Below are 72,089 nucleotides of genomic sequence, written 5' to 3'. Positions count from 1 at the left end.
ACAGGTAAATATATACACAGCACTGTGATGCCTCATTGATGGATGTGTACGTTCAATTGAATTACGTTGATGGCTTGGTAATATTTCAGGTGGGAACTGGTGAATCCCCAAGCCCATATGGTTTATCTTTCACATCAAAAACCGGAAGATGGGGCCGAAGTCTTCTTCAGTAAATTGCAGGAAAAAAACCTTGCGAGTTTCCAGGGCCATGAATGATTTAGCTACTATGATGTCATTTTCGGGGAGCTCATTGTTGATATAAATAAATATTACCGTACAATGCTTTTAATAATAATGTTTACACACACTTTTGCGAGTTTTGTGAGCTTTTGCTCATCTGGATGTCTGTATAAATGTTGTTACTTCAATAACTTTTAAAAATTATCACGACATTTAAAAATTACTTCTAATTCTAATTCTAATTTAATTAACGACATAACGTAATGTATATAGGCTATCTTTTCCTATTACATATAATAACATAAACTAAAAATAAGTCTGAAATAATATAAAATTAGCAAGTGTAGAAAAGTTAACCAAGTTTAGTTTATACATGTGTACCTAGCTACCAATAGAGTCTCTATATTATAATAAATAATGATTAATTAGCACCGGAAATCAAGTGGGCTGAGCCCAGTATGGGAGCGTCTGTAAAATGGGAACTGTTATTACATTTAAAAATTACTTCTAATTCTAATTCTAATTTAATTAACGACATAACGTAATGTATAAGGCTATCGTAAAAATTAGCAAGTGTAGAAAAGTTAACCAAGTTTATTTATACATGTGTACCTATTACCAATAGAGTCTCTATATTATAAATAAATAATGATTAATTAGCACCGGAAATCAAGTGGGCTGAGCCCAGTATGGCGAAGGGATGTATTAGGTCCGTGTAACGAAAGATTCAGAAAGGACATGCGAAGAGGGAAACGTTGCCGGTAGTTTAAGTGGTTTTGATTATTGTGATCCAAGCAGCATATTCATATTTTAAGGAATTAATTTAAATTTTTATTTTTCCACAATTAAATTACTTAAATCACGTATAATCAACTGTGGATTTCAAGTAAATTATTTGAAAAAACTGCTTGAGAATATGATTGTCTCCCGATAATCCATCAACCATATTTTCGAATGAGTTAGCTTTGGTTCACCTGAAATTCATAATTAATTGCATACAATTTCAATAATCTTATTTACAACTTATGAAATTAATTTGTACTTATCTTTTTCTCACAAGTAGACGGTTAAAATCTTATAGAAATAATTGTGTGTTCTTTATATATATATATATATATATATAACAAAAGGCGAGCTCAGCTTAACCGCTGGGAAAATTATAAAAATCAACTAAAAGTAGCTTCATTAACTCAGATGATGGGTTCAGAATTCGAAACAAGCCAAGCCATCCTTAGAGAGCTTCCTTCGCAAGATGATCTGCAACCCAATTGCCTTCTCGGTTAATATGGCGTATGTGCACTTCCTAATCGCATCTCAACATGAATTTGATCTCTACTATCAGGGAATATTCATGGTGTTGCTGGGTCACTTCACCTTCCACAGCATTCAAATCCTCCAATGAGTCTGATTCCACAATTATTCTTCTCTTTCCCATATCCCATACAGCCTTAAGACCAATCAAAATTGCCCATAGCTCCACTATCTAGCTACCTCCTTGCACATGGCCATGTATGAAACCTTCTGTCAATAGTCCACTACTGTCTTGTATTGCATCTCAATAGCCACCTCTGTCAAGTCTTAGTGAGAAGGCCCCATCAATGTTTAGGATGACCCAGTTAGGGGACGGGGCCTACCACACTGAGCTGCTTCTAGCATAAACTTATTCCGATAGGTTCACATTCCCAACTCGCTTTGCATAAATTGACCAGCTATGAAGGACCGATCGCACTTGGGCAATAAGACTAATTAGTAGTCACATTTTTTCCTTCAAAGAAGCTTTCATTCTTGCTCTTCCAAAGTGCCCAGTAGGTAGCAGCTTACAGTGAACTTAGCGCTCTAATATGACTACTCCCTCCTCATATTTTTGCCCAGGTTCAAATTCAACCATCGTCGGTGGTTTCACTCAAAGAAGACAGCCCTTTCACCCATTTCAAAATCTTAGCCCAATATGCAGCAGAGTGTGGGCGATCTTTAAGAACATGTATAATCTCTTCCTGTACGTCCTGACATTTGTGACACATCCCATCAGAGTCCACACCTTTCTTCTCTCTCCCCATGTTGGTGAGTAGGTTGTTTTAATGCACTAACCACATGAATGAGCGGTATCTTTGTGGAACTTGAAGTTTCCAAATCATACCCCACAGTCGGCTTACATTGGAGTCAATAGATCTGAGAGGGTTATAAGCATATTTCATAAAAAATTCTCTATGTTTCTCCCATTTCCACCTTATAGCTTCTCCATTGTTGATCACCTTAACGTTGTCCTTCACCTTATCCTAAGTGGCTTTAATTCCTTGCCAAGTATTAGAGCCGAGCCTATCCTTTTCAATTTTTGGCATTAAATCATTACCACATTTATATTTTGCTCTAACCACTTTAACCCACAAGGTGTCTCTCTTTGTCATAAGGTTCCTGTAAAATGATTGAAAAATGATTCGAGCATGAAATCAATGTCATTAGCTAAAGTTATGAGAAAACTCTCTATAGAAATCTAGATCACCTCAATCAAAAATTGAAAGAAAAAATGGAGAGCATCGAAAGTTCGCTAGTCAAATATGTGCAATATTGTGGTGTATAGCATAGAGACAAACGTGCAGCTACGCACGTATGATAAGCCACAATGCATATCCATTTTTATGCACTGTTTTACTTTTTTCAACTATTATGTAAATGCTTTTGACTCCTTTTGGATTCCTATACTTCCACATACTATTTACACTTTGATTTGGACTTGTAAAGAGGTTTTAACATGTTGAATAAATTTGAAAACTTGGGATCTTATTTCATAAATTTTAAAAACTTGATAATCATACTTGGAATTAATCCCTTAACTACTTAGATTTTGGAGTTATTTGGAGATTATTAAGGGAGATCTTACACCATGGACCCTACTTTATGCTTCTCATCCTCTGGATTACATGTGAATCCTTTATTCATGGCTATATTCTTCTCATTCTCCTTAACACTCGCGCCATAACTATAAGATCCTCACATATCCCTTTCTGATCCTCTATTATGAAAATTTTGCCAAACCAAATTCTTTGGGCCAAATGTTAGCTCCAACATCTGTATGCCCCCGACTACCATCTCCTGATTACTATCAGTCTTAGCCAAATGCTCTATTTAGACCATCCCAAACTCTAGTTGTGTTTCCTTATTGTCACACCTGGAAAAATGCGAGGCGGACAGCACGCGAGGGGAGGTCCCGGCCTTCGTGGCGGGAACCGGATCGAACGAGGAGTCGCCACCAAGATTTTGAGATAAATCTCAGGAAACCATTTAAAAGGAGGATAAGGGTGGTCTGCGAAATTAGAGAATAGGTTCAGGAGTCGGTTGAGTGTGAGGAAGGTGTTAGGCACCCCACAACACCCGTTCGTCAGAACGGTTACCTGAAGTTCGTTGTGCTTTTTTAATATGGTTTTATAATTATTTTAATTATCTCTTTTGTATTCATGTGTTTGATAAAAATGATAAGAATTAAGTGAGAAATGTTTATTTATTTATGAGGGAGGACGGACTTGACTCAGAATCTGACTCTGAGGCCTACGTACCCTGTGATGGGGATCAAAGTTCACGTAATTCAGGCTTAAAAATTTGTTGGTGAAAATACTTTTTGAAGAAAAATTAATTAGAAATAATTCACCATTTTGCAAATAAAATAATTTCTGAAATTTTGATATGTGTGTTTTAAATTGCAAAAGGTGATTTAATTTTAATTATTTTTCTCCATTTCTAAATTTTTGGAATAAAGAAAGGAAAGGGTTTAAAATTATTTTTCTTTATGTTTTATGATTGGGAATTTTAACTGCAGTGCCTGCAGAACCTTATTGATTCATACAATAATGCAATTGTTCTAAATATCTATGGAGATTTTGAAATCTCATACGATAAAAGAGTTTGGCAATTTAATTTATTTATTTATATTTTTATATACATTTTTAAGTATTCATAATAATTTTTTAAATTTTTTTAGTATGTAGATACATATTTTGAAGAATTTTAATCAACATACCTGCAAAACCTTATTGACTTATATGGTAATATAATTATCCTAAATATTTGCGGAGATTCTAAAATCTCACACGATAAAGGAATTAAATTTAAATACGTCTTTAATTTAATTAGTTTAATATATAATTTATATATATATTTTAAAAACTTAATCGTAATATCTGCAGAGTCTTATTGATTCGTATGATAATACGATTATCTTAGAAGTCTACGGAGATTCAAAAATCTCACATGACTAAAAGATATGATTGGTGAATATGATCACAAGTTAAATTCATTAATTTGATTAATTAATTTTCTAAATTGTGTATTATGATTATTTTTTTAAAAAATTGTTTATTATATATATATTGAGAATCACCGCATCTGCGAAAACTTATTATCCCCATGATGATGTGATTAATTTAAATCTCTATGAAGATTCTTGAAATTTCACATGAGACTTAAATAAATTATTAATCTGGGTTATGAGAAGAGAGTCAAATTTAATGATGGGCCATTAAAACCCATATAAATATGTACAAGATTGATTATCATGCCTGTGAAATCTTATTGATTTACATGGTATGTAATCATTTTAATCAGTTATGGAGATTCATGTGATTTTCACATAACCAATTTTATTCGAGACAAATGAAGCTATGTTTAATGAACATACATGGTCATATCCATGCGAATTTAATTGTTAAACTGCTTAACTATCTTTATAATTATGACTTAAGAAACAACTCAGTGCAATTTAAAATGCATTCTCCTTAAGTTACCAACAACACAAGCAACTGCAACTAACATTATTCAATTAACATAAAGTGATACTTTTGAGATTAATCATAAAGGCTATTTCCTAAAATTTAACAAAATCACAAAATATTGTAAGACAAGTATATACTTTGACCCTTAGGAAGAATGAGTTCAACCACTCCTTATTATTTAAAACCGAACCTATCTAAGTTAAAACCATAAGCTTGAAGTTTTTATTATCTAATTTTTTTCATATGACATCTTGACTGTTAAAAGACAAAACAGCATGGTTATAACCTCTTAAAAACTTCCCAGGTAGTCAAATCATGAAGCAAGCATACTAGCTATTTCAAATATGCAAAAGGACCAGATTTTAGCAACATACGTCCAGATGTGCCTACTTTCTTGTTTCACATTTTCATTGGCATCTTAAACACACCCTCACGGACATGCATAATTCATGTAAACCCAGAGTAATCAGCTAATGGAATGGGATCATTAGGCTTACAACAAGCAAACTTAGCAACCATATGAGAAAATTATTTCAGCCTTTCAATCCGTACACGTCTGGATAAAACAATCACCCAGCAAATTGAATTTCATGGAGTAGATCGTGAAGTGGAATCAGGGGGCAAAACAACAATTTAAAACACACAAAAAAATGAATTCTCAAACCTATTGTTGTAAGGAAATACTAGTCTTCGGTTCTTTAAAAATCTTCTTCTTCCTTGATCCTCTTTACGTTCAGCAAGAAAAGCCTCCTCTCTCAGTCTTTTGTTTGGAAAACCTCTCACTCTCTCGGACTCTCCTTCTATCTCACTTTTCATTTTTTAGCCAGAACAGCCTCTTCCTCTCGGTTTTTTTTTTCACTCAGTTTTGCTTTCTTTTTAGAAAACTCTCGTTCCTATGTCTCTGTTCGTCTCCTTTCTTCTCTTCCTGTTCTACTTATTTCTCTTAGTCTCTATTTCTGCCTTTTTTTTGCTCTGTTTTTCAGCTCCTTTGGTCTTCTTTCTCCTCTATCCGAGTTCTCTCTTCCCTGTCACCGTGTTCTCTTCCTCTCCAGACTCCTCCTCCTTCATTTTTGTCTTAGCTTTCTCTCCTTCTCGTCTTAGCTCTCTGTTTCACGTCCTTAGGTCATCTCTTCGCTGTCACTGTCTTCGGTTTTTTTTTCTTCCCTTCTTGCTCTGTTTTTCAGCCCCCTTCCGTCTTCTCCCCTCTCTCCTAGTATGAACATCCTTTTATACTCTCAGTCTTTCCCTCTTGGCTTCCTCTCTCTCTCCTTTTCTGCTGCTCTTTCTCTGCTCTATTTCTCTAGCGTCTTTCCCGTGCATGCGTGGCTGCGTTTTTCTTTTTTCTTTTGCTACTGTCTTTGTGTGTGCTCGCTGCTCTGTCTCCTTTTGTGTTCGTGTGTACTTTTTCAGTTTTCTTTTCGTGTGCTGTAACGTGCATATCCAATTTTACGTCTCTAGCTCTGTTTTTGCTTTCTGCTAGCAGAAAAGTATATGTATATGTGTTCTGGTTGCTTGCTGTGTTTTTTTCTGTGAAGCTCTTTTCTGTAACCTGTGTTTTTGTGTTTCTGCTTCTTCTGTATTTTGCTCATGTGTGCTTGGTGCTTTCGGCGTCTGTAGCTCAGGTTGCTTCATCCCTTTGTGTTGACTGTGTTCGTGTGTTTCGTGTATGTGCGAGACTGCTCTGCGCTCTCTGCTGTTCTTGCTTTCTTTTTAGTCTGTTTATGTCTAACCGAGAGTGGAGAGATTTTGGATTATTATATATATTTTTTGTCTTTTTTTTTGAACTAAAAGAATTAAAATCCTAGTCAATAAAAGACTATCTAAAATAAAATTAAATCCTATCAATTAAATTAATTTTTTTTGAAAATATAATCCTAAAAAAGATTAAATTTTATTTTTATATTTTTTAGTTATTTATTATTATTATTTTATTAAATTTAAAATGTCCGGACAAAATATGGTGTTCACACTTATCCCCAACACTGGTATCCTCTGTAACAAGTTCAGGGCAATTTTTCCTGTGATGGCCAGGTTTAACCCTTCATATTGAAATCTATATTCTTCCTCAAAGTTTGTGAATGATGTTAGAAAAGGTTGGCTAAGATCAATTTTGATAAATATTCTAGAAAAACCTCCCTTTATTGAATATTGAATTTGAACAGTCTATCTTGAGAATTTTTCCAATCATGTTTCCTATCATTCTCACAGATTCAACATTATACAATTCCATTAACAGGTCCAAAATTCTTATCCAAGTAGCGATTCTTTTCTAAGTTTTTGCTTTCCATAGATTGAAATTAGGCCTCCACCTTTTACACCATTATATAATGATCCTCAATCATGTATGATCCTTTATGATAGGCATACTCCAAATCATCCTTGTTCATGAAAGATACTATGAAATAGCCATTGTTCAGTGGGGTAACCCTTAGCAGATCATGCAGCTGCCACATTCTCTCTAGATGATACTTCAGAACATGTAATGGGATATTCATCCTTAGCAACTTAACTATTAAGGATTGCTTCCATAGTGCATACCATGATTTGTTTTCTTTCATTGATACCTTCAATGTTGTGCATCTTTCCTTCCCCTCCATGTGCTCATGTTCATCTTCCTTGTTTCGAGATCCTTTCTCTTCCTCCTCTGTGTTCTTTTTTGCAAAGTGTCTCTTCCAAACATGCACAATGTCATCATCATCTTCATTATATGTAAGAAAACCTACTGAGTTAAGGCTCAAGAGCGAGCTTCTATATGGCATTGCATTCTTTGGTTTCACTACCTCTTTCTTTCCTTTGTCCTTTTCCTCGTCCTACGCTAGCAAAGGTTTGCTAGAAAAAAACAATCGGTATTTTTCCTTCTCTGAACCTCCATTATTGCCAGTCTCACCTGACCTAGCCCTTGTAACTCCGTTCACCATCAGCCCTCCTCGCTTCACTCTTTCGTACATTGCTCCATTAACAATTGTGAGTTTTAAACCTTATAAGAAAATGAAAAAAATGGATAACCCACTTAAAAAAATGAGGTTACAAGCTTAGTGCCTGTTTGAATTTCCCTTATAATTAGGGGCGGTCCTACATGATGGCCAGTGTGGGCAAATGCCTCCTTGGAATGGAAAAAATTACATAGATGTATATGATAAATTTTTCATTTTGCCCTCACCCATCTCTATTTTTTGAACTCACTGAAATATAGCCCAAATCAAATTATTATTAAAATCTTGTACTGAATATATTGCCCCCACTGACAACAGGGTTCTAGGTCCGCCATTGCTTATAATCAATTATTTTGACTAAAACCATAGTTTGGGTTAAAAAATACCCAAGACCTAGGGTTCTAAGTCTGCCACTGCTTATAATCAATTATTTTGACTAAAACCATAGTTTGGGTTAAAAAATACCCAAAAACCCTTATTTTTCATAAATTGTTTGTACCCAAACCATGTTTTTATATAAGCTGAGAGAAGTAGCTTATTCAAATCAATTATAACGTTAGCTCACTTATTACTTATTAGATTTATTTTTTTTCCAAACAAAGGTACCTCTTCCACCCCTCCAACCAATTTCAATCTTTCAGATATCATCCAAGCTTCAATATATCTCCACACTAGCCGCGCTTTGTCCTCCTCCTATCTTCACCCCTGCACCTATTCTGACTAGCTTCTCCAATGTCCGACCTATCTAACTGATCTCCGACAAGTTTTAGATTTGTTCATTAGAATATACCCCCAACTACATGTCTGTCTATCATCTCCTCTCGTCTCCAGTCCGACCTCCAATCTGGTTGGCTTTGTGCAATGAGTTCATCCCCAGTGCTTCTCACTAATATAACATCCTTAGTGCTTGGCCTCCCATTTTTGGTTCATTTCCAAGGATTTACAAATTGGTATGGTGTGTTGGCTTGTGAATTCTTTGTGGGTCGAGGATATTGATGTGGGATATAAGAAATGATATTTCATGGAACATTTGTGATATATTTTTAGGCTTCCTTAATTAATTAAAGCTCTCGACGATGCCATCAATGGCTCGGTTTCTTGTAAAGGGTTTGTGTATTCTACTTCAACATATGGGAAATTAATAATAATAGTAATAGTAATAAAGTAAATTCTTGTGCTAAAATTTAATAGTATTATATTTATTAAATAGGTATCAATAAATTTAATAATATTATATACTTGAATTAATATTTACATTTTAAAAAAAAGCAATGCCCTTTATGGTAATTTGCACATTTAATATATATATTTTGACTAAATCATCCAAATATTTTTAATTCTGTTAAAATTAATTTAAAAAATAATATTTAAATATGACAACGTTATAACATAATCAATTATAATCAAAATAAATCATATTAATTAATTTTTTTATAATCAATTATACCAAACTGAAATCTAAATAAGCTCTTAATATTTTTTTGGTAATACAAAATTAACTAGTTAAGTGAATTGAATTCCCGAAGCTCAAAAGGATCAAGGCATACTTTCAAGTTAAAAAATAATAATAATTACAAATAGCCTACCATCAAGGTCTTTCTATTTGCCGTGTAATTGTTTTGCTGTTCTCTGCTCATTGTTCCAGATAATAAACAAATGCCACTTTCTGTTTTCTATTCATTTGTTTATTATTATAAAAGTATTTGAGAAAAACCATTTTTGATAATAAAACACGTTTTCGGCCCCTATAATTGGAGCAACTTTAGAATGGGTCCTCTTTTGCATCTTCGATGGTAGTTGGGGAATGTTGAGAAGGGAGGGGGCGATCGCTCGCCTCCCATCATAAATAACCAACCAGTCAACCACTTTCATGCCTCCAGCTTGTCATCAAAATCCACTTGATGGATCAATGTCTTAATACACAAGCCCAATTGTGGGTAACTGAGATGAACAATTAGCTGTGTTGGAAAATACAGCACAATTTGATTTTAGTAACTCACGATTATTTATATCTTTGGCAGGCCTGCTCCACGTGATGATTAGATCGTTACGTTTGAAAATAGCCAACAAATATTTGCAATTTTGTCTTTGAATATGGAACGTGTGAACAAAAAATATTTTACAAAGCTTCAACATTCAAAGGATCAAAGAAAAAGATGTGAAATTAAAAAAAATTAAAACTTATAAGAACAATTCTCATATTTAAATTACTTAATTGTACACAATTATAATAAAATACCAGATAATTAACTTTATACTCACATTGGTCCTATTATAAGATACCTCAAACTATCAAACCATCTAAAAATAAATAAACTTTCAATTTATCTCTATTTAAATGAAATTTTAAATTTGCATCATATTTCCTCTCGTAATTAACGAGTTTAAATATAAGTAATGCTAGAAAATCATAATTAATATCCTACTGATAAGTGCATATTTTGTAATTAAATAAGTATAGATTTTAGTTTGAATTTGATTATATTTATTAAGATTTCATATCTATTTAATTGATATTTATATTTTTTCCCTCATTACTTAATTATAAGATTAAAAAGGAATTTTAATACAAAATTCATTAAAATCTTTTTATCTTTATATTTTGCAGAGAAAAAGAATAAACTAAATAGAAGGAAAGAAGGAAAAGATATATATATATATATATATATATAGAGTCCGACAAGGAAAAAAAGAAGGAGCCTTCACTTTAACTATAAATACTCCCTCCATCAAGAGGGAAGACATTCAATCACTTATCTGAGTACTTCAATAATTCTCTCTGAGATATTTGGAGCTCGTAAAAGCATTCTAAAGGTTGAGAGCGAGATCATTGAGGGGTTTCACAAATTATAATTATTTTTTTTCTACTCTTTAATTCTCTCTGTGATCATTTTTCATGATTGGGGATTTTAGAATGGTTTTATTTGATTTTATTATGTGTTTCTAAATTACCCAATTGGGGTAAGGATATATCCCAATTGGGGAGCTAGTTTTTTATTTCCTTTGTTTTGACTCTTTGCATTTATATTTGTGAATGTTTTTGCTTTTTCCTAATTATATTTATTTCTCTTATTCTTCATATTGATTTAATAACTGACCACCATTTAATCAAATCTATGGGTAATCTTGATGGACTAGGAGGTGAAGAGAGAACCTAAATCTAGAGAAATAAACATAAATAACTAGGCTGGAGATAGTTCTAGAAATTTACGGTGACTTAAACTATAGCTTCACGGTTTAATTAGTTGTTTGGGTATCATGGAACGAATTCAACACTAATTAAAAAGGGACTAATAATTCGAGAGAATATTAGGACACTTTAGGAATAGTTGTCACTATAATTGATCCGAGTCAACTCAAAGGGTAGAAATTAGCAACCTATAGGATAAATCTTAAACCCCAACGCTTCAAGTGATTGCGTTTTATTATTATTATTTTCTTAATTTATTTTTATTCCTTATATTTTTAACAAATTTATTCATTTTATCTATTTTTTTAAACTATTAATTATTTAAATTAATAAAAGTGTAACTTTTTTGTGTATTCGACACTTAAAATATTTTAAATAATTTATTATTATAATTTCGTACACCTACGAGAGCAATCACCTACCAAATAGCTTATGTCAAGGACCAAACAATCCTTCTATCTAAAAAGTGTCTCATAGCTAATACCAGACGGAATCAAGTGCAAGGAAACTGAAAGGATAGGCCACCCTTTAGCTAGCTAGAAGGATATGCTGGTCTCACACATAAAGCACACAGTAGATAGAGTATTAATTATAGTTTTTCAATATAATATTACTTTTATTTTAAATTCATTCACTGTAAAAGAAAATATAATGCAAATTTAAATTTTTTTTATTTAAATAATAATAAAATTAAAAATTTGTTACATTTGGACACAAAGTCAATAATTTAATCGCCCTTTCTTAATTTAGGTGAGATAGATAAAGATATCTTATAATAAGGAGGGGGAATATTAAATAAGTTGAATTCAAAATTTTCAAAAAACACAATAAAATAGATGCTTACAAACGACTATGTGTCCCAAAAAAACAGTGTAGAAAACTTAAAGTGGTTTAATCAAGTGACATGATAACGAATGACAACATGGTTTTCAATTATAATTAAAAGATATAATTGTCTCTTAGTTAATGTCATGTCAATATAATAAATCAAGTTGAAAAATTAAAATAATACAACCAAACAAATCATGCAAAGATGATAGTGTTTCCTTTAAATATTTAATTCCCATAAAAATTTAAAAGAATTATATTAAAGTTTTACATAAAAAAATTAATTACTATAAGATTTACTAATAACAGAACTAAATTGTATTGACAACACTATTAATTGTCAATGCAATATAATTTAATTGTTAATAAACTTTACAATAATTAATTTTTTTTATGTAAAACTTGATTACAATTCCTTCTTAAACTTCACTGAGTGCATCAGTGGATTATATATATGTATAGACATCTTTTGTAATTTAGCAAAAAATATTTACAAATACGATATGCTAGCTGAGGAAATATACTGAAATTCTCCCGTATTATACGTCAAGAGCATTCCAAGTAAAATTTTGCTGACTGACGCTATGTCTGTCATTCTACGAAGGCCTTAATTAGTTGTGTTGTTTGACAACCTTTATATAATTATATCTCTGGGTAAACAGTTTAAGGGTCCTAAATTGGACACGTCTTAACTTTAATTTGCAGTTCAGGCGCAATGGATACGCGGGGACCACAGGGATATTTTTGGATCGGAATTGGAGAGGATAAACTTTGCAGCTTTAGCTAGCAAGTTGCCAAGTGGGTTTGTAATTAGGAACAAGAGTCTGCATCATTGGATGTTTTAAAATTTTCGGTGTGCGGTCCGATTGCCCTAACCACTCTAAAAACCGCAAGCTGATTATCAGTAAGGTTGAGAGACGAAATTGAAAACAATTTGATCACGGATCGACGAACGCATCCAAAGATATTAAATTGTGCGACTGCCACTATCATTAAGGAAGGAAGGAAGAAGGAGGCCGGGTATAAAAAATTCAAACGTGAATGCTCTTTCTTTCTTTGTTGTTTTTTTAACTCTTTTGGTCAAGAACATGACTGTTGAAACTTCAAAGTCTGCGAAGATCAGCATCAATTGGTTCTTTTTACAATAGAATGTTAGGTATTTAACCAAGCAACCATCTATGTATAAACAGAAACTTAAGACCCTATTAGAAACTTACCTAATCACAACCATCTCAAGCTTTCTGCACTAGTCAGATGCATATCTTAATCTTCTTCCTCCTTTCTTTTCTACTGTGTATTCCTTCTCCATGTTCACCTGCAACGACAGATACCCTCCTACAAGGCTCGTCTCTCTCAGTAGAGAAACCAGCTGATACACTCGTGTCGGCCAACGGCGTCTTCTCCGCTGGCTTCTTTCAAGTCGGCGACAATGCTTTCTGCTTTTCCATTCGGTTCACAAGGTCCAAGCAACCCACCCTTGTCTGGATAGCAAATCGAGACCAACCCGTTAATGGGAAAGTTTCAAAGTTAACACTTTTAAAAAATGGCAACCTCATTTTGAGCGATGCAGGAGCAAGTACCATCTGGACCACAGCCACCTTCTCCTCCTCGGAAGTGTATCTCATGCTCATGGACAACGGCAACCTCGTCCTTCGTGCCTCACAAGGCATTGTCTTATGGCAAAGCTTTGACTCCCCAACCGATACCCTTCTTCCTGGTCAACCACTCACCGAGAAAGCGAGCCTTATTTCATCCAGAAGCGCCACCAACTTTTCTTCTGGTTTCTATAAGCTTTACTTCGACAACGATAATGTTCTTCGGCTTCTTTTCAATGGTCCTAACGTTTCTAGCGTGTACTGGCCTCCCACGTGGAAGCTGCCCGTTGATGAGGGCAGGTCCACCTACAACATAACCAAAATTGCAGTGATAGATCCCTCTGGCCATTTTACGTCCTCTGATACTTTCGAATTCTATCCGTCTGATTATGGTGTTAAACGCTATCGGCGATTCCTGATGGATCCTGATGGTAACTTGCGTCTCTATAGCTTCAATGAAGAAACTAGCACGTGGGAGGTCTCGTGGCAAGTCATTCCCCAACCATGTACCGTTCATGGTCTTTGTGGAGCTAACAGCATGTGCACTTACGATCCTTTCGTAGGCAGGACCTGTTATTGCTTGCAAGGATTCAAGATTAAGAATCCCAATGACTGGGCTCAGGGCTGTGAACCTGAATTTACTACCCATCGTGGTTGCAATTCCACAGGGTTTGGTTTTGTTCATCTTCCCAGAATGGAATTATTCGGCTATGACTTGGAGGTAATCCGCGTAACAAACTTGACACAATGTGAAAATAGGTGCTTGGAACTTTGTGATGATTGCCAAGGCGTCCAACTCAAATTCAACGAAGTTAGTACTTATAATTGCTACATCAAAACAATATTGCTCAACGGAAGGGATTCCCCTAATTTCGATGGAGATGTCTATCTCAAATTACCAAAATCAACTATTCTGTCCCTCAAGGTTCCTCAGAAACATGTACCATTGAAGTGCTCAGCCAATCTGTTTCAGAGCTTGGGTAGGACTTACCAAGATTCCAAAAATAGCACGTGGTTGAATTTTTTGCTTTGGTTCGCTTGCGGGATTGGAGTGCTCGAGATGACCTGCATTTTCTTCGTGTGGTTCTTCTTGTTTAGAAGTAGTAAGGAAAATGATAAGGGAGAAAGACAACAACTACTTTCTGCCACAGGGTTTCAAAGGTTCACCTATTCAGAACTCAAAAAGGCCACACGTGGATTCAGCGATGAGATTGGACGGGGAGCGGGAGGGATCGTGTACAAAGGGAAATTAGACAATAATCGCGTAGCAGCAATCAAGAGCCTTATTAGTGAAACTAATCAAGGAGAAGCAGAGTTTCTTGCTGAATTTAGCACGATCGGGATGTTGAACCACATGAATTTGATAGACATGTGGGGATACTGCGTGGAGGGAAAGCACAGACTTCTAGTGTACGAGTACATGGAACATGGATCCTTGGCAGAAAATCTCTACTCCAATGCACTTGACTGGAACAAGAGGTTTAATATTGCAGTCGGTACAGCCAAAGGTTTAGCTTATTTGCACGAAGAATGCTTGGAATGGGTCCTGCATTGTGACGTGAAGCCTCAAAACATACTGTTAGATTCAGATTTTCAACCCAAGGTAGCAGATTTTGGCCTGTCTAAGCTGCTTAATAGGGATGAGGGTGCCAATTCTGGTTTTTCCAGAATCCGAGGGACGAGAGGGTACATGGCGCCTGAATGGGTGTACAACCTAAGAATTACTTCTAAAGTGGACGTATATAGTTATGGGATTGTGGTGTTGGAAATGATAACAGGAAAAAGTCCAATGGGAATCCATATCCTAGAAAACAAAGAAGGTATGGATCAACGGAGGTTGTTGACATGGGTGAAGGAGAAGATGAATGCTGATGGTCCTACAAGCAAGAGCTGGACTGAGGAGGTAGCAGATCCGAATATGCAAGGAAAATACGACCCTGACAAGGTGGAGCTGTTGGTGAAAGTGGCTTTGCGGTGTGTGGAAGATAACATGGATGAAAGACCCTCCATGAGCCAAGTAGTGGAGATGCTTCAGTTTCCAGAGCACTCGTAGTTTCTTCCATTATTCGTTGCTCCATGCCTCCGTTGGATATTTTTTAAAAAAAAATTATTTTGATAATTGGTTTTCACTGTTGCTGAGGTTCTTGCGCCAACGAGACACACCCACGCGCTAAAGTGAATGTTCATATTAAATGTTCTTCCGACCCATACCGGCCAATATCATTTAGTTGTTGGCAGAATTTACTGTACCTAAAAATTAAAGAATATTAATTAGCGAACAAGATTATGCCCTATTTATTCCTTTAATGCTCAAGTTAATAATTTGACAGAATGACAGCGAGGGTTTGAATGACATACATATTTATAGAATTAGCATCCTTAACTAATGTGTGTGCTAGCTAGATCTAAATTTCAGTTTATTGAATGCAAACATATATATATATATATATATATTTTGATGGATTGTCATGATGATCATCACACCGGTATTATTGGCGCAGGAGGTTATTAATCATATGAAACCAGCTAGGAAGGCTTTATGTAATAATAAATTAATAAATGGCTAGAGAACCTGCGGCGGGTGATTTATTAAGCAGGGAAGCTACGAGCTCGAGAAGGTTGCAAAATGATTAACCTATAAATTCATTAATACTGCATGTAAACCATTTCGGGGGATCAAGGAAAAGGCATGTTTTTCACCTTGTGGTATAACTATGGGCAGGCTTGACCATCCAGTGTACTCAGAGTCACACATTCAACTCAGATTTGATGCATTAATTGACGGAAATCAGGAAAATATATTCAATACGGATGAGTTCATTCCCCATGTGGAAACCATCATTACTGACCTTTGACCAAACCCTGTAATACAAATGACACCCCATACGATCCACAATTGCATGATTCCAAGTTCCGATCCAACGGAGTGCAAGGCAGGTGGGTGGAGATCGCTTGGGGGCCAAACAAAAAAAGTGGCGAAAGAAACAAGTTGGCAGATGCCCCAGCAATTGCCATCATATATATATATATATATATATATATTCATTCCCAACCTCTACTCTTGTCTCTGATCTTGAGAATATCCTATCGCAGTTCTTCTACAGCCTTTGATTGGCGATTGCGTGTTCGTCTCAACCATACATCTCAATATATATTAAGGACAATTATATACAATTCCTACTCAACACAATTAATTTATTAAAATCTATTGACAATTGAGTTTAAAAAAATAACAACATAGTTAATGGAACCGTAGAGTAATTCTTCCTATATATTAATTAGTTAGGGCGTTTAAGTTTTAAAAATCAAAATACTAGTAAAACTATATCACACAAATAAATGAAAATACATGAGTATATATACCAAAAAAAGAAAATGAAAATACGCGAGTTAGAAACAGTAAATACTAAATATCCATCACAGAAGTATGCGAGAGTTAGTAGTCTTGCAAGGTGATTGGTATAAATTGAAGAAAAGTGAGAGATTATGCCCAAAACACGCGCACGACCCGTAGAGCTGGTTGAATCAGCTGATCTGCTGATGTAAACAGCAGGCATGCCTTGAACTAATTGTTGAGCTAGAACCATTTAGATTGACGGATTTTCAAATTACATGATTTTATTACTAAATCGGACTATCGGAGTCATGACCATTGATATGTGCTGTTGACAGAGAAGAGTATTGTTAATTACCACACCTCGGTTCTATTTATAAAATAAAGAGAGAAAAAATTTAATCATCCAATTTATAGGGTTGCTAATTTTCAATACCCTTCTCTACATTTTTATCATATTACATGTTTTGAATAAAAATATTATTAATAATGTTTAAAAATATTTATTAATAATAAAAGTAAAAAATTATTAAATTTTAAAATAAAATTAATAAAATTAATATTTTTTAATTATAATAAAATATATTGAAAGTGATTTATGAATAAAAAAATAATATAACAAAAGCGGTGAGTAATTGGGGAGCATAAATCCGTGGCTGCGTGCGCTAAGAGAGAGGATCGTTGTTAACATTTGGGCAAACCAAAGCGTGCAAGTGTGTGAGGGTCAAATTAAAACAATTTGTCGCTCTCAGGGAATTAATGTGGTTCCGATGATTCTTGCGTCTGCATCCAAGGAGGGGTGGCGTAAGTGGCGGGGTACAGCTTGGCATTGTGTGAGATTAAATTACAGCAAGATAAATAATAAGGACACGTCATAGTTGACCCTAAAATTGGAGCATCTCAAGAGCCATCTTTCTTGATAAGTGATTGGTTGAATAATGTTGGCCCCCATCACACGCGTCAGGATATATAAATAAGGAATGAATGGATTCAAGTCAATATATTCAAGACCGATAGGGGGAAAAAAAAGAGAATCAACCAACGTACATTAAAATTTATTGAAAGCCTCAGTACTATTCACACTATTCACAGAGCATGAATAGTCATATTTCTCAAAATGAATGGTATGCTTTACAAATCAACTATCCACAATTTGAACAATCGTGGTCAGGCACTTTGGTCAATAGAAACAAAAAATCCCACACACGTCCACGGAGATGGACACATAACATTCTTGATTTTTATTTTACTTCATTCACGCATGTTTTAATTTTATCAAATATTTAATGTTTTTATTTAATAATGTTATATATCCTGCTATTGTTTTAAAATGGTATACTTTTATCTATTTTATAATGGAATCTATTCTAAATAGATGTGCAATTTCAGTATATACAATTTTTTTTTTTGAGTGGAAAGGATTGTATTGCTTAAAAAGACTGTACAGGAACAAAAGGCTAAGAGCCAAGATTACAATAAAGCATCAAATATCCTATGGGTGTTAACAATGTGATCTACTAGCGCTCTGACTTTAAATAAGATATTATCAGCAGTAGAAAATTCATTAGCAAAGATTCAAAGATTTCGTGCCTCCCATAATTTCCAGCATAGTACAGAGACTCTTATTTTCCAAGAGATGTTAACATGCTGATTGCTCAAAATGCAAGACAGCCAGGCTTCAATGTTCATGCTGTAGAAGTCAGATTTGCATATCTAGAGGGAGCACCTTCTTCCAAACAACAGTTGTCAGGTGGCACTCCTTAAATATATGATTAATATTCTCTTGTGGGCTATTACATAGAGTACACATATGGTTTGTTGTCATTTTTCGCCTGAGATGTTCAAAGTTTGTAAGGAGATGGCCTTTGAAGAGAAGCCACATGAAAGTTTGAACTCGCTGAGCAGTCGGTAATTTCCAAACTTACATCTAGTTGAATTCCTCAGCTTTTCAGTAAAGAGACTGAGAATCATTATAAGCTGATTTGATACTATAACTTCCATCCTTAATCAGATTCCAAAAACAAGAAGGCTTATCGTGGGATTAACACTGGGAGTTACATTTGCAATTTCCTTAAGAATATTCTTTGGAAGAAGGTGACCAAAAAGAGGCCATTTCCAATTCCCATTTTCATCAACAAAATCTGCTATGGGTCTTTCTAACTCATGGCTAGGTATATTAGCAAAGGATAAGAGGTTTAAAGGACCTGAGTCACCCACGCAAAAATCTGACCAGAAGCAAATGCCGTAGCCTTACCTAGTTTCCACTTTATATGGAAAGATGTATCCCGCCATACTTTAGTAATGCTTCTCCACAAGTAGGAAGATTTATTCCTACTAATATCATGAGGAATGCCAGTAGGTATTCTATACTTGCTTTTAAGAACACGCACCCAGAGACTATTTGGATCAGTAACCAACTTGCAAGCCAATTTTGATATGAAAGCTCTATTTTGTGCCTCAACATTTAAGAGATTGCAACCTTCATGCTTCAGAGGCTGACAAAGCTCTTCCCATTTGACCAAGTTGACCCTATGGTGGCCCTCCAAATAGCCCCAAATGAACTTCCTGATAAGTTTTTCAATGGCATGACAGCAAGATAATGGAAGTAAAGTGCTTTGCATAGTGTAGAAAGGAATGAAAGTGAGGACGGATTTAGAAAGGGTAATGCGTCCTACTAAGGATAAAGCTTGGCTCTTCCATCCAGAGAGTCTAGTTTGAATTCTTTCTAAGATATAATTGTAAGTCCTGCTCGAGACCCTTCCAGTGACAAGAAGGACTCCAAGGTAGTGACCTAAAGAATCTATTCGTTGGAAGCCCAAAGTATTACAAATAGCATTACTAATTATAGTTGAGACATTCTTAGAGAAGTAGACTTGTGTTTTCCTTTGGCTTATAATTTGACCAGAAGAAATGCAGAATTGCTGCAAGACACGTTGAATAACTGTACACTATTCTATAGAAGTGTTACCAAAGAGGATAAGATCATCGGCAAAGAAAAGGTGGGAGAGAGGCACACCTCTTCTACCCATTTTAATGGTTTGCCAAGATCCTTTATTCACCTCAGCGGTAATGGCTTGAGAAAGTCTTTACATACAGAGTACAAAAATATATGGTGATAAAGGGTCACCTTGTCTGATTCCTCAAATAGGAGAGAAGGTTGTAGATGGCTTCCTATTCCAAAGGATCTGCATTGTTGGTGTAGTGATACATGCCATGATGAGTTTAACCATAAGCTTTGGTAATCCCACATCCCATAATTTATCCTCAATAAAATCCCATCTTAGCTTATCAAATGCCTTTTCTAAATCAACCTTTATGGCTATCCATTCCATCTTACTTGATTTTTTTCTCATAGAATAGACCACCTCCTGAGTAATGATTATGTTATCAATAATGCTCCTGTTCTGGATAAAACTTGGTTGGTAAGGGGCAATCACTTCAGGAAGAATAACTCTAAGACGATTTGCTATGACTTTAGTGATAACCTTATAGACCACAGTACATAGACTTATAGAACAAAACTCCTTCATGTATTGGCTTGTTAACCTTAGGAATCAGGGCGATTAAAGTGCAATTAAGCAATGGGTCAAGGGGTTAACCTAACTAGAGGTCTTTGATTAGGTTGTACAGACTCTGACCAACTAATTTCTATTGACTTTAAAAAATAAGGCATGGAGACCATCAATTCCAAGGGATTTAAATGGTTTCATTTCAAACAGGGCATATTTAACTTCTTCCATTAAAATCATTGAACTCAAAGAAGCACGAGAGCATTTCGAGATCATCAGGAAAGCACCTGATATCGAGTAAGGTGTGAAGGCACTATTCTTCAAGGAGTAAAGATCTTTGAAAAATTCTCTAGCCATCTCAAAGAGTTGTGATTCATCATTGATCCATTCCCCTTGTGATGAACAGAGCTGTATGATTCAGTTCTTTCTCTTCCACATGAGCGCCTTGATGTGGTAAAAAGAGGTGTTTCTATCACCCAAACAAGCAAGTGGATTCGAATTTGTCTTTTAGTGTTTTGTTTAGATCTATTAAGAATTTTGGGTGTGTGGAAGTCTCAATTTTTTTTCTGGATCCCCAGAATTCTTGCAAGGAGGCATCTTTTCTTTTTCCCCACGTGGCCAAAAACCTAATTATTCCAACATTGGGCTTCAGAACAAAAGGAGTTAATATTATCTATAATAGGATTCTTAGTTTCCCAATATCATTGGACTAGTCCATCAAAGTCAGGATGAGTAAGCCAAAAGGCCAAGAATCTAAAAGGTTTGTTGGGTTGAGTTGATGAAACATTCAAGCCCAAGTGGATAAGTAAAGGTTTATGGTCAGAGAAAGTCTTAGGTAAATGGTCAACCCTACTTAAAGGAAAAGAGTTTATCCATACAACATTGTCTATAGCCCTATCTGTAACATCTCAAAAATTAACCAAAGGTTAATTAAGTTAATTTAGAGCAAATGAGTAATTTTTGAGGAATATTTAAATATAAATAATTTTAGTTAGGAAATTATTATTGGATTTAATTTAGCATAAATCTAAATTCTAAATTATGATTTTTAGAAAATAGAATTATTATCATTATCATTAAAAGAGAAAAGGGATATGAATGAAATAAAAAAATTAGAACGGACTTCATCCGTTTGTGCGTGTGTGTAGTGTGTAATATTATATAAAAAAAAGAGAAAAAGGAGAAGGGATATAGACGTTGGGGTGTGTGTGTAGTGTGCGATATTATATTAAAAAACAGAGGAAAAGGAGAAGGAATATAGACATTGGTGTGTGTGTGTAGTATGTAATATTATATAAAAAAAAGAGAGAGAAAGAAAAGGAGATGGGAGGCAGAAGAGTGGTGTGAATTATTGCCATGGGACCAAACCCATTTTAAAACACACAAGCCTTTTTCATTTCTCCTGATCTCTTCCTCATCTCTTTGTGCACGCAACAGAGAAGTTCAAAAAAGAAAAGAAGAACAGGGCGAGAGCGTCGCCAGCGATAGGAACGGTTTAGAAGGTAAAGCTCCATAGTTAGATACTTCAGATGAGATTTTAAGTATTCTAAGACTAGGTAAGTGTTCTAAATATTTTCTTAGTCGTTTTTTTCCCCGAGACTGCAGATTTTGAGATTTTAAAAAATCTAGAGTTTAAAAGAGGGATGAATTTTTGGTAAGAAAATTTGGTTGTTAAGGTTGCTGGTAGTGTAATAAATATTCTAGAGTATTATTTTGTTAATAGAATTAAAATTTGAGACATTTGAGTTTATTTATAGATCCCTATGGGTAGATTTTTGGTTAAATTCAAAAATATAAATTTATTTGTTGATATTTAATGATTATTTGAGATGAGAAATAAATTATTATGGCTATAGAATAATGATTCTAGGCTCGAAATCAAGTTTACAATTTTTGGGTATTTTTATGTGCGAATTTTTGGAATAAAAAGGAAAATTTTAATATTAGAAAATTATTTGAATTAAATTATTGTGAAGGAGACTATTGAACTAAGTAGATAGGTTCAAATACATGAAATTAAATTTTAAACTCAAGAGGCTAAGACTAAGGTCTTAAAAATAAAATGAAATAAAATAAAATAAATACTTAGGTATTAGAGTATGAGTGAAAATTGTGTTAATAATATTAGTGACACATTATGATATGATCAATTGTAGATTAATTTCCTTTTGACACCATTCAAGCTTTGGAAAGCTTTGGAAGTGTTGTAACTTGAGGGGTAACCTTTGACCTCTCAAAGATTAAGGTAACCGGGGGAAATCTATTTTATGCACTTGTATGTTACTTAATTAATTATGTTGGTAAAATAAAAGAATATATATATATATATATATGTCTAAATTTTGAAATGGTTGTTTGTAATGCATGTGGCTTTGTTGAGACTCTATGACTTGTGACCAAGTTAATTATGACTTAGTGTGAGTAATGAGATTAATGGTTGATGATTATGTATACACTCTTGGATATAAGTTGTGGATTATGTACAGTGATGAATTGTATGAGCATGTTGAGTTTTATATGATGCTAATGTGTTTTATATGATAATATAAAAATTGTTGCAAGAGGCATAATTGAAATATGATGATTCTTGATGTTTGTTGAGTAAGAAAGTTGATGAGCATGTGAGATAATTTTGAATTATATATATGAGTTTTTGAAATGCATTTTTCTCATGAGCATGATCATATGGCGGGAGTTGGCTTTAGTGAAGGAGTTAGTGATTACAAAAAATCCATATGGTACTTGGCTATTAACCAATAATCCTAGGGGCTATAGCCGCTACTTACCTTGTAAGGTACTGTAGCATTGTTCCTATTAAGGGACTTGACCCTACTGGCCTACCTGGAGTTTTAGGTAGAGCTAGTTTTGGGTATGACACCCCATAGTGTGTGATTTGGGGAAAACTGTGTTCATAAATGAGTAAGGTAACCCTGGCCCGGTAGCCCCTCATGATATGATTAAGGCCTTGGGTAGTCTCACTACATGGATGATCCTTCCGGTTGTTGGCCCATGGATTTCATGTCAGAGGAAATAAAGGGGGGATATAAGGAAAAGATCAATCATGCATATTATTACTATCATGCCATTTGAGTGATTGATGGCTATGTTGAGAATATGATTATAATTATAGAAATGAGAACATGCAGTAATTATGCCAATAATGTATATGTGGCTATTTGTGCAAATTTTATACTTGACTTTATTCTTGAAATTATTCACATGAGTTAAACGTTAATGTGATTAACATGTTATTAATGTGATTGTTTGAATGGTCACTTTGATAAATTTATTGGCCACTTGCATTCATGATTAATTATCATGCATTTGTATAACTTAGATATACCTTATTATTGAGTGGTTGTACTCACCCCTCTCTTTTAATATATTACAGGAGCTAGCTCATCTCAGAAGAACAGAGGAAAGGAGCATTAGGCCAAGTGATAATAATCACTTCTGTAGGCCTCTCTCCTTTTATTTGATATATGTATTTAGTTTATGATATTACCAACTAGGATAATAAATTCTTAATCCACTTGCATTATGGATTTTGTGTTGGGGGAAATGTATTTTGAGCCTTGGGGAATGTGGTTTCATGCTTGTGCTATAATTACGGGCCAAAATATTTGTGCAAGTAAAAATAGTTATTATCATGCTTCCGTATAGGTTTAATTGAATGATATGAGTTCTTAAAATATTTTAAAGACTTGGGATCCCTTTATATTAAATAGTTTAAAAAAATACATATTAAGAATTCATTTGGGTTAATCTCGTATTGATAATCCGTTTGGGTTAGTCCTTGATTAACCATGGTTAGTATGATGATTAGTCCTAATTTAGGACGCCCTTTACACTATCCAAACGAACTAATAAAGTGCCCCGTCTCCAAGTAAAGTTGGGTCTATTAAAACCCAAGTCAATGAGTCCATTACTGTTTAAAAAAGATCAAAAAAGTTTGCAGCCATGGTTGATACAACCAGTACCCCCTTGATATTCCTCATTGGTAAGAGTAGCATTGAAGTCACCTGCAAGGAGCCAAGGTTGAGTAGAAGGCGGCTTCAATCCATCCAAGTCACTCTAGAGAAATTTTTAGAGATGGGCTGCCATAAATGGCAGTGAAGTAGAATCTCCTTGCATCAGGTAAGAGAGCGACTTCCATATGAATGAATTGAACATGGTTTGAGATGATTTGGATCTCTACTTTGTCAGACTATAAAATCCATATACCCCCGGAAAAGCTTGAAGCTTCAACCCTGTGAGAATTGTGAAAACCAATTCTTTCGATAACTTTATTAGCCTTGAGATCAGAGATGCATAGTTCTACAAGGACAATGATATCAGGTTTATAGTTAGATATAAGAGATCTCATAATAGAGGAAAACCTTTTATCAAAGGCTCCTTGACAGTTCCAAGTAAAAATAGACATAATAAAAAGAAGAAGAGAGAGTTTATTGCTCAGAGGTTGAGTTAAAAGCAACTCCCTCAGCAAGCATAGCAATGGCATCATCGTTGAACTCTTTGGTGTGGTCATCTTGGATTCCACATGCTATCTCTTTTAGTACTCTCACAGATGGCCCTGGGCCTGAATCATTAGGTTTGACTTTAGGGTTGGAAATTTTCACCCCTGAAGACAATTTGAAACCTCTCTTGGATGTCTCTAGATCTGGGGGTTTGGTTGGATATCTTTTTGCTGTATAGAGACGGATGGATAATAATATCGGATGGGTGGGTTTATAATAAGTGAAGACCCAAAGTCGTGGGTTTGCTTAATAGGATTCTTGCATCTTGAATAATGACGGCCTGATTATGGTTTCGGTCTAAAGTCATTTGGGCTTGATAGGCCTGGTAGCTAGGGGTATTAAAGAGACAATCCTTGCTTGGCGCCTCTTGCATGATTTCCTTTGCTTTATGTGTTCTTTTGATGTCGTACCTCTTTCCCTATGTGTTTCATAATATTGGCAGTACCATTAGTGGTTGCCTTGGCATTTCTGATAGTGTCATATACTGCTTGTTACTGTTGCTCATGCAGGTCTTCTACGTCCTCGCGTACTGCAAATCATGAGGTTGATGCAATACTCTTATTGACATGAGTGACCTCCTTTCTACTTCCTTTCACATATTTATGTCTGTACTAGGTGGTGGGTGCATCCATGATCCGTACTTTGCTTGTGCACGCGTGTTAGGTCTGTTGGGTAGAGTGACCTCCAGGTGAGGTGTTGATTTGCATCGGTCACCATGAACACCATTTTTTCAAGGCAACGATCTTCTAAATGTCCATATCAGCCGCAATGGAAACAAATTATAGGGAGGTTTTCATATTCCACGTAAATGGTTTCACCATCAACCTGAACCTTGGAAGTAAGAGGCTCAGAGAGATCAATGATGACAGCTAACCAGGCAAACTTGCCTCTTTTGCCTGAATCTATGTTGTAGTCAACTCTTATAACATTGCCAAAATGCTTTCGATAAAGCGAATAATACTTTGTGATAATAATGAGCCGATAATCCAGGGAATCGCACCCATCCCACCATATGGTTGATGACGTGGTCTTGTGGTTTAAAAGAAGGTGTCTAAGGCTGTATCATCAGGTGACGACCAAAAATGACCCAAGGGCCATAAGTTAGCACTCTCTAAAAATCTTCCTCTTCTTTGAACTTAACAATAAAGTATTCTTTATTAAGGTCAGTGAGCTGAAATTGGCCAATAGTTCGCTAGATAAGTTCAAGTTGTGTCTTGAGTTGCTTGTAGCTTATAGTTCACCCTAGAAGTTTCACAACAACAGCGTAGCCCATTCTTTTGTTCAAGACGTTCAGTACTAGAGTAAAGAAGTTGATTGTTAGGATGCCATCATTAATACTGATGATAACATCTCCTTTACTAAGTTTGATATCGCCTTCTTCTTCTGCGTGGTTACTATCATTGTGAGTAGCTTATCCTTAAAGGATGGGGGCTTGGGTTTCGGCTGGACCTCATCAGTGGGCATAGGTTGGATCTCGTCAATGAACATTGCCACATCTGTTTCTTCTTACGTTTCAGGGACCATATCAGGAGTAGCATAAATGTGAGGTTCCTCCTCAAAAGACGGGGCTTGGTAATCGGCATCCATGGCTTCATCATCAACTTCTGGTTCCTCACGTAGCTTTACCTTCTTGGTAGACCGATCAAAATCTGGTGGTGGAGGCGGTTCTCCTTTATGGCAGCTTTCAAAAGAAGCAGAGCGTTCCTCAATTTCCTGTTAATAAGTTTTTTGGCAATTTCAGCATATACATTAACGAAGCTCAAAGTAATTTACTTTTTTTTAATGAAAAATGACAAACACAAAATAATTTACTTTTACTGCATCAATTAATTATCAAGCAATGTTTCAAAGACCAAACTGGATGATAGAACGAAAATGTCAACGAGTCTCTTATAGTTTAACCAATTAAATTGATAGTCAAACTGTTGATATAATAATTAAATAAATAATAATATATATGCGCACACATACAACATTAAAAATATGGCGGGCTAACCAGAGCCAACTATTAGAATGAATAAAATAGTTGAACTAAACCACTTCTTCACCAAGTAATAGTTTGACCAACTTGGGTCAATTCAAGTCACAAAAGAACATTGCTATCAAGTGAAAAAATAATGTTCAAATTAACAATACTTCTTAAGTTTATCGGTAAAACTTAGTATAAATTATGATCATAAAGGGGGAAATTAAATCATTTAAAAAAGAAAGAAGACGATAAATCCATTAATTTTAAACTTTTAAATAATAAAAAATATTATCGGATGTTGACAAATTAAGTTTATTTTTTAACTAACAATGATTGTGATAAAAAAAATAACCATTTAAAACTAACAATATTAGGATTAAGGGATTATAAAAATAATTTATAAAATTAAAAGATCAAATTAAAATATTGTATGAAATTAGAGAATCGAAAGTATATTTTAGCCTATATTTTAATGCAAGAACTTAAAAATTTTGTTCGTACCTGAAAAGACCAAAAATATGTTTCCCAGCTTTTCATTATATATAAAGTGTGATATCATTCTTAATCATTCATTTAAATTTAATAAAGTCAATTTAACCTTTTTTTCAAAAAAAAAAAGAGTATGCCATGTTTAAGCCTCATTTTTGCTTTTTTCTTTTCTGAAGTTACTCAAAGTATTTCCACAACTAGTAACTGCGAGAGTAATCCTTCCTCCTAGATGAAGATTAGCAAAAAAATAAAGCTAACTATGATTATGAACCAAAAATTTGAATTCCAAATTCAGCCTAGAATCAGAAGCGGAAGTGTGGTTGATAGGGTTTTCCTTTTATTTATTTATTAAAGAAATAATTAGCTAAGTTATTTTATTTTTGTTGCAACTATTTTTTTAGCCAATGTTTTGTTGCGACTATTAAAATTTTTTTAAAAATAATTTGAACTTTCTCTTTCTCCCTGACATTTTGATTATTTTTAAATGTTTAAATAAATATAATAAAGTTTTTTCAATTTTTTAAGTAACATTTTCTTCATAAAGAAACCCAAAACGCCCTAAGCTCCAGGAACCAGATTGGACTCCCACATTGAAAAAGTTTTGCAACCTTTTGGGCCAACGATAACTTTTGTTTTGTATATTGAATGTTAGGCTGTATTATCCTAAAGACTTAGTAAAGAAGGTCTTGTGGTCAACCACTAATTCCTATTCCATCATACCATGAGGTTGCAGTTGCAAGCTTACTAGGTGTTTTTTTAAAAGAAACTACAACACATAATTTTTCAGGGGAAATCATTTTTCTATAATTTTTTAATTTCTACACACTTAAAATTTCGTGTTTCTTCTTAATGATATTTTAATTACAAAATTAGTCCATTAAAAATATTCTTCCTCATCCCAGTAATTAATAATTGTTTAACATTTTGTTATCATTGTCTGAAGTTCAATTAAAACAATGTTAAATTTTAAATTCTAAACTTAATGTATCTACAGTTGACTCAATGTGTTGGATTCACCATGACATCCCTCTAGCACTTGAATCAGATTGTTAGAAGAAGTTAACAGAATGCGAACTAACACCCATTGTTATTTATGGATATCATAGGAAGGATTTCTCGGCGTTATTATTTACAACAGACACAGCTTAAACCAACCTAAGAGGATTGGTAAGAACTGATTACATCAAAACAGTAATACGTCTCTGTGATGTGCTTACAAGCTGGTCCTTAAATGTGCGATTATGACTGCAAGATTCATAATACGTGTCAATCAAAGGCTAGCTTGCATGACTTGGTTGACCAAGAAAACAAAGAGACCCATAGAATCAAACCTTTTTTTTAGAGAAAAAGTCAAATTTATTCATTACTAAAAGTTTTACATATTTAAAAGTGCAACACAATAACGAATAGGTGCTTGTCTAAGTGGTTAGGGCTTAAACAGCTTAATTTGAGGTTTTGTATTTGAGTCCCAGGATATGTAGTCATGCAATTAAGCATACAAAATGTGTCTCACAGGTGATACCCGCAAAACCCCTTAGATTGGGCCACAACAAGCAAGGAACCATCAAACCACAAAGAAAGCAACAATAGATAGCCCATTAGCGTGAACTCTAGCAGAAGCAAAGTGTAACTGAGAGGATGAAGATCTATGAACATCAAAGGAGAGCCATCTTCGACAACCCGCCACCTACAAAGTCTGATAAGCACCATCTTCACAAGTTCATCCATACACGAGGGACCATAAAGGCACAGAAAGGAGAACCAATGGTTCTCAATAAAGTGGCAAGAAGCCAAGAATCAATTACACGAACCTAAAAGCCCAAAGACAAGGGAAGCTTCAGTAGCAAAAAAGCATCTAAAGAGTAGACCAAAACATAACACACCTGAAAGTATGAAATAAAAGATAACTAGAGAAAGGAAAACAGCAAAACAACTAAAGTGAGTAGCCCATTCCTTGCCTAAGGATTATCACAAAAATAACCTAGAACAAACTCAGATCAAGAGCCCTAACTAAGCAATAGAGTAGCCTAAGGTCAAGAAAGCATGTCATGGCACTACCCACTCTAAGATAGCCTACAGAAAGCTAGAAATTGTCAAACAACAAAAGTAAAGGGTAAAGAAAAGTAGAAAAACCTAAATCAAGATGCCTAGAACGAAACCCAAAAATCAGAGGAGAAATACAAGTAAAGATAATTAAGGGTCCAAAGGAAGGAAGAGAGACAAAGAAGTAGCAAAACAATGAAGAAAAAGAGAAAAGGTGGTGGAAACAAGTGAGGGAACAAAGATAATAGAGACGATAAAGGAAAGTAAAAATATGGTGGAAATGGAAATCAAAAGGCTACTAGAAAACAAAAGGCGGTAACAAAACTAGAGGCAGTGAAGGAACAAACAGCAAGGCAATGGATCAAAGCGAAAGGTAACGAAGAGAAGAGAGAGAGAGAGGCAGTGGTTTGAAAAAGTAAAACAAATCCAAAGCAGAGGAAGCTGAAGAAGGAAACAAAAACTAAAGCCAGAATGGAGACGACAAGAAAGCATAAGCAATGAGCTAACGGTGAGGAAGGAAGAAAGCAGAGGTGTCGGCTAGGGTAAGGAAAGAGAGACCTAGCTCTCTAAGGGAACTAGACAAAGCTCTCTCGACTCCAAACCTTTAGAATTTTGTGAATCAGACATTTATGCAGCTAGCATGTTACTAAAGTCTCAAACTACTCATTTTCTTGACCTTGTAGCATCTCAACGACTTGCCTCATGGTAGGCCTTGCATCTCTGTCTTCTTCTACACATTGTAAAGCCACTTCCATCAAAATTTCCATCTTTTTTGTCTCCAAATGACCACATATCATGGGGTGCATTATTTGCTGTAACCAAGAAGCTTTTGAGGATGCTTTGCTCTTTTTCTCCCTCACCCATCCCACCAACCCATGTTGCCTTCCTTCTCTTCCACTGCCATTCATGTCTTGGTCACCACCCTTCATCGGATTCTTCCCAGTCATAATCTCCAACACCACAATTCCATAGCTATAAACATCTACTTTAGAGGTAATAGGCATATTGAAAACCCACTCAGGAGCCATATAACCTCTTGTGCCCCTTATTCTTGAGAACTTTGAATTGTCAGAATCATCTCGCTTAAGTAGCTTGGATAGCCCAAAATCTGCTACCTTCGGTTGATAATCAGAATCTAAAAGTATGTTTTGAGGCTTTACATCACAGTGCAGAATCCACTCCAAGCATTCCTCATGCAAATACGCTAGACCTCTTGCTACACCTAGGGCAATGTGGAAACTTGTCCTAAAATCTAGAGCGTGAGATTTTGACTCTAGGTTTTTAGCTAAAGAACCATTCTCCATGAACTCATATACCAATAGCCTGTGCTTCCCCTCTGAGCAGTATCCCCACATTTTAATCAAGTTCATGTGATTAAGCATTCCAATGTTGCTTACTTCAGCATAAAATTCTTCTTCCCCTTGACTAGCTTCACTCAGTTTCTTGATTGCCACAACTCTATTATCTGACAATTCACCCCTGTATACAATCCCACCTGATCCTCTTCCAATCTCCTGACAAAAACCTTTGGTCGCCTTTTTAAGCTCAGTGTAACTATATTTCTTGAGCCCAGAGCCTATGGGAAGGTAGCTTTGTGCGCATTCATTGGCCTGTGATCTTCTTCGGTCTCTCATCAAGAAACACCACACGCAAAGGATACAAAGGATCTCAAACCCTCCTATATTATAAGCAAACCAAGCCATTAGCTTCAAATTTCTATTTTCATGGGCTTTTACATACCCTCTTTCAATTGTTATTGTTTTGTTTGAACACTCGGCACTTGATTCTTGAAGGGATTCTTGCATAGAGAATGGCTTGCCTCTAGGCAGTCTCAAGTAGACTCCCGCTTGGAAATCGGGTGAAACATACCCATTGATCAAGAAGGTCTTTGGGAAACAGTTAAAATAGCCGCGATCCTCACTAAATTTATACTGGAAGGCCTTGTAATCACAGGATTGCAAATTCAAGTTCATACAATCCTCCAAGGTGGAATTTGAGGTAAATTGACGATCAGAGCCGTAGAAATCAACATGGGGAAGACGTACAAAGTAAGACGCACTTGGGTTGCAAGAGAAATTATGTTTTGGTTCACACCCCAGGGACCAATCGCTAGAATTCCTGCGTCGAAAACCTGGAAGACAAGAGCATTTCCTTCCAGAACCACCAGGATCATAGCTGCACAGGCTATTGGCACCACAGATTCCATGAATTGAGCAGGGCGTTAATATGGCCTGCCAAGACACATACCATTCATGTCCTTCAGATTCCTGGCTATAAACTCGAACATTACCGTCGGAATCAATTTTCAACATTCTTTGGAGCACCGCGCCGTAGTCGGAAGTTATAAAACTGAACTGGTCCGATGAACTGAAATTTCCCAAGGAATCGAGCACCGCAATCCTGCTTCCGTTATAAGTGCTCCTTCCATTCTGCCAACTCACGCGCCCAGGATCCGGCCAATAAATACTGGAAATTTCAGGACCGTCGTAGAGAAGACGGAGGACGTTGTCGTTGTCGAAAAACACAGAATAAAAACCCGAGGAATGGTTTGTCTCACTCCTTGAGGAGACCAGCTTGGTGAATCTGGTGAGTTGTTGGTGAGGCAGAAGAGTATCGGCAGGGAAATCAAAGCTCTGCCATAAAACGACACCCTTGGTTTCTCGGAGAACAAGATTACCAGAGTCGTAGAGAAGCAACTCAACAGAGGTTGCCGATGAAGTGTCGGAGGCCCAAACGTCCAACTCGTCAGCATCTGTCAAGAGAAGATTTCCAGATTTGAGAAGAGAAAGTTTGGAGCGCTTTCCGTTAACTGGTTGGTCACGATTCGCCGTCCAAACGAGGGTGGGGTTGCGGGTGAACCACACGGCGAAGCAATAAGCATTAACACCAACGGATTGAAAGCCGGCGGAGAACACGCCACTGGGTGAAAGCAGAACATCTTGCGGGTTCTCTACAGAGAGGTATTCGCCCTTGTTCAGAGTTTGGATTGTTGAGGACGATAACTGAAAACACGAGACAGAAGATGGGATGAGTAATAAGAGGCACACAGTAGTGAACTCTTCCATGGTATAGTTTCAGAGGAATGGGCCGCTGGCCTATATGAACTCTGGGAAGAAGATGACAGCAGCATCCATCTCACCTGTTAAAAAATTCTATGACAAGAAAAAAATGGGACCTGGCAGCCTCTTGTACCTACAGATGTCAGACGGTGGAACATTCCCGACGCTTCAGGTAATTCTCGTGCTTGGAGAACATCTAAACCGTCAACTATTCCACACACTTGATTCCATAATTTTGTTGAACGCGACTCTGAATATAATTGGAGAGTCATTCTTTTTCTGACAGACCAGAATTCCTTGTCAACAGGGGTGCAAATTTCCACCGGACCCCCAAAAGAACAAACATATATATATATATATGCGCGCGCGCGCGCGCGCGTGCATGCAAAGGATACGCATACCCATGTTCTATCACAGAAAAAACAGTGGAAAATTAAAATAAAATAAATTTGTATGATTTAAATTTATATTTAATATATCACAACAAACAAAATAACGTTTTTTATTTTGATATTTCAAAGTATAGATGAAAGGAAAATTATCAATCAAAAAGCGTTGCGAGAAATTTATATCCGTTAAAGATCACTTATTGTCAAAACATGAATAGATATTTGTTAATTCGAGTTAATATTTTATTAACAAATATTTATTTAAATTTTAATAATAACTCATTTTAAATTAACAATAATCATTTAAATTTATTTTTCATTCAAATTTTGATAATAACTGATTCTTAATTAATATAAATTTTTTCTGGTGGTCTTTAATTGTTATTTTTCCTAGATAAAAAGTAAATAAATGATCAAGACATTATTTTATAAAAACAAAAATTTAGGTAAATTATATCCTCAAACTCATCTAAAGAACTTAAATCTCATAATTCAAAGAGCATTTAGATAAATATTTATAAATTATTTATCAACCAAGCCCTCATTGACGGTGAATTCGAGCTTATGTTCTCGTGAGATATAAATCGCATCTTTGTCAATTACACTAGTCTTTTGTTAGCAAAATGATCATACTACTAATACAGTTCAAATGATTAGAAGACTACTTCGTTTTAATTAACCTAAAGCAAGAAAAAAATTCTATAGCTGACAACTTTAATTTAAAGTTATTTATAATTTCCTATTTGAAGGATGTTTAATTTAAAAAAATAAATTAAATTTGATAATATCAGTGACAATCTTTTTGGCCAAAATATCAGTGACAAATTGACTTCAATGAAAAAAGAGTCAATGTCCTTAAGCAGGATTACAGTAAGAGAAAAACCCTCAATTTCGAACTTAATAATATATTTGAGTCTAGGTCAGTGAGTTTTTCATCAAGTATACTAATTTATCATCATACGTACGAAAATGCCATTAGAAGTCATGCTATTAATAAATGGTAGGTATCACTACTCATTCTCAAGTTTTATTATTCAAATGGTCATCGGCGTCATCACTAATATTTTGAAAGTAGATAAGTGGGATCAGTGCAAAAAAATTAATGTTCACATATAAGTTGAAAAACAAGCGAGCCCGATCTTTAAAAATTCAAACCCGTAAACTTAATTTTTTTAAAATATCTCATTTTTTAAAATTTGACTTTTATAAAAGACTTCAGGGTTAGGCCCGTAAGCCCTTATTATTATTATTATTATTTTATTATTATTAAAAATTTTTAAAAATTAAAATTTTTAATTATAATATTTCATATATTTTTTAAAAATAAAAATAATAATGTGAAAAAATTAAAAATAAATAATAAAAATTTTAATTTGAAAATATAAACATTTATTTTAAAGTTTAAATTCAATTTAAAAATTAAAAATATTTTATTTTTTAAAGGAAAGACAAAAACAAGTCTTAAAAGGGCCACCTGAGCTCCTTTTTTCATGATTTATTAGGATCGGGTTTAAAAGCCCAATTTTTTAAAAAATATTATTTTTTAAAACTTAAATTTTTATAAAAATAAGTTTAAACAGGCGATCTTGTACGCTCCACTCTTTTTTCTAACTCTACCCACATATCTTGTGCGTCAATGTTTCCAAGACCTACCAGAAAAAGAAAAAGAACCTTTTTAGTTGGAAAGTTAATGGAACGAATCTGGAGGTGGTGGAAAGATGCTTCCAAAATTGGAAAGAAAATGCTCCCTTCCCCAACTGGCAACACTGTAAGGACAAATGGCTCCACAACATTTTTAGATACTGGGATCGCCTCATCATAGTCTGTAGTTTACAGGCGTGAGCGGCTTCGGCGTGGTTCTCGAGACCCAATGTCCTAGGTTTTAAATCTGAAGGGGGTCCATTAAACCTCCTTTTTATCACAGAAAAGTTCTTAAATATCACTATCTCTAAAAGACACTCTCAATTTTAATTACAAGGCAAATTTAACTAACTTCATGGTTCTTAAGAGTAGTAGTTGATGCCTTAATCTTGTAGAAAAACATGACTTTCTGATTTCACACTTTCACTAAAATTATTAATCATAATTCATATAGAGCATTGTTCAGGAATTAAAAGTATGCCAACTCATTGCAATTTAGGAGGGGCGAGATTGGAAAAAATTTAACTAACACATCTTCATTCTATATTTTAGACCACATAAAACTTTAAAAATTTGCTTTATGATTAGAACTAGAGGGAGTACTTGGTATTTCTTCGGGTCTCCCCTACCGATATTCAAATGTATTATTGATTGACTGTGGTTCTATTAGTGGAAATTATTGACATAGTTAAATGCAAAATGCTACAGCAGGTTCAGCCGCATTCAAGTTACGCAAAACAGGAGACTAACGCCAATACAAATTTCAGAAATACAATGAATTTACAAAAATGAGGGTCTGTCATATACTCAATGTTCCTTCCGGAAATGTCACTCACCCAACTCAACATGGCTGACGCTGACAATGCGGTTCCCGATAATATATTATGCATTAATGAATAGTTTGGATTAATAATATCCACAACAAATATATGTCAATTCTGAATACCTTCTATGACAGCAGCAGCTCATCAGTATTATGTACAAACAGGTTCCTAGGCTATTCGTCTTTTTTGTTGGTGCTGTTCTCAATCTCTTCTGGGACATGATAAGTCGAGAGAAAAAACGAGTTCTGATTTTTCTGTAGAAACCTGCACCGCAACAGAGACCATAGTCAAGCACAAGGTGATAGCCGATCACATAAGTTCCACGCTTCCAAGTGAAAAATGTAAATGCTGAGGTCAGACCCACGTGGCCAACTAACTCTGCAATGATCACATCACAAGCTTCAGAAGCACACATCAGTTACTCAGTACCTGCGGCTTTTTAAATCGTGCCCAACCAACTCTGCAATGAACTTCCTCAGTTCCCCCCACCCCCTGGCCTCAATATTTCATTTTTCATGTCTTGTTCATCGTTTACTTCAATTTTGAATTTGAAAGCCAAATGTTAAAATGAAACTTCAATGGAAGGAGAAGAGTATATACTTGAGAAAATCAACCAATTTTGCCTGCAGCTGCATCATTGTCTCCATTTCAATATTAGCATGGAACAATAATTCGGGCAACTTAACTGCACATCCAGAAAAATTACATTATTTTCTTTCACACAACAGGAATATCACATTATCAAAGTTGAACAGGATAAAAAATAACACTTTAACCCATTAAAGTTTGGGGAAACCATGAGAATAAAAAGATAAATTCGATGCTAGTCTAGAGGCCATATCAATGAGCCCAAAACAGAGAACACCTAATAGATAATTTAAATGTACATGTGAGGCTGGGCCAAAAGATCAGCATTTTGATGATGTCAGTTCAGCAGAGAGCAAAACACCACACATCGCTCCATGTTTTAACTCTATGGGTAATGACAAATCACAAACTCACAATGTGGTTATAATAAAGCCCTGCCATATTTAACCAAAAAAGAAAAAAGCCCTTCCAATGCAAAGATAACACATTTTTAGCTCTAAAACATATAAACAAGCCCGTCCTCACTGTAAAAGAGCATACCAAAGAGACGTAACAAATGTTCTGCACCATATACAGTAGAAGGAGTGATATCATCGGGGCAAGCTTCTTGGTACTGCTTACGCTCATTCTTGTACAAGAGCATTACTGGTAATGCTCTGTCGAAGTAACAACACAACCCCTTGAAAATTTCTCCAACTGAATCAGCTATCCTATATCAAACGGAATACGTTAAACAGTAAAACCTAGGCATATTAAGAAAAAAAACTATTGTGTATTGACACTAAGCTGAAAAGAAATGCACAGATTAATCATAATGAAATTTGCTAGTAAAATATGGTTATCGCATCAACCCTGAAAACAAATTGTTATAAATAAAATCAATACCCTTTTTGAAACACTTAACAGCTAGATAAACTCAGCAATTGCATCCTATGAGCATAGGAGTATACTACATGTACCAAGGTATGCGAGACAATACAGTTAGTGACAATTAACTCATTGTATATATGGAATGATTTCAGAATACCTATTTCACACAAATTGAATGTAGACTAATAGAAGAATAAAGGAATTTGTAAAACTGGATGATTTCAATAATTGACGAAATGCACGTGCCCAACAACGAAGAGGTGGATATGAGGAATTCCAAAATACATGCTATTATATGCTCAAGATTGTTTTTTAAAATCCATTGTCAAGGAGTCAACCCTGCCTGTCAGAAAATTCTTGCCAATCTCAAAGACATATCTTATTTTAGAGATGGGGCAACATTGGAACCCAGTTTGTTTGTTGTCAATGAGGACAACAAATTTATGCTGTCTATGATGCTGATGGCAGACCAACTGACACATTCAAATGTAGTATATAGAGAAATTTCAACTAGTGTAATAATTTTCACACGTCTCATGTGAATAACAGGCATTTTGTATTTGAACATGTTTCAAAGACTGTTGGTACATAAATATATGGAACATAGAAGAACTTTTCTTAGTAAACGTATGGCATATTTATTAGTAAGAAATTTCTAATATTTTAATATTATACACAATATGAACATCTACAACAATAAGATGTCTTATCTCACTAGGTGAAGCTAACTATGTAAATGACATGACATCATTATAGTCTATCAGAAACCAAATATGCAAGACTTGAACATCTATTTACTTGCATGTCCTCCTTATTACAACATCATCAGGTGCATGCAAAGGTAGGTTTATAATATTTACAATATATAAAGGTCAAATTGGAAATAAACTCATTCAATTTTGACGTTTTGGCAAATGACCCTCTAAAGATTTATGGCTTGCATATATTATGAGTGTAGTATTAATTATAAATTAATTTCAATTCAATTGATTTACTTTTTCTCATTTTCTCATTGGTAAATGATGGAGATTAAGCCAATATGGGGTGTGCCACACTAATTAGTATGAATACTCTGTGAAGTACTCAAGTGCTTAAATTCTCCCACTTCAATAACTAGCATTTTAGGGGAAAATTTCCCACCCTACATATGTGCCCATCAATTGGTATAAAAGCTGGTGGCTTTTTCCTTCTGAAAGAGGGCCGCTCCGCTTGCTCATGGAGAATTTTAATTAGGGGAGGGTTCTAACTAGTGAGGAATACAAGTGTCATCAAGTGGAGTCTTGCAAAGTGTAGTCATCAAGACATTGACTCTCCAAGAAAGAACAATTGATGGAAATCAAGATAGAGTGAGATGCTCAAGTCCCAGGTTGAATAATATAAGATGTTCTTTGGAACACTTCAGTTGGTTCTCCCACATCAATGGTTAGGTTTTGGAGGAGGGTCCCATCCCACTTTGGTGCCCAAAAGAAACTTTGGGAAAACTACACTCTAAAAGCTGGCTCAAGGGGCTGGAAAGCCCAAAGTACTTAAAAGCTCCACATCAAAATCCCATACTTCCAACATGAGGCTCAATTTTCATACTTTGTAAATGGGTCCTAACATTATATCTTTTTAGTGAATGGAAAGGGTTAATCACTACATATTGAAAGTTTAAAGCAGTTAACTGCCAAAAATAAAACTTGAGGGGGTACATTTGCCAAAGAATCAAACTAGAAAGAGGTTTCCTCCATTCTTAGCCAAAAATACACTATTCTTTTCCTTTGGTACACAAGAAAGATTTACACTTGCAACCTTGTACTTAAACCCTCCCACTCTTGACCACTTAACCAAGCCTATGGTGGCAAAAGTAAACAATTCCAATAATGGAAACTGCCACCCAGCAGTGGTTGAAAGAAGAAAAGTTATTTAATTCTGACATGGAATCCATATAAATTTAAGGTATAATTCCCTAGAAAGCAAAATGTTCAAATGTGATGCTTTTTTATTGGGGGGTGGGGGTTGCGAAGGGTTTCAGCAAGAACTTACGATCCATCTTTCTTGGACCTGTAATCAAGATACTTCTTCACAATGTCATTCACATTTGGAGTACGGGGAAGTTTGACAAGCTGCACAAAAGAATATAATAAACTCTTTTCAACTATAGAATAGTGTTTACAACAACTAGATCATCACAGTGAAACATCCAAATGACCACTAAAATAAGATACTACAATAAATCAATACGTGACCAAACCTAATGAAATAATGAACACCAAGCATCTATATCAGAATAACGCAATATAGCTATAGGATGGGGACATGGAAATAACCATGAACACACAAATTTCTCTTTACATAACTATTGGGCCAAAAATCATTGGCACAAAAAGAAACTGAGGAGCCATTAATTTGCATTCCCTAGCACATTGAATACCATGATATAAGATAGTAAGATACCATGCTATTTAAAATTCCCAAATTTAGTATGGTAGTTGGGAGTTATAGCAGAATCGATGTCATTGATGTTTTGTAGAAGTTCATATAGCAAAAAATTCAAGAGAGTTAGATATTCTTTGGGTCCCGTGTGGTTACTAGAAAGGAATGGAGTGGAATGGATTGAAAAAAATCAATCCAAAAATGAACTAAATCATCCTTCCTCCCATGGTAAACATGATAAAACTCATTAATATATACTATAACTATAGGAATCATCACACCCTTTAAAAATCTCATGAATCATTATTCCCAACCTCATAAACTAAATTACCCCTCTCCCTTATGAATGTGCTCACCTATCTCCTTTGATCATCTTATTTTCACCTTTATTTTTTCAATTCATTCTATTTCATTCATTTCTAGTAACCAAAAAGGACCTTCAAACACATAGCTAAATCTATGCCTTTAGCGATGGCATGCTAAATGAATCTTGAAAGTTCTCAAAGAATCAGATAATTAAAATCCAAGATGGCTCAAATGTACAACAAGGATTATATAAAATTCGTAAGAATTATTGAGGCATCTGAAGCAAAAGTTATAGAAGAAAATTACATGTTGTAGAACTTGCCATAGCAGCTATTTCAAAGAGAGTAATACATTGCTAACATTCCAAATAAAAGCCATAAATGGGCACAATATGGCTAGCTACCTTGCCCAGATGGGTAATAAATTCACAATCATCAACTAATTGCTTCTTGAGTGGTGGAGGAATCTGAAGGCTCACAAACTTGTCAGAATGTACAGTAGCTTTTTCCTAAGATTTAGCCAAAACAAAATTAACTTTAATAACATCCTATAGCCAAATGAAAGAAGAGCAAAAACTGTCTCCTTACCAAGAAAAGGAGGGGAGTTTTAAATATAATGAATAATATTTTTTATAGAATCAATAAATATTGTTCAACTAATTTAACTGAGTTAAAATCACCTTATAATTCAAAGGCACTTAAAAAAATACCTGGGTACACGGTGAGCGATTTATATAAAATTTAAAACCAGAGAGTACCTTAACAAGAGCTTCACTCTTTCGCTTCTTTCCTCTTGCTGCTGCATTACATTTAAACAAAATATCTTAAACAGAGTGTGAGCACACGGAGAAACTAGAGCAAACTTGATTTAAGATACTTATGAACTGTAAAAATAAAGTATTTTACTCTTTCTATTCACAAAAATATGAGACAAGCTTAACTTATTACCATATATCTAGATCACATAAATTCTTGACCAACTGGCTTTCATGGTAACTCTTAACTATGTTAACAGGTTGAGGATACCATAATCATGGAACATGAATTGCCTAATTAAGTTTTATAAGGGAGAAAATTATAGCAGCAATGAATTGTCAAATTTCTCTTTGTTATGACTAAATGGTTCGATTATGTTAAAAAGAGAAGATGAATGACAAATTCTCTCACTATTTAACTGCCAAATATTATCAATTTGTCCCTAGAAGAGTGAAGAATGAACCAAGCATCCCTCATTTTCTTTTTGTCTTGAGAAGGGAGGGGGGACAACTTTCAACTGTGAATGCTCCTTCCCTCCCCCAAAATAACAATAATAATAATAATAATAATAATAATAATAATCAGCAAGTCTCTAGTGATTGGGTATTGAAATAATTAAAGCATAGAGAAGTATCTGACCATTCGAACTTTTGGACTTAAGTTGAGATGCACGGGCTGCCTTTGTATTCTTGTCATTGTCATCGTTCTCATGTGCAAGTTTTTTCTGTAAATTTTCCTCAGTGTATTTCATCAAACGATCCAGACCGACCCATTCATCCCAACTGTAGCAGAAACAAGCACTAAGAAACCAAATGATTCCGGAGTTCTTAAATTTTAAAGTCAAAAACCTTCTTCTATTGTGGCTGACTAAAAGGATAACATGCATACCTTTTCTTCCAACCCTGAAAGAAAAAGTAAGAAAAGAAAGGAAGATGAATAACGTTGATTTAAAAGAATAAGAAAGACGCTAGAAGGGAATCAGAAATCCACGAGGAAGGTAAAAGAAAGAGAAATATTGAAAGGAAACAGACTACTTACAGGATAATGAACATAGAAGCTCCATGCATTCTGCCTGTACTCAATTCGCAACACCTTTGAAACAAGACAAATAACAGTTATGAGTAGTTCAGTTTGTAGAATTACCCTCTGTCCTTACACAAGTAGTCACCAGCTGACACAATGACAGTAGGAACAATTCACGTTACTTCAACATATATCACAAGAGAACGTAACAAATCGAAGTCATGGATTATTAAGGTCATTCAGATATAGATATGCAGGTCGATAACATAAAAAAAGGAGGGAAAAGGAAAAATAAGAGAATAAAGAAAAGGAGGGAGCGTATAATACCTTAGCTTCATAGATTCGACCCTTATGGTAGGCGAGGACTTTCTCTCTTTCGGCGAAGGGTGGGGAATCAGAGTGGTGGGCGACATCATTATGAGAGTGGGTACTGCTGCTGGTGCCTGACTCAGTCGCAGAATTATCGGCAGTCCCAGCAGAAGCCTTGGAGCTTCCCATTCAATCTGCGCACCGATTACCAGTTATTCTATTTGGGGATTCAGGACTCTCAAGTTTTGCGATACTTCTTATGATTTCTTGCTACATGGAAACTGTCACTGCCATGGATGAAGAAATCAAAGCATCGAAAGCCGCAGAGACCGATCCTTGAGTCTTCCTTCTCAAGTTGGCAGCAAACTTCCGCTTTCTCCCTTTGCCACCCGAAACAATTTCCTTCCCAAAGCGATGTGCCACGAAAAGGATTAAACCAGTAAATTCCAAGTAATGAAATAAATTAAAATTTAGTAATTGATGAAATGAAATGAAGCGTACCCTCGGACCAAAAAGGGAAAAAAAAAATTAAGAATAAAGGAAAGAACCCACTACATTCAACGTGAAATTAAGGTGAGCACATTAGAGTGTTTATTATTATTATTATTACCAATACTACTATTCCTATTAAGGGTAAAGATATAAATTTAATGATAAACTAATGTTGGAGGAGCATATAATTAAGTTATCAATTAATTAAATTATAGCATCTAGCACCCATCCTTAATTTATATTAGCAAACATTTATTTAATATTGTAGTCCCCGCGTGAATTTAACAAGTGACATTGTTCTTCCATCAAAACGCCTGTGCGACATTTATGCCTCCTCTCTTAGTCTCTCTCCTCACCATCTGTATCTTCTTCTTCCTTTTTCTTCCCCACCCTCCATTTTTGCACAAGATCTCTCTCCCTTGGCTCGACAAGACGAGGAAAAGAAGAAACTTCCAACCCTCCTTCCTCAGTCAAAGTTGCATCAGTGAGAGACTGGAGCTCATTCATTCCTTCTCCCTAGAATCACCTCTTTTCAAACTCAAAAGTAGAGGGGAGATCAATCATCTCATTCAAGCATCGACTCCATCAAGTACGACAAAGGTGAGCACACCGGGTTTTGTTCCCTACATCGACTCCTTGTACTTTTCTAACTTTGAGAGCTATGGGAATGCGTCAACGATCGTCGGAGCTTTTTGCTAAGTAGGCGACCAAGGCGTGGCAATTGAGAGTGCTCTGTTTTTGGAACGATCTTGGCAGCTAACTGACGGAGAAAAGTGCCTTGTTTCTTTAAGCTCCTAACGACTAGGATTCAGAACCACCTCATGGGATTGCAGGGTAACCACATTTCTTCTGCACTAAAAATATATTTTATCAATTTTTTATATATTTTTTAAATATTTATTTTTAAATTAAAATATTTCTAATACATAATACCTAGACATTTAGGCAAATTTTTAATTCTAATGTAATCTGTGTGCACTTTAAGATAATAAAACTTTAATAATAATCCTAATTAACATATAAAAATATGTAATAAATGTGTTCTGTTACAGGGTGCTTGAGATAAAGACTTGTCCTCTCGGTTAATTTCATGATTTCTCTTTGGTAGAACCGAACCTACGACAAGCTCAAGCTTCAGCTTCCTAAGCAATTTTGTCAACTCCCCTAATTGGCACTACCGGATATGGTGAGGGAGTTCTTAGAAGCTCACAAGTAGCTAGGCAAGAGTTTGGGGTAGCCCCTCTTCGACGGAGCCAAAAGCTGGGTTGTACCACAAGTCTAATTGTTTGGTCCCAGCAAGACAAAATGGAGTGCCAATTTGCCAACATAAAATCGGTAACTTACGGTGCCAACCAGTTGTGATCAAGAGGAGAGACAGTGACTTCGTGAGAGGCCGTGGAGGAGTGGGTGAAGGAGAAGAATTACTACAACCACACCAACAACTCATGCATGCCCAATCACAGGTGTGAGGTTTATACTCAAGTGGTGTGGAGGCACAAATGGCCATTAGTATCATTTGGAGGGAAGGTGTTGGGCAATATCATTTTATTAATTGATGGTTTATTTTACACCATCTTATAATATAGAATACTAGATACTTCTTAAAAAATAATTCTTAAATAAATTTACACTTTTATTCTATTACTAATTGGTATTATTAGAAGAAAGGCAATGTGCGAGGCAAGGTTAAGTTTTGATATTATCAGATATTGTTGTTAGCAATGGCAAAGGAGAGTGTTCTATGCATCCGGGTCTTATATTTTAGCCATTTTTTCCCAAAATTAGGCATATTTTAAAACACAAGACATTTTTATTGTTTTATGCAATATTCAATAAGTTATTAAAAATATTTTTATATAATATAAAAGTATTTAATAATAGAGTTCGTGGGGGAAAAATTAAAAATTTCAAATTTAAAACAATTTTATTACTTCAATTAACTTATGTTGATTCCAAGAAATTAGCCAAGAGCAACTAATATAAAGAAGGAAGGGGGTTTAAAGTTTAAGCATATTCTTTCATACTTCCCTCATCCAAATTATAAGACAATTTAAAACAAGATTATAGATATAAATAAAGTTTGATAATGATATTTCACAATATTTTTTCAAAACAATAATAAAAACTTTTAAAAATGCCATTCATTTAATATAAATTTAAATTTATACACTTAATTATTATATTATAATTATTTCAATTCTTTCTCCTCTTCATAGGGTAATATTAAAAAGTATTATTAATAAAATTTTATTTTTATTAAATTATCTTATATTTTAAGACAACAAGATATCTTTAAAGTTATTTTATAATTTAGGGCTGAAGTAGTTAATTGTAGGAAGTGAGTCACATATTTATGATTTACAAATGGTGCCTTCTAATAAAATGTCTTTATTACAAGATACCTTCAACTAGCTCACCAAAACAAAAAAAAAAATAGCTAAGTTATTAATTTTATCTAAAAATAGAATAATTTTTTAATTTTACTCTTATTTAAATAAAAAAACTTTAAATTTGTATTACATTCTTTCTTGCAGTTATTAAATTTAAATATGAGTAATATTGAAAAACAAATGTAATTAATACCTTATGGTGTGCCTTACACTAAAAACAAAAAAATATTTATGGGAACCGGCCGAAGGGAGTAGTATAATTAACACTTACGTATAATTAATACTCTTCTCTTCATTGTTCAAATCGCTGTTTTCTTGCAGTCATGATTATTATGCAAGCGTGCAATTTCCTCTCACAGTAGAATTTGACCATAAGAATTTACTCAGCATCAACCGACATGGATTGTCAGGAAACAAGATTTGCAATTAAAATACATAAGATTTAACTGTTATTAGTTTTTAATATCTTGTGCAATTAATTTTAGTTGTTCATTACAAAATGTATATTTTTTCCAATTAAAGTTGACATAAGTGGTAGAAGTTACTTAGACAAATGATTGAGGTTTGAAACCTTAGCTTTTGTGTGTGTATTTGGAGAGGTTTATACATTACTCTCAATATTGAGGAAGAGATATTCTATATTGTCAGTAAAACTTACTTCTTATACATAAAGAGTTAACAAATGGAAATTAATTCTAGCAAAAGGAGTTAGCTGGTCTCTCACATAATGGTGAACTAAGATTCTAATCTACATTAAGAGAGCTACTCACATTTAATAATTTATCATGTATTGAATAATATTGCTTATAATAAAAGGATATTAGGGAGCAATAAAAAAAATGTACATCTTTTAAAATGATTTCCTTCCTTCCTTTGTAATTCCCCTCCCCGGCCCCAACTTTTTTTTTTCCCCATTATATTCCCCCCCTCCCTATTCGATCCCTTCCTTCCTGCAGCCCCTCCTTAATCCGCTTCGAAATATAATTCTCCTCCATTCTTAATGTATGATGACAATCTAGGTACATCCTTAAAATATGAAAAATATATCTCATTTGCTGATTTATAACCCATTAATAATACTTGGACAATAGTGTGTTTATACACCACTCCATTTTGATTGAATAATAGTGTGTTTGTAATATTCATGCGAGAACGACTCGCGGTTGTCAAAGCTAAGGGATCGAAAAGCGACTAAAATCTGGAAGAAACTCTCCCATGCCATGGAATATGGTAAAATTTGTAAGTTTGTCGGAAACAAACTAGTTCATAATATAATTCGAGACCTGCTTTCTCTACTGTGTGTAAGCGAGAATGAAGACAGAACATTGTTCGTCGCGCTTTCAAGCTCCCGTTTTCATAAAGCGGTACACCTCCCCCCCCCCCCCCGTTTTTTTTTTTTCTTTGAATGAACAATTGCAGTCAATTACTCAAAAATAGAGTCAAGTACAAAGTAATGCAAGAAAGAAGCCCAAAAAAAGAAAAAAAATCAGAGAGCAGCCAGTCTGTCATCATTCACCACCACTTAGAATAAAGGGTGGAGCTTGATCGAAGATTTCAAAAGAAAGAGTGCGTTACAACTCTGGCATAACATAAATATCACCGTCTTAGAATTCTACGAATGCAGCCAAAAAAGGCTCTGCAACTAATGAACCATAAAAGAATAAGCAACCAAGAAAATGTGAAGGTGGCGAGGAAGAATGTGCCGGCATTGATTGAACTGAATCCGCAGAGGGGGACGTACGAATGATACATGCAGTATTTATGAAGTAGGAAGAGGCATTGGTGTGATGGCTTAATGTCCTACGCCGGGGCTCGGACCCGACATTGTGGTGACTCTGAGATTCCGAGAATTGGCAGAGGAGTGGCCCACCCCTCTTGATCTCTGTCCTCCTGTCTTCATCCCTCTCACATATAATCCCTCCAACATACCTTGGATCTCTTTGCTAGACCCTCTGAATTTCTGAGCGTCTTCAACTGGATAAGGCCGACCTTCTGTAATAACGATGAAGGAGCCTGCCAGAAGAAGCCAGACACACACGAGCTTGAGGAGCTTTAGATTTTCGGCCATTGGAGCCATTGACAAGCTAATGAGAGCTATACACCGCGACGATGTGGGAATTGAGTCTGCGATGTCTGAGTCCAGTTCAGAGTTGAAGATGAGGCTGAACAAGCGTTTCTGGTATATATAATGTTGATCGTGGGAAGAAGACAGGAAGGTTGTGTTGCAAGTTCAAAAAATGCAAGTAGAGAGTTGAAAGCGAAAGCGAGTATGTAGGAGGTGATCAAGTCAAGAAAGCAAAGTAACGAGGAATGAATAGGAAAGCAAAGGAAATAACAAGTTGTTTGGTGTTCCCAATATTTGGAATTCCGACCACGTGCGCAACCGAGTGCGGAAGGCCATAGGCGGTGGGAGTTTAGTGAGGCAAAGATGTGTGAATCTCGGAGGCTTGCGTGTGCGTTCAATTCTGCAGCCCAACCGACAAAGTTCCTGGCCTGAGTGAAGAGGCTCTTAATAGTTGTCTCATACCGTCCGATACTCTTTGACCACGCCACAATGGGAGAAGCTTTTTCCGTGCACTAGATTCCCTCCTCACGCCAAATCAACGTCTCTTCCACATGTCCGCTCCTTTGAAAATTACTTGTGTACTCGAGATTTTTCTATCTAACTAAAGCTGCTTGCTCACTTGTAAGTCATAATTTTTTTAATATTAACAATCATAAAATATCATGTCCCTAAATTAATTTTTTTATAAATTAGTGAAGATTAATTAAGTTTGAATTTTTCAACGGACAAGTGAGAAAGTTCCTCAAAAAATAAGTGAAACAATAAAAATAAAAAAATTAAGCCATCAAACTTTGAATGAGAGTTATACCATATAAATTTTAAATATTTTACTTCTTTCTTTATAGGTGAATTCTCACCTTATATGATCATACCATGCACACTTACACACACACATTCAACACGTAGCAAAAGTATTCTTAATTATCAATGATTAACTTGCAAATCATTAGTATCATTTTCATCACATCATGTTCAATGTAACACACCAAAATTTTTTTTTTAAATAATTTAACTCAACCATAGTTGGGTTACAACCACCCAACACATTTTTATATCAATAATTTCAATATAAAATATTTTATAATTAACATTTCAGATAAATTTTTACCTCCCACATGCCATTAGGCTAAATCACATTTGTCCATCCTTATACTCCCAACAAGTAAACTAAATCACATTTGTCCATCCTTATACTCCCAACAAGTAAAATAAGCAATTTAATAAATTTTCAACACAAGCCAGTTATTTGGCCTTATAATCATGCCATTTTAACCAATCCAAAGTAAACCAAATATTAAAATTACAGTCATCCAAATTGTACTAAAAATAGAAATAGTTTGAAAGGCATGATTACATTTATATATTCATATAATTGACAATAAAGAAAAAGCCCTAATATTGGCAATATAACACATTATAAATCATAAATTAAATACCCAAAAGAGACAGTGGATCTATACCACTAAGCCTCTGGGACTCCTCCACGTGTCACTCGTAGCTCTTCTCCTGAAAATTGTTAACCACATAATGAGACTCAAAAGTCTCAGTAACCAAAGCCAATTTATGATAGTGTATACAAACAGTTAAGTGTGTGCTTACTAAGTGAGAATTAAAAATAATATAATTCCAACAAATATAAGAAATATTATAATAAACACAAACAACCATCCTTATATCCCTCCATTAACCTCGAGCCGTAGCCCTCACTCGGTGCTAAATTACCCGGCCAAAGGTGGATTAGCTCGAGCCCTTACAAGCCACCTATTGAGCTCCAATAGGGGCGTACCACGTGGCACATAAATACAACAATAATAGCAAGTCTCCCAACACCTCCCACAATAATTAAACAAATTCATAATAATATTGCACAATTATACAATATTACAAATTCATAATTTTCTCAATAATCACCCAATTAACATGAAGTAACACTAATCACAAATTAAAAGCATGGTTACCTTGTGGCTTTTTCAATAAATTATTCCTTAAAATTTCTCTCTCACCACAATCTTCACCAGTAATACAATCTACAAATAACATATTATTTATAAATATTAGTTTCAATTTTTGAAACTAATAAAATAATTCTAATAATAGAATTAAAAATATAATATAATTCCTAATTTCAATCTTAATACAAATCTATAGTTAATACTATTAAGTAAAATTTTTAAATCCTCTTTTAATTATCAATAAACATTGATAATCTAAAAATTAAATTTTAAACTAATTTCTATTATCAAAATTTTCTTTTTATTTTATAAATTCGTACCTAAAATACCCAAAAATTAAAAATTAAGTCTTTAGCTTAGAATCATAATCCTATAACCATAATAATTCATTTCTCATCCCAAATAATCATCTAAACCTCAATAAATTAACATATATTTTTAGATCTAGTTTAGAATTTGATCCATAAGCCACAGATTCAAAGATCATCAACAAATTTATACTTTAGAACATTTATTATACTACTGACAACCTCAAAAACTATATTTATTCAACATAAATTCATCCCTTTTCCAGATCTTAAATTTTCTACCACTACAAACTCAGAAACTAAAGAAGAAGGATGACTAAGAAAAATTTTTAGAACACTTACTTAGTCTTAAAAAGCTTAAAATCACACCCTAAATATCCTATTAAAAACTCTTACCTTAAAAATGTAGATATTTCGCACCGGCAACTCGCTTCTCTCCGCCTCAGCTCGCGCGCAGGAAAAGAATTGAAGAAATGAAAGGAAACGGGTGAGTTTTATAAAAATTCAGTGGGTCTCACACATTTTTTTTATTCTTTTCTCTCTCTTCTTTCTTTCTTTCTTTTTTTTATTATTTTATTTTACTGTTCATGCGCGGCGGCCGAAAGTTTCCTTGTTTTTCTCCTTTCTTGTTTTTACACCTTTTCTTTTGTTTTTTTTTATAATAATAATAATAATTTAATAATATTTTTTTATTATTATTTTTTTTCTTTTATTTATTATTATTTTTTTAGAATTATATCCTAAGTTAGATTTAATAATCATTTTCTACTAATTTATTTACCTCTAAATATTTTTAAAATTTCTATTAACCCAAATTAACTATTAAAATTTAAATTGAGATGTTACATTCAACACCCTTTCACCACTAAAGCCATGCTCACTCGATGATTTAGATCACAATTGCATTTCATATTATTCATTTTAACATTTACATGCTTCATGATTCTATTACATCCTATTAAAGTAGTGAGTTTAATGTGTTGATTATGAATGTCTCACATATCATGATAATCGAATAGCTATTACTTGTCATTAGAGATTTTGTCATATGATTTTCAAATTAGATCTTAACTTTTGGAAAGGACATCATATGTAAAGAGTATCGTGAGGGTTGTTTTGAATTTTTTTTAAAAAATGTTTTTTAATAATTTCTAAATTATTAATGAAATTCAATAATTATAATTAAAATACTCATTGAATTAATAGATGCAAAATACTTACCGAATTCATATCCACAAATTACAACACCGTTCTCAATTTCAGCGCCTTCCTTTAATCACTTCCATGGTTTTTTACTGTTCATTGTGTAAATATATACGACATGGAGCACGTAAAAAAAAAATGAATGACAGGATTTTACCAGAAATATTAAATAAGTAGAATTAAATATTGATTTTGAAACTAAAAATGTTGGTATACCATAATTTATTTTGTAGTCATTTAAAGAAGTTCATTTATAATTCTTTAATTTTTTATTAAATACGTATGAATTATTTTTACATCTCACCAGTTAATTTATTGATCCAAATTAATCCATAGGCTAGCAAGGCACTCAATCATCTTTCCCACATTCTTAAAGAAGCCACTTCATAAATTCAGTTTAAAAAAAAAAAACCCTTGATGCATTAGCAAAAGTTTAAAAATGTCTGTAAGTCCGGTTGGCCTCTTGTTTTCAAAAGAAAAAAACATGTCTGCAAGTCTTCACTTTTCAGCATCTCTCCTTTCATAGTTTTGCGGTTTGTGTTCGGAGTGTTTCTATCCTTTTCTTTTCAGCGAACGAGGGTGTAATCCTTGACCGTCTCAGGAATTATCCTCTCTATTTAACATCAAAAACTAAGTTTTAATAAAAGGATTGTTCAGTGACCACTGCAAGATTCTAATGGGTTTTCCTCTGCACATTGACAGTAAAATTCTCCAAAGAGGACGCCTCTCTTACTACTGAGCCCTAGCATACTGGATTTGCAACGCTAACAAGTGAGTGTGAATTGAAGACGGCCATGCATTTTTAATCAAAATTAAATAAAAATTACTAAGGTCAGCACATCACCAGTATCATATAAAAATAAAAAGGGCCAGTTATCAGAATACACGAATTAATTAATCATGGCTCTCTGCTCTTCTTCACATCCTCCTATGTTTGAGCCTAGTGGCTGATAATTTCCTCTCCCCTCGATGCGATCGTGTTTAGAGTGAGCTTCACCCGATGACGGCGAGGACCGCGGTGTCCCAGTGATGGATTCATTCCCGCCGTTCCTTTTATTAGGAGCCTTCCCTCAACGGTCACAGCCTCACCAGAGAACATGTATGGAAATTTCTTAGCTTTTGTTCACTTATTTACAAAAACATCGTTTACGATTGATTTGGGATGTAATTGCAAGGTATAAATTAATTCAGAGATCTTCATCTCAGGGAACGGGGAGACCAAGAGCTGTAATTTCATGAGGCAGCGATGCACTTTATGTCATTCTTCAGAGGTTTCCACATTTCAGCACTCGGAACAACATCCAATATCTGTGTTATGCTCTCTAATAGGAATTACTGTTGGCTAATAAAATTCGCTGCATTGAAGTATTTCCGCGTATGGGAAAGTTAACGTGTGAAGGAGTAGTCTTAATTAAGCAAATGTTAAACAACCTAAATTTAACTTGAATGAAAATAGTATAGTTCTGCTCATAAATTCCACTGGCAAGTCCTTATTAATGAGTTTATCCTTGCAAATCATGTTGGCACCAGCTTTCACTATCACGTCCCCTTCGTTGTTTTCAAAAGACGGAAATTGATGGAAAACCACATGACAGGAGAAGAATGGTAGAAAATGGGGAAAAAATGAAAACAGAGAAACAAACACGGTATTCGTCCAAAACGGACAATTCCTGCCGGCAAGACCCATGACTAGAGTGTTTCAGTGTATCAAACGAGCAATAAGGAGTAATAATTTGCCTAATGCCACAATTATCGAATACCGATCTCGTTTGAGCTTTCTGCCTTCGGTCCCAGAGCATAAGCCCCTTGGCTTCGGGAACCAAAAAGAAACACATTCTAGGCAAATTTCCTTTCAGATAGCATATAAATCGAGCAATTAAATCCGCGCAAATCAGAATTCAATCTTTCGATTTATCAATATTATAATTATAATACATCTCATTCAACAATTCCTTCCAAATTTATCCAACAAACGGATATTGGTAGTTAATAAAATTACAGATCTAGTATCTGAAATCCAAAATCTGCACAAGAATAACTCCAAAACCGAACCCTCACAGGCAGAAGATGATAAAATAGGTGGAATCAGAAGTAGGTATGAAAAGTTCATCTGCTTCTGTTATTGAAATTCATTTTCTCGTAATAGCGAATAGAGAGGAGCGACAGGGAGAGATGAACCTCGTCTTTCCCTAACCTCGGGGATGGTTTGGAGCGAATCATCGGCGGGAACGTAGGCCAAGACGCTGACGAGGAGGAGGAGGAGGAGGAGGGGCCCGACGCGGATGCGGAAGAGGACTGGGGCTTGGAGAGAGGCCAGAGGTAGAGCGCGTGGAGACGACGGAAGCCACCGAGGGCAAGGACCACGGATCGCAGCTGCTGCTCACCACAGCCGGTGTTAGCCCACTGCTTGGTGCAGATCAGCTCCCAAAGCCGCTCATCCAGCGCCGTCTTGTGCCACTGCTTGCTCACACAAGCCGCCATCGCCAGCGTCCTCGCGTCCACGTGCTTCAACACCTCGAACAGCAGATTATCGTCGAAATACACAGAAGCACTAGGGTTCCCAGCAGCCCAATGGTCAGCCCGCTCATCGACATCCACCATCTTCAGCTTTTTCATCTTGTCATCATCGCGGGCATGCGGACGCTTCATCTCTAAGCCTGGACGAGTTTATGAGGAAAAAAATACGTCGCTCCAACAATCGTGCGACAGAAATTAAAAGAATCTAGAGGCTGCTTACGAGGTGAAAGGGTAAATGGAGGAGATGACATATAAGGTAATTTAGGGAAGTAATTTAGTGGTGGAGGGTTAAATAAATAAAGTTGCAGGTACAGAGGATGGAAGGAGGAAAGGGGAAGGAAGGTGATAATGGGATCAGGGGTTGGAGAGAAAAGATAATGGGGTGGCACGAGAAGTAAAGGTCAAGATTAGGAGGTGCACCTGCTCCCGCTGGTTTTTCGAAGACGACATAATGAGAAACGAATGCGCTTCGATTCTTTTCTGTGATTGACGATTTTGTCCTGGCCCTTTCCTTTCTTGTCTTCTCCTTTCCTTCATTAATCATGTCATTATCATAAAAATCAACCCCCGCTTTTCCCTTTGCTTTATCTTCCAACATCCTGTGCTGCGTTTTTTTTTTTTTTTTAAATTTCTTCTCCTTTCTCGCCAATTCTTATTTAAGCACTTGGCGCCCGAACAAGAAAGAAACTCCTGGCGCATCAGTTCACTTGGCATTTTAAGATTTAAGAAACGCCCATGTAACGCGCTATTTTATTCAGTAGAACCATCACTGCTACATTCTTGAACTTTCATTTTCAAGGAATTTTTTAATCCTTCTCGGTTTCAAAAAATCCACAAGAACTTGACGAAAAACATTAAGGCTAAAATAAAGAATTAGGGAGATAATCCTGGTTTTCATTTTCATGAGCTTTATAAAGATGGGGGGGAAAGCGACGCGTTTGGCATGTAATGAATGAAGCGGATCTTTTAATTTAGAATAGAGATTCCGTGGGGGTTGTCCACTCCACAATGGACACGCTGCTCATGGGACAAGCCTTCCACTACTTCGTTCATCTCCACGCGGCTGTGGATGTCTTTCCATTCTGCTGATTCTTCCGTCTCTGTGTTCTACATATTATTATATACCCTCACAACCACCTCTTGATGCTTTCAAACCAACATTGCAGCGTCACCGCCACTTGCTACAAACCTGCGACATTGCAAGTTTGCAACTATCTTACTACCATATTCCTGTAACGCAGGAAATATTATTTACTTTCTTCGCTAAATTTCGAGAATTATGTATTCTTGCAATCCTTTTTTTTTTTGGCCAGAAAAAGAAACTAATGCTTAATATTATAAGGATTCATGATATGCATATTTTTATAAGAAATCATCTATAGTTTTCGTCTTTTAGAGCTTAAAAATAATAATTGTTAGTGGTCAAAAAAGAATTTTTAGATGGTCCTGTTTGTTGGTACGTTCATAGTTCAATACTTATATACAAACGCATTCACATGTTGGCCCATTAGCTCAGTTGGTTAGAGCGTCGTGCTAATAACGCGAAGGTCGCAGGTTCGAAACCTGCATGGGCCACTGTAGGATTTAATTTAATTTTAACTCAGCTGAACTGCAAGTGTGGCTTTGTTTTTATTTTATTATTATTATTTGTGGCAAGGCTTCAATAAGGCGGATGTTTTTTTTTTTTGTTTTTGATAAAATTCAATAAGGCGGATTTGTTTTCAACAAAACTGTTTGACCACAGCTCTGGGCTCGACTTTTAAAGGCCCATTTGCTCTTTTAATGATTTTGTTAGTTGTTGGTTTTTATTTTTATTTTTTTGCCAGTTGATAACTAAACTAAAATTATGTTGATCCAAAAAATTTTGTTGGAAATAAAACTAAAAAACTAAAAAAAATTTAAAAAAATATATAGCAATCATATTCCAAATATTTTTTACATCAAAAAATATTTTTTCCAATGAAAAAGTCATTCATGGTAAAATTTAAAACTTCTATTCAGATACTAATTTTTTAAACAATTTGTTCAAATCTATATTACCTTCTTCAAAATTTAACATTTAAGAGTGCATTTGGGTAATCAATTTGAAATCTACTTTTCAACATTTGAAATGTTAAATATTGTTTAGATAATTTTTAAATGAACAAAATGAGTTTATAAATGTGGGTAGAAATGATGTTAGAATATGGATTTGCCAACTTTATTTTTTTGTGGATTTAAAATTACAAATGAAAGTTGAGTTGTACTTACTTTTATAAATGATCATGATATTTTTATTATGTTTTAATTTTTTTCTAATATTAAACTATATATTTTTTATTCTTATTATTTAACATATTAAATTTTATGTTATTTTATTTTTTTCACATTTTTAAACACTTATAATATATAATATTTGTATAACAAAAAATATCAATTATCATATATTAATATTCTTTTTAGTTATTACATATTTTAAAATACATTTCACAAGCACAAATCATCATTAATTCAAATAAATTTCAATATATTAAATTAACTTTTAAAAAAATTTATTCAAATACAAATTTTATTACAATAACTGAGTTTTACTGAATTAACTTTTATCAAATGAATTTTTAATATATTGAAAATGAAACACACACTAAAAGGAAGAAGATGATATGTCTATATTTCTTTCCGTTATATATGCATATTTACAAAATAAAGACAACATAATTTGGATCTGAAACAGTAAAATGAATTAACAAAATGGAATGAGTGTTTCACAAATTAATGGACGTCATATTCAAGACAGCGCATGATCTAATCAATTATTCAGACTCAATAGAATAATTCTCGATAATTCATAGAATAATTCACTTTGAATATTTATATACTCCCTCCGGTTCCATTTATAAGTCTAATTGTAGAAGGTATATTTGGTCTCATTTATAAGTCACGGTGCGTCTTTTTAGGTAATATTTAAGAGGTATTTCCAAAATTACCCTTTATGAGAGAGAAAAAGTAACAGAACATTACTTTTTAGATTTGTTATATAGGGGCATGTTTGGAATTTTACTTACTTTTATTCCTTGTACTTTTATTGTATTGGTATTGATGAGGTTGGTAGAAATGACTTATAAATAGGACCGGAGGGAGTATGTCAGAAGTCTCATATCTTGGCTATCGATCTTTTTCTCGTCTGCTGTTTTTTTTTTTTTGGAATCATCATCAAGTTTGTTGCGTTATATATAAATAAATACGACTGCAAGCATGCGTTCGCTGTTATATTTCTGGGGGAACTAATCATTTGCTCACTGACAATGGAGAAATCAAATAGAGAGCCAGCATGTCCGGAATGTTGCGCAAAATATGGAAAACATACACATGCCATTACTTATATCATGATCAGATAAGAGAAAATAATATATTTATGCATTAGTCAGCGACATTCTTGGAAGCTATTATGTATGTCCTGTTTGGTATTTGGTATGAAGTATTAAACTTTATGAAATTGGTAATGGGATTGGGTCCGGAAGAAGTAGTGGGAATAAGTTTTAAAATTATGTGCAGTATGTGGGATTAACAAAAGAAAAAAAAAGCCTCAGATAAAAAAAAAATCAGCAAAAAAGATCCAAATGTCCTTATCTTCTTCCCATCATTGTTATGCTCAACTAAGAAAAGAGAATCGGCTCAAATAAAAAATTAAAACCCATGAGAAGAAAATCAAAGCCATCGATTCAAAATCACAAGCCAAAATAATTTGGATGGATTATATTAAACATGCAGATAGCGTGTTTCTTGCAGTGGGACTGTGGTGAGGCTCAGGCGACGCAAGTGATCTCTCGCACTCTTGTTTGTCTTTGTTAAATCAAAGCCATGGACCAGAAAAGAGAATCAGCTCAGATAAAAAAAAAAAAAAATCTAAACCCATGAGAAGAAAATCAAACAATGTAATCGACGACTTGGAATGACGAAGCAAACTTAGCAAGTCAGGGACCTAGGTTCGACGGCTGTGGTAACGACAACCTTCAGTAGACATAGCGACGCATCTCAAACTCAAATCAAATCTAAGGAGAAGGGTGGCAACTTGAACCAGTGGTAGGAAGACAGAGGGAAAGGGGAAGGATGTTGCTTTGGGGACGATGGCACCGGTGAAGGGAGGCAGCCATGGTGGAATAAGCCTGGCTGAGAGAGTAGTGACGAAGTAAAGGGTCAGGGGAGAGAGACGAGGGGGTTGATGGCGGGGGCAGTTTGGTCATAAAATAATCAATCCCAAAAATCATAGGAGGTGGTATTGGGTAATCCCATATACATAGGATTGTGATTAGAATTAAATTTTTTATTATCTCATATCAAACATAAAAAGATAAAACTAGTCAATTCCAATCCTAGTGTCTCCTAATCAGTACTACATACCAAATAAGGCTTTAATACATACGGGCCTTGCTTAGTCCAAAGCTCAAGCTGCTTGTCAAATGAATAGTCATGCTTGATTTCTATTAAAAGTCTCTTGTAAGAAGTTACTCTTCTATCTCTCTATATAAAATATTTTTAATCAGATCTTATATATTAATAAAAGTTTGTTATTTAATTAACATTACATTAAATCACAATAATTTTTTAATTTTGCCTCCAATAATGTCAATTAATATAATAATAATTAATGTCTCTTCCCTTTTTCAAAATAAAGACAAAATGTTTAATTATTCAAAAACATCAAAACACTCTTTATATTTGGGGACAAAATAAGCTTCTAAATGGAGGGAGTGGTCTGTTAAGCACCCGTATCAGCTCTTTAAATACAAGTCGTGTACTGAGTTCAAAATATTTACTGAATCATATTACATTTCTCTTGATATCCTCTGTCTAGTTTCTTCTTCTCTCACATGGCACCAAACTGAAATCGTATTTCTCTTCTCCATTTCTCTGATTCTACTCTATTATTTGATATTAATGAAATAACAGCAAATAGTTGCAAGAAGCCATTCATTTAACATTTTTTTTGTCACTCTCAACACAAATAGTTCGCAATGCAAACACCAAAACGAGAAAACTTAATTCCCTTCCGCATATAATGCTAACCCCAGGATTAATTAATAATCTTCTACATAGCAGAATAGTTGGAGAGTAGATTGGGTATTGGGCTATTGGCTGGCTAAACACGTTTTTTAAAATCATGGTTTTAATTTCGGCATAACACTTGCGCATGTTTGGGGACGACGCAGAATCAGCACTGGATGTGGCATTCTCTCAATATAGGACGTCAAGTGTGAGTAAATTTGGTCATGTTCTCCTCCTTTTAGAGATACGCTGCAGGACCAACATTCTAAGGGACGACACTCGAAATGACAGAATGGTAATGGATAAAGTAGCCAGCCTTAAAATTGAATGACCCATAGATGTGATGAAGAATGATAAATTGATAATCGTGAAATTTGGTGGTGGCTGTGCATTGTATACAGTAATAAAGCAAAAGGCAGGAGAGAAAGAGATGTATAGTTGTGTTGGAGGTGCATGCAGTAGTAAAGCAAGACAAAAGCAAGAACAAGAATTAAGAAACTATTTGATGTCCCGTTCCGCCTCGACTAGGACCAGAGTATGCTTGAACCGTCTTGAAGTGGGTGATAGATCTGGAGCCATGGACCTGCCACGACCAGCAGCTTAATAAGACAAGCATCATCAGAACGACAGAGGTGAACTGCAACATCCCACTGGGGTGTTTCATGACCCTTCTCTTCATCATTACTTGCGTTGTTGCTGTAAATGATCTGAGGCTGGATTGCATATATTTGGAGAAGACGACTAGCTGAGGGTAGAAGCCTTGCTTTCAAGGCAGCGTCCACTTTCTTCTCTGCTTGTGGACAAAACTACACATACATAGCGAAGCTGTGCTGTTGAATTTTTCGTGTCTCGTGGGAGAAACATGGATAAGACAAATTAAGAGGTTATGATTCGCCACTCGGATTAGGTACGACTTGCAAGATTTCCTGGCTTCCTATTGTAGACGCCAGCAACAATGATAAACAAGATTTTCAACTTGCATCTCCTTGGTTATAATTCCAATACTTGTTCTCAGTTTTCAGCATTAAAATATTATTTTGGAGTATCGATCGACAAACCCCTTCTAATCCGCATTTTATTGTGCTTTCACGCATCAAACTAAGGTCTGTTGTTTGAAATGAAACAAGATACAGAGAGATACATCAATGTTTAAGCAGCGGAAAACGCCAAGATCGCCCACCACCTAACAATTGATCTCCCTGGAAGTCTGTGTTCATTTTAATTTTCCTGCAACGTGATTAAGTATATAATCACTAATTGATATATTATCATGTGATTCAGAATTAAATTTCAGATAAAACTTATTCATCTATCAAAATACATAGATAGGAAAATTAATCTTTTTATGATGATAAATATTCTCCACGAATAATCTAAAATAGTCTTAAAAAGATGAGGATATCATATCAAAAATTTAAATAACGAATCATCAATTGGCAACATAAAATATAAAAATCAAGCCACATTATTTATCATTAACAAGTAACACGGTTCACGTTTTGAGTGACACCGAAAAAATTGCTGAAAAATGAAGTTAAAATGAGAGGAATGCAATGTAAAATGTAAAAGAGAGTTAACTTGGGAGTGTGAATTGACTTCTTGAGGATATAATACGCCGTCCCTCACAAGGACATGAATTGACCATATCAACCATGGATATCATAAAAACAAGTAAACTTAGGTATGACACATGACATTGGGTCCCGTGGATTTATTTCGCGACAATCCGAGCACCATGTGACCCTGACGCCACGAAAACTTAAACAAATCAAACAGATATAGCTGGATTAGTTAATCATATATAATAGGGTATGTATTGGGATTAATTTTTAACAAGGATATAAAACTTAAAACAAATCCGTTGCATGATATATAGTCTTATTAACTCTCATCTTATTCGAAGATTCTGCGAATCTAATTTATATTTAGTAATCCGGATTTCAATTATATAACTACAACTAGTTTCAAATTGTAAAGCTTCAATTAATCCTGTACGACGAAGGCCATATACGGATCGCTCTTTAAACAAATTTTGTGCAAACCATTTTTTGGCATACATATATAGACTAAAAGCATGCGCCTACGTAATAGATAATGCTTAATACAAAATTGATTTTGAAAATATGAAGCAAATGGGTTTAGCTAACGTGATTATGCAAGAGCATGCACAACGCTGCACCAGTCTCGCAGGAAAAATAGCTCGTTTAGCCGACTGAAGTGCTTGAAGTATTACACAGCGTTGCTTTGTTTGATTTCCTTTTTAGTTTTTATCATGACAAAGCTTTCTTGACGAAGTCATGACACATGAAAACACAGTGAGCAGCAGCCTGCCCCCAACGAACTCTTCAATTAATCTTTGAATCGTTGAATGCCCTGCCCTGAAAAACGATTGAATTTCTCATCCCTCGATCCTCTGCATATATACAATTTCTGTATATATAATTAAACAAGAGGTGATCAACCAGGATAACTCATATCACTCGAGATGAATGTGAAGAGACTTCTATTCTTATCCCTCGATCCTCTGCATATATACAATTTCGGTATGTATAAAGATTGACAGTTTAATTTTTTCGGTTGAAAAAAATGTTCGATACCTAGATGAAACCCGTAAGACAAATAAAGCTTCCCTGGGCTTGCTTCCCTCTAAAAAAGCACAACCGGTAACGCTTTGAAGTGTTAGGTGAATCACTCAAATCGTTCCGCACCGACCTCTTTCGAGGCATTGTAAACAACCTCATCAGCATATTCAGTTAGTTCCGAACTAACATATCAAGTTTCTCCGGAACAAAAGGAGCTTGTATTTCCGTCTGGTCCAATAGGTGTAACCGGAACCTTTCAGGTCGAGTCTGAAGCCATTTCTAATGAAAAAAGGTTCAGGTGGAAAGACTTTCAAACTACGCATCCACGGATCGTCAAAGTGAAGAAAGCTTCTTTTCAGCCTTGTTCTCTGAAGATAGACTTCCTCCCTCCACTTTCTCTCTGATAAAATGTCTATCCCACCTCAACATGCTTAGATTTCTCATGTTGCACAGGGTTCGATGGCATGCTTATGGCAGCCTTGTTATCACAACACAGCTTGATCGGTGGATCAACTCTAACCTGTATTTCTTCCATGACTCTTCTTATCCATAATTCTTCTGTAATTCCTTGAGCTAATGCTCTGAACTCTGATTGAGCACTGCTTCTGGATAGAACTCTCTGCTTTTGCCTTTTCCAAGTCACCAAGTTTCCCCATACAAACGCAGACTAACCAGAGGTGGATCTCCTGTCTCCATAGGTGATCATCCAGGATAACTCATATCACTCGAGATGAATGTGAAGAGACTTCTAATCACTGAAAGCACATCACAGTTTGAAAAACAAACTTGTCGTTGATGTTGAACAAGACTCTCTGGGCTGCGCTGGGAATCATCATGGTCGTGACGATGTCGTCTCAGCTCAGTCCTGCACATTGCCGTCTTCTTCGACCGGAGGTATCATGTGCAAGGGTGGCTCACGGCTGTGACGGAGTCAAAGGACTAGAGCCGACGTCGTCTTCTGCTGTTTCTTCTAATAACACTTCAAGCACTCTCCATTTGGTTCTACGCTCCTTGGCATCGAGACTAGCTTCTGGACCAAGCAGAAAGGGCCCTGGACACAAGTTCCTTTTATTTACTCTCAATCTCTTGGTCTTATTGTCGTTGTGTTATAGGGCTTTTTCTTGTCACAAATGGAGACGATAGGCTATGAACAGAGACTGGCAAGTCCTCAGAAATCTATAATTACATCTAACTTTAACTACGCGAAATCGATTCAATGTGTTTTCTAGATCCTTAGGATATCAATGAATGTTATAGAGTAGATTTTTTGAGGTATAATGCAGTGAGCGTTATAAATTTGTATGCATATATCTAGATTTTAGAAACGGCAACAAAGACACTACTCAACTTACAATTTGCCATTTGAACAACTGGTGCAAATCTGAATTGAGTTGTGACCTCGTCAAAAAGCGTTGGATCATATATCTTCTATTTCAGGATTTTTATTTTTCCAATGGTCAGTGTTAGCGAACACCAAGGATGGGGAAAATTACAAAATAGAGATGGGGGGCACTATCATTTTCCAATTATTCAAATATTATTTGATTGTATCAATTTAAATTAGCATGATGTTAGAGATTCTCATTTCGAGCGTTCAAATCTCAATCCTTATTATTCATTATAATTTCTCCGCTGTCTATTGTTCAAGATTATACATGGTTTTGTTGCTCCTTGAGCTCCTTTCTTTAGATATAACTCATATATCAGGGGTACAATGTTAATTAAAGTGAAATCATCATTATAATTGCTCCGATGTCTGAGGATAAAGTTATGAAATTAACATTTGAATTTTGTCGGATCCCACTAATTAAACTTAAAGAGATTTCCATTCCTAAATAGTGCGGCATCGACTCACACATGGGAGTATTGCATTGTGCATCTGACGCTAGACCGGAGACTAATAATAAGAGGATAAATAAAAATAATTCTCTGAAAATTGCAATGAAATGTGTTTATTAGTGGATAAATGGAACATCACAAGAATATAAATATCAAGGGATGCTGGATTTCTTGCATTTGATGGTGTACACGGAAAGCACGGTGCACTGCAATATTTCAAGGTCAGAAGATTGATCCTAATTATGTATGCTGAGCAATTAATTCTGGAATGCTAAGTGACAGAAAAGTACACAAGGAATACTGATATTCCAATCTTGGCAACCCAAGCTACTAGAGTTTGGGATTTACCCAAGATTAGAAGTATAAAGTTCGATGTTGATGGGTCATTTAACGAAGATACGTACAAAGCTAAAATTGGGATTATTGGTGGGTGAAGTTATCAGAGTAGTAGGAAAGAAATTGCTGCATTTTCAGCTTTGAGACAAGAAATAATGGCACACTGAATGCTGTGTTACTTCCATGCAGAGTATATTCTTTATCACTATTCCAATATGACCTTTATTCATAAGAGATTACATTCTATAATGGATCTTGATCTTAAAAAATTATCTTCCATCTGACGCCAAAAGAGCAGTTGGATCATGATGGCGGCCGCCCCCTATAATCAGGGTTGTATTTCTACTCAAGGTAAGTAAAATGCCATTACAAGCAACAGGTATAAATAGAATCGACAAGCAGCAGACCCATTACAACCCATGAAAAATTGGAGAGAAATAAAATGCCTTCATTAAATCACACACCATCCAATGCTAAATGAGTAAAACTAAACGAAAAGGGCATTAACTAATTATTAGCCAAGCTAAAAAAATAGCTTAACATGCACATCAGCGATATGTGCCTAAATGGCACTCAGATCATGTTCCATGCAAAGAAAGTTGCAGTTGCAGCTTAAATGCTGAGCAGAACAATGTTTCCTATACAATCGTGAGTCGCAATTGCTGGAAGCTGTATCAGAAGGTAGATAGAAACAAGTGTAGACGTGCTTAAAATCATGAGAAAAAATAAAACAAGGATCAGAAGTCAGAACTCTGAACAGCGGAGACCACAAACACAGAAAGTGAAGTGTGCGAATGGGAGTATGAGGTTCCAAATCCAATATGTGGGACGGATTCAAAATAAGAAGTTGCAACTATATCTTTTAGAGCTAAAGAGACTTTTGCATATGATATGTCAACCAACCTTTAGGAGATGAAAACAAATAGGAAAACGATATTCTAAGACGGAACTTTCTCAGGATGACATATAAAAAATATTATAGTTGACCCTTTGACTAATATAGCTGCAATTACGAAAGTAATCGCCTATCAACTCTTAAGTTCTTGCCGAACACTATGAACCTGTCAGTCTCGTGCAATTAAAATAACAGAATCAACAGGATATCAACCAGCTCAAGGTATTATTTACAAAAAGTTCAGTCACAGAGAGGAGAAAACAGAAGAACCAGAAGCGAATTACAGAATGGAAAAAACTTGCAAAATAACGGAGGGGAAGACTCAAACACTCAAAGCACACCCTCTAACAGATCCTCGACGTCTTTACATAACTTCCCTGCCCCTCCCTAGCCTCTCTCAGCTTCCACATGATTCTCCTTGAGTGGTTGCTTCTGCAGGGCACCGTTGGCATCGTAGGCACTTGATCTTGCATGTCCTCCTCAGCGTGAACAGTCATGAGCCTCAACGTTCTCGGCTGACTCAACATTCTCTAGCATCCCATTATTAGTAATCTGGTTCTGGACCTTTACAGGATCTGGCCCCTTATAATCAGGCCCATTTGTGACAGAACCCCACTCTTGATAGACAGCTATTCCGGACTCAAGATCCCCTTAAGCTCAAGAGCAGCATAATGTATAAAACTAAACAAGCAGTGACAATTTGATTTTAAAAAAACAATTTACACCTTGAGCACGTACCATGCTACAGAAACAGATCAAATTGTCGTATTGCGTCTGTGCAAGGCTCAATATGTGAGAACGAGTTCACCATTATAGACTGAATATGATCTGTGGTTACAGGCTGCCACATAATTAGCTTCTTGGGTGTAAAACAGCTTTTGGGAAGGAAATCTATTTTCTCTAGCATACATTGTTCTTACTTTAGATATTTGGCACATAAAGCTTTTGAAATTAAAAACGAAGAAAGATATGATGGTATCACTTGAAAAAGAAATGCAGGTTAGCAGTAATGGCAGGCCGCGGATAGGAAAATTATTTTAAGCACAAGGATAATCAAGGTCATGGAAAGACTCCAGTATAAAGTTTGGCATCATGGATAATTAAGTTCAAACTCTCAATGCGAGCAAACACCCTAAAGCTGTGTTTGGTTTAGAGGAGGGAAACTGAGAGAAGGAGAGTATTTTTATCCTACCTTGTTTTGTTTTACTAGGAAAAAATGAAAAGTAAAGGATTTTTAATGATTTTTCGTTTGGTTCTGGATAAGAGGAGGGAAAAGATAATGATTAATTTATCATTATATCCTTATATATTAAATTTTATTTTATTTTTACTCCTTTTCATATAAATTAATTTTATAATAGCAATTTTTTTTAACTCACCTTCTATCAACAAAAAAATTACATTAAATCTCACCATTCAAAAGACTTTTTTTTTAAAAAAAATAAAACAACAGTATTATTTAAACAAAAATCATGTAAAACAGTTTTTCTCACGTGCTACTGCACAAGTATGACTGAAGATGAGGTTCTTTGAATTTTTACAAACTTCACCAAGAATAGAGGCCAGCCCCCTCAATGCAAACTCAAGCAACGTCAACAGATATGTCAGAGACACAAGTATAGACACTACCTTCTTTTTCTTTACCTTGTGCTTCTGGTTGTCCTGCGAATTACAATCCTCTAAGTCGAAGTTTTAGTAGTGAATCACTCTGGCCGGATCTGGAAACGCAACGGCGATATGGGGACGAGCTAGACGGTGCTGGGATTAAAAACGGCAAGAGCAACAAGCAAACCGATGGAGAATATGGATGCAGAGTTCATATCTTGTGTTTTTCACTTATGGGCAATTGTGGAATATAATAAAATGAGGAAGAATAAATCATTCAGAAAATTTACCTCAATTTAGAGGAGTCAAACTGAGGAAAGGAAAGGGAAGAGGTCCTCACCCTTGACCTTCCAACCAAACACATCCTAAAAACACAAGAAATGGCAAAGGTCATAAGAATCAAGACTAAGACTCAGACTCGGTAGCAGAGACACCCTCCCCGTGAGAGGGAGCAGGTACGCCCGAGGCTGGCGTCTTTGAGACATCATTATCGAGAACAGCTCTGGCCTTGACAGTTTAGAGCATGAGGTTGCTGATCTCCTTCGAGGAGAGCTGAATAATCTCGATACCGTCATCGTCGGGAGAGGCAAAAGCAGAGGCGGTGGAGAAAGCCTCGTCCTCGATTCGGCGGGCGGCGACAGAGGCGTCATCAGACATCAGGGGACAAAGTACCGCAGCACCAGTCAATTATTTCACGATTTTAATTTTAAAAAGGATACTTAATATTTTTAAACTTATAAAAAAATATGTGAATTTTTAATTTCAATCCATTATTAGAGCTAATATCTATAATAACGTGACCAACCATAAATAAAGGAGGGGCAGGATTAACAAAACTATAAACACTTCTTTATCCGATATTTTAGACTAAGAAATTATGTACTTTACCCTAAGGTAGACGGAGTACGTCATGATATGCGAATTTAAGCTCAAGAGATGGGTGCATTAATTCCGTCTGTGCAGACTTTAAAAGTTAAATAAGTAGTCCTCGATCAGGACTTCTACTTTGTTTCAGTCAATTTCATTTATGGTGAATCATTCTAAACGCTCTAGAAACATATATATGTAGGAGGAACAGTATAGTTGGACTTTTCACTTCGCTTTCTTTTCAACGTTCTTTTTCTACATATACACAACGTTCAAATGAAAAAGTTGTGATAGTTAATTTATTTGGAAAAGATTTCGTGATGATCGTAGCCTATTTTTGAGAGTATATAGGTGTCGAGTTAAGAAAGGTAAAGGGTCTGCCTTTTTTTTCTTTTGCATGTACATATATTTTGTGAGCTCAATTAAAGGACCGAAAGAAAATGTTGCCGAAATGCTTGAGAGAACGGCGGTGACAAATCGAATCCCCATATATATTAGGACATCAGGGCTTTTAGGCAAAACTTGAACATCACGCACAAATGTTCCCTGTGAATTGTGGGCGAAAAAGACGATCGCAAATACATAAAATAGTTTGAACATTTTAGAACTTTTCATATTTTTTTAGGAATTAATTAATAAATAACTTCGTCAACACCTTTACTCTAATTACGTTCTTAGCATATTTTGCAATGATTCTACGATACTAGATTTTAAATTACGCCTACAACATAAAACATAGAAACGGGAAATTAACTGGAGATTTTTTTCAAATGAAAAAACAGATATCAAACGGGTGTTTCTCGTAGAAAAAGTGTTATCGAACGGGAGATTTAAATGACTAGCTAGCATGTAATTGTTTGTGTTTTACTGTTGGTGAGAAATTTAAGCTTTCCCCAGGCCCTTGAACTAATTGGATAATATTGATTTTTATAATGTTGAATAAAGTGTAATTTTGAAGAAAGAATTGAAAAAAAAAAAGGCAGAGAGATATAAGAGGTGATGCTATTTTTGCATACCTGCCCAAAATTCCTTGCTTATATCATTTTTTATCGATAAATGTCACTACATTCTTCGATTATGTGCTATATTTTTTAAAAAAATAATAACAGATGCGAAGCAATTGCGTGCAACACAGACGGTCATAAATATTATTCTTTTGATTTTCTTTATAAGTCATTTTCACTAATATTGTTAATTTGAATGCAAAAAAATTACAAAAAATAAAAGTGTAAAAAATTTCAAATATACTCCTATAAAACAAATTTAAAAAGTGATGTCATGTTATTTTTTTTCTTGTGAAGAGTAAATTTAAAAATATTTTTTAAATAATACCTAAAAAGTCATTTCGTAATTTATAAATGAGACCAAATAAATTTTTTAAAATGTGTCTTATAAATGGAATCGAAAAGAGTAAGGATTATTACATTTTTAATCATTTTTTCAGATATTTTTCATCAATTCCACGAAAACTACTTTTCCGCCAATGAATGTATAATAGTTGCCCAAAAGTTATTAATTAATAATCTTGTTTGATTTCATTCCCAAATTCGTACGTAAAATTATTTCCCCCCTTGTTACGTATAATGGGTGTGAATATATGGAGCATTTCGCGGCTTGTAGTCTTGGTCAAATTTTGCCCCATGAAAATGAGTCAATTCTATTTTTTTTCTTTTCTTTTCTTGATATATATACGTGAACTTAATTGGGATATAATTTTTAAAGCCATTTTCAAGCAATAGATCATACATACCGATGTATTTCAACCCCATTAATCATTTGAATATTTCAGTCTCTGTGACATATAAAATAAATAATAAAATATGTTTTCAATATCCTGCTTGGCTCTTTTCTTGCTTTTGGAAATCAAGATCAAAACGACCCTCTTGCACGTTGGATCCTCTTGCGTGAATAAAAAGATGATCAAGATCAGCATCGCCACCACTCAGTACTCTCTCGGATATATGATCTTACTGTGCATGCATAGGGTGGGTGACCCTAAGCATATAAGACATATGGCTGCAACAGTGAGGCATCACTTTCAAATGAGTTAATAAATTTTAGTTTAACACTTGTATTAATCCACAATTCATAATCACAAACTACATATACTCGTATTAATTGAGTTGCGAGTGAATAGGACGACATGATTCCCTTTTTATCATCCAAGGAAACAATGCTCTGTTTATTATTACTTTTTTTCTGTCCATTGAAATATATTCCTTAAGCTTTAGCGAGAATTCATTAGACAACAAGCGTCATGCATGTATCAAGTATATATAGTTGCGTGTGAATCCAATAGGGTCTCCCACACCTTTTTATCTTCCAAACTAACGACGACCAATATTTTAAGAAGAATTTTAAAAGGTTTTTAAGAGAATTATTTACAAACAAGGATAAACAGCCAGACAACATTCAAAAAAAAATAAATCTATTATTATTTTAACAACAAACAATTTTATATTGGTCATTGTCTGTAAATAATTTTTTTGAGAAGTCATTAGATGTGATTCTCTTAATATTTTATTAGGTACCAGTTTATCTATGAGGAAAGAACAATTTGAAAAAAGAAGACAGATATGGGATGAAGAAATTCTTCCGTTATTACATATTACATAGGCTGCAATAATATAGTTTTGCTCAGCAAGCAAAAAAAAAGACGGAGCCACGATAATTAAACCAGTACTGTTTATTCTCAAAGGATGATAATGTCCTCATACTTCACAAACTAGAGAGAAGGTTCATCATCTCTTGGCGTGGCCTAATGAGCGCAATCAGAGGCTCAAGTCTGGGAAGGGTAAGACCGTCTCCCTCCATCATGTTGATCTCGTGGTCCCCAATCCTCTTCCACTCAAAGGCCTGAACCAGAGATCCAATAGTCAAGGCCATGATTCTCTTTGCGAGATTAGCCCCAGGGCACTGCCTCCTTCCAGCACCAAACGGGATCAGGTTATACCCTTCAGAGCCTTGCCCATTCTCGAACCTCTCAGGCATGAACTTGGTGGCATCCTTCCAATGCTTAGGATCCTTGTGCAACACCCACAAGTTGACCATCAACATCGTCCCTTTGGGCACGTGGTAACCGCTAATCGTACAGTCCTCTGAGTTCATGTGGGGAACTCCGAGAGCACCGGCTGGATATAAGCGAAGAGTTTCTAAGACTACGTTCTGGAGGTATGTCAGCTTTGGCATGTCTGATTCATCCATGAATCGGTCTTTTCCCACATAAGTGTCTATCTCAGCCTTCACCTTTTCCATTGCCTCTGGATGGTTCAGGAGATTTGACAGTGCCCATTCCATGGTCGAAGCTGATGTTTCTGTCCCTGCTGCTACCACTGCCTGCGCATTTAATGCAATCATAGTCATATCATTATTGCACCTATTTTTATCGTATTCTATCAAACGTGTTTTAATTGGTTTTGTCCTTTGACGATCACATGCAGCTCATCATCAGAGTTAACATAGTAGCTTGTGATCAAATATACCATATACCAGCGGCATGATCAATTAAAGCTTGCTTCCAACCTTGTATATCCATCTAAAAAAAGTAACTCAGGTGGTGCCTTATCTTAAAAGTGATTGCGTACAAGTCGATCAAATTGGTTATAAATGAAATATATAGTTTGATATTTGAATCAATTAAAAGGAGTCATTTCCTTTAAATCAATATTTTAACTCAATAAAATAGAAATTTACGGTATCTTTCATCCATCTCTACACAACTTATTTATTTTCGTATAAATCCTTTATTGAATGTAAAATAATATTTCAACCAATTTCTTACCGCTGCAATTCCTTTGATGTTTGTGTCGGAGTAAAACACCGGATCCGATTCTTGAAGAGACAACATAACTTCAAACAAGGTCATGGTTTTTTTCTCCTGGTTGGAGCCATTGCTAGCACTGGAGCTTCGTTTTCTCCTGTGCTCGTCAAGCAGGTTCTGAAGAAAACTGTCCTGCTTCTTCATCAATCTCTTCATCTTTCTTTGCACCCCAAAGAGATCAAGCCGCTGTACTATTGGGAAAAGGTCATCCACGCCGGGATTAAAAAGTTCGAATATTTCGTCCATCATGTTCTTGAAATCCATGGCTTCCTTTGACACCACGTCGGTCCCATAATACCTCTTCCCTGAGATCATTCTCAACGTCACGTCGAAAATAAGGTCCACGAATCTGTGTCTGAGCTCCACTTTCATCCAACTTCCCCCTGATTTCCCGAACAGTTGCTTCACTAGAAGCAGAACTTCATCCACCCTGACGTCGCTCAGCATGGCGAGTCGGCTCACGGAGAAAAGCTCCTGATTCATCAGTCGCCGGAGACCTCTCCAATGGTCGCCGTAAGGGGCAAATCCGACTGTCTTGTAGTCATAATTGAGATGTTTGCCGGCAAGCGTGAAAGGGCGGTTGGCGAAGACGATGTCGTTCTTGGTGAAGCATTCTTCGACGGCGGAGGGTGAAGAGACCACCAGAACTTTGAGAGCGCCGAAGCGAAGGAACATGACAGGGCCGTATTTGTCGCTCAGTTTCTGGAGAGTTCGGTGAATGGGCGGCTTCAAGAGATGAAGATGGCCGATGAGAGGTAAGGTAGGGGGGCCAGGTGGAAGGGTTCTCCGTTTCCCATCTTGTCGGAGTATCAGAGTGGAAAGGCAAATCAAGACGAACACGCACAAAGCTGGAACAAACCACTGAGAAAGTTCCATCACCATTTTCGCTCAAAGGGGTTTTGGAATAAGAGCGAGGGCCTGAAGGAGATGCGTAACCAGCCGTATTGGTGGAATGGCCTTCGATCTAAATCATATAAATAAATATATATATATATATATATATAGAGTGAGGCAAGATAGAGTTATATTGGTGGCCCAGGGCTGCAATCTTCAACTTGATCTTTATTTCTTATAAGAGGCGATGCTATTTTTGCATATATGCCCCAAAATTCCATGCTTATGTAATTTTTTTCGCTAAATGTCACTACATTCTTCAATTATGTATTATATTTAAAAAAAAATTAATGACGAATGCAAAGCGATTGCGTGCAACACAGACGGTCATAAATATTTCTCGTGGAAAAATAGGCACAATTTCTTGTACTAGCAGACTAATCAAACAGATTATTACATTGGCAAGCATACTAGCTTAATGTTTATTACATTTTTAATCAAATAATTTTTTTCCGGATATTTTTCATCAATTCCGCGAGAACTACTTTTCCGCCAATGAATGCATAGTAGTTGCTCCAAAAAAAAAAAGGGCCAACATTCTAAACCTATTAGAAGTCATTAATAATTAATAATCTCGTTTGATTTCATTCCCAAATTCGTACATAAAGTTATTTCCCCTCCTTGTTACGTATAATGGGTATGAATATATGTAGCATTTCGCGGCTTGAAGTGTTGGTCAAAATTTGCCCCATGAAAATAAGTCAATTCTAATTTCCTTTTCTTTTCTTGATATATACGGCAACTTAATTGGGATATAATTTTTAAAGCCATTTTCAAGCAATAGATCATACATCCCGATGTATTTCAACCCCATTAATCATTTAAATATTTCACAGTCTCTAGGACATATGAAATAAATAATAAAATATGTTTTCAATAACTGAGTCTTCTTATGACAATCATATCATGATTTGTTTTCTCCTCTTTGACAGAATCCCACTTTAGGGGGAAAAAAAAGAATCAAGAGAATAGTCAGATAAAATAAACAAGTAATTGAAAGCAATAGCACATGCCTATACGAGTGAAATTGAAATTTCTATGGAATTATGTAATATTCCAACTCAAATTAAGACATAAAGAGTAAAAGTGTGTATAACACGTGGTTGCAAAGTATGTGGATTTAAATGAAATCACTCGCCTAGCTCAGCACGAGCATGCGGATGACAGTAGCCGTGGGGGAAATTTATCACTACCCGCTTTGCCAAATTGAGTACAAATTACTTAGCATCATTTTTTCTCTGGTACAAAAATACTGCCCAGTGAATTGTTAAACAATTCGTAAAAAATGAAGGAATAAAATGAAATGATTGAAGTTCATCGTTATCAAAACTGTCCAAACTTTTGCGGTCAGCTATATATATATATATATATATAGTCTGAAATGAAACCCATATATCTGGTTTTTTTTTTATTGGATATTTATAATGCGTCATTTTGTATATATATAGCAACTGTTGATAATGCGGAGGAAGTGGCGACGAGCACGCCCCCGATTTTTAAATTTTTTTTAGTATCATATGTTGATAGTTTAATACTCCTTTATTTAAAAATATAAAAAAATTTTAATTAAATCTTATCTTAATACTTTTCAATAAAGTAATCACATATTTTTAAAATAATTTATTTTTTTATATTTACTCATATTAAACACCCTATAATAAATATAAAGTTATTATTAATATAAACACTTTAAAAATAATAATATTACATCTTAAAAGACTAAAAAAGCCTTACATTGCTTATACATCAAATTCCTCAAAAAATACTTAT

The 72,089-nt window shown here is 35.1% G+C and overlaps 5 protein-coding genes, 2 long non-coding RNA genes, 1 other non-coding gene and 1 pseudogene across 14 annotated transcripts; 4 read left to right on the top strand and 5 right to left on the bottom strand.

Moving 5' to 3' along the window:
• Window positions 1–216, top strand: part of LOC129302521 (ent-kaurenoic acid oxidase 1-like) — a 2,007-nt pseudogene extending 1,791 nt beyond the window's left edge.
• Window positions 217–12,914: 12,698 nt separating this feature from the next.
• LOC129304198 (putative receptor protein kinase ZmPK1) lies at window positions 12,915–15,783 on the top strand. Its single transcript, XM_054943884.1, has one exon. It carries the CDS (start codon window positions 13,149–13,151, stop codon window positions 15,540–15,542), a length of 2,394 nt encoding a protein of 797 aa, XP_054799859.1. The 5' UTR covers window positions 12,915–13,148; the 3' UTR covers window positions 15,543–15,783.
• A 10,242-nt stretch (window positions 15,784–26,025) lies between these two features.
• Window positions 26,026–32,696, bottom strand: LOC129303111 (putative receptor protein kinase ZmPK1). Of its 2 annotated transcripts, none has more exons than XM_054942162.1 (2): window positions 30,027–32,696; window positions 26,026–26,562 (listed from the first exon to the last, which is right to left on the bottom strand). In XM_054942162.1, exons 1-2 carry the CDS (start codon window positions 32,413–32,415, stop codon window positions 26,555–26,557), a joined length of 2,397 nt encoding a protein of 798 aa, XP_054798137.1. In that variant the 5' UTR covers window positions 32,416–32,696; the 3' UTR covers window positions 26,026–26,554. The 2 variants fall into 2 exon arrangements, with proteins under 2 accessions (XP_054798137.1, XP_054798136.1); XM_054942161.1 differs by lacking the exon at window positions 26,026–26,562 and adding an exon at window positions 28,373–29,118 and having other exon boundaries at window positions 30,027–32,695.
• A 2,483-nt stretch (window positions 32,697–35,179) lies between these two features.
• On the bottom strand, window positions 35,180–42,101 carry LOC129303871 (protein MRG1-like). Of its 5 annotated transcripts, none has more exons than XM_054943425.1 (11): window positions 41,548–42,101; window positions 41,236–41,289; window positions 41,086–41,099; window positions 40,837–40,979; window positions 40,200–40,237; window positions 39,846–39,908; window positions 38,747–38,826; window positions 36,392–36,561; window positions 35,864–35,948; window positions 35,628–35,641; window positions 35,180–35,527 (listed from the first exon to the last, which is right to left on the bottom strand). In XM_054943425.1, the coding sequence occupies exons 1-11, from the start codon at window positions 41,716–41,718 to the stop codon at window positions 35,346–35,348; spliced, it is 1,014 nt and encodes a 337-aa protein (XP_054799400.1). In that variant the 5' UTR covers window positions 41,719–42,101; the 3' UTR covers window positions 35,180–35,345. The 5 variants fall into 5 exon arrangements, with proteins under 5 accessions (XP_054799400.1, XP_054799399.1, XP_054799398.1 ...); XM_054943424.1 differs by having other exon boundaries at window positions 40,200–40,240; window positions 41,548–42,099; XM_054943423.1 differs by having other exon boundaries at window positions 39,846–39,950; window positions 41,548–42,098.
• An 8,500-nt stretch (window positions 42,102–50,601) lies between these two features.
• Window positions 50,602–51,413, top strand: LOC129302142 (uncharacterized). Its single transcript, XR_008591186.1, has 2 exons — window positions 50,602–51,038; window positions 51,146–51,413. It is a non-coding gene; the product is annotated as an uncharacterized LOC129302142 (long non-coding RNA).
• Window positions 51,414–51,828: 415 nt separating this feature from the next.
• On the bottom strand, window positions 51,829–52,899 carry LOC129302141 (F-box protein GID2-like). The gene has a single exon (XM_054940817.1). It carries the CDS (start codon window positions 52,586–52,588, stop codon window positions 52,046–52,048), a length of 543 nt encoding a protein of 180 aa, XP_054796792.1. The 5' UTR covers window positions 52,589–52,899; the 3' UTR covers window positions 51,829–52,045.
• Window positions 52,900–53,957: 1,058 nt separating this feature from the next.
• TRNAI-AAU (transfer RNA isoleucine (anticodon AAU)) lies at window positions 53,958–54,031 on the top strand. Its single transcript has one exon. It is a non-coding gene; the product is annotated as a tRNA-Ile (tRNA).
• Window positions 54,032–63,336: 9,305 nt separating this feature from the next.
• Window positions 63,337–65,487, bottom strand: LOC129303477 (uncharacterized). Of its 2 annotated transcripts, none has more exons than XR_008591498.1 (2): window positions 64,763–65,487; window positions 63,337–63,961 (listed from the first exon to the last, which is right to left on the bottom strand). It is a non-coding gene; the product is annotated as an uncharacterized LOC129303477 (long non-coding RNA). The 2 variants fall into 2 exon arrangements; XR_008591499.1 differs by having other exon boundaries at window positions 64,778–65,487.
• Window positions 65,488–68,182: 2,695 nt separating this feature from the next.
• On the bottom strand, window positions 68,183–70,394 carry LOC129303499 (cytochrome P450 81Q32-like). Its single transcript, XM_054942858.1, has 2 exons — window positions 69,387–70,394; window positions 68,183–68,941 (listed from the first exon to the last, which is right to left on the bottom strand). The coding sequence occupies exons 1-2, from the start codon at window positions 70,305–70,307 to the stop codon at window positions 68,324–68,326; spliced, it is 1,539 nt and encodes a 512-aa protein (XP_054798833.1). The 5' UTR covers window positions 70,308–70,394; the 3' UTR covers window positions 68,183–68,323.
• Between the last annotated feature and the right edge of the window lie 1,695 nt (window positions 70,395–72,089).

Source organism: Prosopis cineraria, unplaced genomic scaffold, assembly GCF_029017545.1.
Source record: "Prosopis cineraria cultivar Desert tree isolate PC_DT_omini unplaced genomic scaffold, ASM2901754v1 PC2, whole genome shotgun sequence".
Lineage (NCBI taxonomy): Eukaryota > Viridiplantae > Streptophyta > Magnoliopsida > Fabales > Fabaceae > Prosopis > Prosopis cineraria.
The sequence above is the reverse complement of the archived record's forward strand: the minus strand, read 5'-3'. Positions and strand labels throughout refer to the sequence as shown.

Bases quoted from the DNA above. Each gene is read 5' to 3' on its own strand.
- LOC129303111 (XM_054942161.1), bottom strand. From the start codon at position 32,415: ATGGAAGAGTTCACTACTGTGTGCCTCTTATTACTCATCCCATCTTCT.
- LOC129303871 (XM_054943422.1), bottom strand. From the start codon at position 41,718: ATGGGAAGCTCCAAGGCTTCTGCTGGGACTGCCGATAATTCTGCGACT. The intron at 39,951-40,199 runs GTACTCTCTGGT...GCTAAATCTTAG, and splicing joins AGAGTGAAGCTCTTGTTAAG to GAAAAAGCTACTGTACATTC. The intron at 36,562-38,746 runs GTAAGTTCTTGC...CGTTTGATATAG, and splicing joins AGGTCCAAGAAAGATGGATC to GATAGCTGATTCAGTTGGAG.
- LOC129304198 (XM_054943884.1), top strand. From the start codon at position 13,149: ATGCATATCTTAATCTTCTTCCTCCTTTCTTTTCTACTGTGTATTCCT.
- LOC129303499 (XM_054942858.1), bottom strand. From the start codon at position 70,307: ATGGTGATGGAACTTTCTCAGTGGTTTGTTCCAGCTTTGTGCGTGTTC. The intron at 68,942-69,386 runs GTAAGAAATTGG...TTAAATGCGCAG, and splicing joins ACATCAAAGGAATTGCAGCG to GCAGTGGTAGCAGCAGGGAC.
- LOC129302141 (XM_054940817.1), bottom strand. From the start codon at position 52,588: ATGAAGCGTCCGCATGCCCGCGATGATGACAAGATGAAAAAGCTGAAG.